This window comes from Arachis ipaensis, chromosome B8, assembly GCF_059453495.1.
Source record: "Arachis ipaensis isolate K30076 ecotype BB chromosome B8, ASM5945349v1, whole genome shotgun sequence".
NCBI lineage: Eukaryota > Viridiplantae > Streptophyta > Magnoliopsida > Fabales > Fabaceae > Arachis > Arachis ipaensis.
This window is the reverse complement of record NC_142443.1, coordinates 127328335-127400423: the sequence shown is the minus strand read 5'-3', so window position 1 is coordinate 127400423 and position 72089 is coordinate 127328335. Positions and strand designations below refer to the sequence as shown.

The window sequence follows — 72089 nt, the reverse complement described above, 5'->3', positions numbered from 1 at the left end:
ATTTCAAAAGTATGAATCATCCTTTTCTTGATAATTCAAATAAAATAGTAGAAGTCTTTAACTCATCATTTTTCCAGACAACATTCAATAAAGACTCGGATTTTATAGAAATTTCGGCAGCACCTCCCCTAAAACTTGGACTTTTGCCACCCGGTTCGGGTCCCAACTAAACCGTTTCTCATTCCTTTTCAACAGTTCAAAACCAGAAATCAATTCAAAAGCAAGCTAAATCCAACAGTCGCCTCAGTGGCATATCTCAAGGAAACCATTTCAGAAATCAACTCAATATCAACCGATTTAACTCATTTCTAAAGCTTTAAAGAATCGGTTCAGCAATAAATCATTTATCAAAACCAAATCAGTTAAAGCAACCCAGGCTGAATTTCAAGAGTATTCTATCTTTCACATCATCAAAATAATTGACTCAATTCAAACCAATCCTCGACGGATTAAACTCATTTCAAATCTTTAAAGAATCAACTTCAAACATTACATTTCATAAGCCACACAACAATTCAGCCAAACCAACATCCATAGTCATTCGAGTAAATCAAATAATACATAAGGCAGATACAATCACCAAATACACAATATCTCACATCAGTACCCATATATAATAATTCCAATAATAAACTCTAGTTTTCGGAAAGCGCCCCTACCCCAAAACGCAATTCCATAATCCAAACGTCTCATAGAGTCCTTTCCGCCTCATCCCGAACTGACAGCAACCAAAACCTCGGCTCCCAGTCACGTTCGCAATGACCATAGCAACACTAATCGCAACATACAATAATCAGGACTCGACCCCACATTATCAAAACTCATATTCATTAACCGAACACAACAGAATACTAACGCGAGGCTTTTCGAAACATAATCTCTTACCGGAATAACAACACGAAGCAGTTCCGATTTCGAAGCGGCCCCGGCAACAGCTCTGGCGGCGGCCAAAAGCTCCGGTGGATCAACTATAAAGACCACGTAGCATCAAAACCTCCTCAAGATCCAAAATGACCGAAACCACAAATTAAAACCCTTACCGGCAGAGTTCTCCGGCGACGGCTGAGGCAGTTTCCTCCACTCTCCTCCATGATCAACCACGATGGAGGTGGAAGCTGGCAGAAACGACGGTGGTTCCGATGGCGGCGCGGCTCCACCATCAGTGACCAAGAAGCGTGACAGAAGCGTTTTCCCCACTCAATGGCGCTCTCTCCTTCGAACTGGATCGGAGCAGACCTCCAGCAGTGGCAAGGTGGTAGCTTCGAACAGTAAGCCATGGCGGTGGGGGACTTCAGTGATGGTGGAAGGACAGCGGAGGGCCCGCGACGGCGGAGGCACGGCCGCAGAACAGGGACCCCCTTTTCTGCCGTTCTCTCTCTCTCTCCTGCTCGGGCTTCTCTCTTCGGCCCACCATGGATGGCGAGGACACAGACTTGGCGGTGAGGAGGACGACGACGCGAGCATCACGGTGGCGACGGCGAGCTAGTCGGCAACGAGGAGAACAGCGAAAGCCCCCCACTTGGTCTCTCCCTCATTCCGGCGCTACTCGCTGCGAACCTCCTCTCGTCGTGGAATGACGGCAGCGGCGCCGATGGCAACTCGCAGGCCTGGCGATGACAATGCGACGGCGGTGGTGAAGTCCGACGCACCGGCACGGCCTCCTCTCTCCTCTCCTCTTCTTCTCCTTCAATTGCTCTTTCTCTCTCCTCTGGCTTCGCGCTCGCCGGCAGTGCCGTTGGGGAACACAGAAACAGCGGCGGCGCCAAGTTCTTCTACCCTTTCCCCATTATGCCTTCCCTTATTTTTTCTTCGTTGTTTTCTTTCCCTCAAATAACCGTGTGTGTGTGTGTGTGTGTGTGTGTGTGTGTGTGTGTGTGTGTGTGTGTGTTTAGGTTAGAGGGGCAGCTGCTGCTGCTGGTTTAGGGAGGGGAAACAGGTACCGGGTTAGGGTTTCAGGGTTAGGGTTTTTCTTTCAAAAATTAGGGTTAGGGGCATTTTAGTAATTTCGAATAAAATTAGGGATATTATAGTAATTAGAAATAAATTCTAATCCATTAATAATAATGTATAAAAATACTATTTGCTCATCAATTTCATAAATTATTTTCAATAAAATGTCCCCACCAAATATTTAGAAATAATATACTTATTTTCTTCATTTTCCAAAATAGTAATATCAATATTCTAAAATATTAATTATTTAGTCCAAAATCATATAAAAACCCTTTTTATTTCACAACTACCAACTATACGATTTAAATATAGAAAATAATCCAATAATTATAAAATTGGATAATAAATCATAACTTGTCTCAAATTCAATAAATCAAAACTTGCCTTAATTATCTTTAATAAAATGATTTCCGAAATTAAGGCTATAAATAACTATATGATTTGAGACTTGATCATAATAAGACTTTTCAAAAGTTCTGGATCTTACACCAAACGCTTACATAGCCATAGAGTCAGAGGAAAATAGAATAGAGCAAGAATATATTAATAAATAAATCAAGAAATAAAGAAAGAAAGTAATCCCCACAAACAAAAAGAAATAACTGGAGATGCCACAAATATCAACCACTAACACAAAATTGTTATAAAAAAAGTCATTTTACTTTTTCTTTCTCTTAGCATAATATGTTAAAGAGTTTTTATATAACAGAATGAGTCTCACTTTATCATCAAAGGTTTAATTTTATTCTGTAATACTTAAGACACAAGATTTTGTAATAATTTAGTATATTATCTTAAAAATATTTTTTTCACCCTCTTATTAATGACAATCACAGAGAAGCAAAAATACATTCTGATAAATAAAAAATAGTAATCAGACTTTATAATTAGAAGAAGTAGCTAAAAATAGCCATATCTTGAAGAATAAATGTAAAGGAGAAATTCTAGACTTGAACTAAAGCTACCTCTAATCACATGCACACCCAACACACAGGAAGCAGCTACCAAGGTCTGAAAAGAGCACCAACAATTGAAGAAACAATGAATTAAATAAACAAATTTGGGTTCCAATAAAAAGTTAGCACAAAATAAATTCTTAATGAATTTCAACAACCATAGCTAATTTTAATATGACGCAATTAAAACCCCAATGAAACCCACATAACCCATAAAGAAAGCTCGACCTGGTAATCTTGATTTCTTTTTCCATACAATTAGAAGATTCACATATGAAAAAGATTCACAATAAATCAATATTCAATGCAAAATTGAATCTATCGACAAAAGGCATAAAGATAATAACATTTCCAAAGCAACTTTAGAATATATTAATATAGTACTGAAAGTCTGAAAGAGTTTATGTCATAAATTTAATTTCAATTAGAAAACCTAGTTCTAACTCTCCACGTAATAAAACCTAACCTATTTTGGGTTGGAAAAAATCTGAATTGAAGCATAATCTAAAAGCACATAAGCATGTAGTGCATCCTCCAACATCACTCGACACATTCCATCATTCTTAAATTTAAAAATTGATATATTTTCTATGTCCTAGCGTCCCTATATAAAGCTAAAAGGAGATTTTAAAGTAATTAACTATTATTTTACAACCATCAAAACCTAAGCCTGCTCCTTCTAACAAATGGGTTAATTACCAAGCTTATCATTTTACTAAATAATTATTATCTAATCAATCAAAGAAGATAAAAAAAAGTCTAATTACCCTAATCACTGTTTGGCATTTTGATACCTAATTTTCAGATCAATAATTCAAAAATGAAAGGCCACCAAATTATCTATTTTAAACTATCATCAAAATAGTATAAAAGTTAAAGAATTATTTAATGCCATTAATCTTTTAAAAACCAGTTAATATTAAAAAAAATTCAGACCAAATTCAAGATTTACTCCAAAATAAGTAATGAATAAATGCAAAAATAAGATACTGTTTTGCAAATCAACCTAACATTGGCTTATGAAATCTTGCACAATTCACAAAAATTCTATGAGTTGCTCAATTAATAAATGAGAAAAAGGCAAATTATGCGATGGAAAGATAGCAGTAATACTTGCATGTATATTCTAAATTTTCTTACACAAAATGCTATTATTATAAGTCATAGATTTTGCAATGTCAAATGTCCTCTTAATCAAATTCAAACCAACCATGTAGTATGCATAATGCTTTAATAAAAAAAAAAATCATGTTGATACTAACTCTTTTTTAACCAAGAGCAATGCTGCATATGCACAAAGTTTTGGAATATTAATCAAATTTAATCAAATTCAATTTCATATTAACTATTTTAACATGTAGCCAAGTTACCTTCATCAGTTTTGGTGTAAAAATCAAGGGCATATAAAAAAGCAAAAAAATTGAGAAAATAGCAATATAGCACTTTCTACTAAACAATAAGTAAATTAGATGAATTCAAAGGAATATATCATTTGAATATGTAAACAGACTCTTACCTTTACAATAACGATAGCTATCACTCCGATGACAATAAGTAGTAGCATCATAATACACTTGTCAGTAGGAATCTATTGCCAAGAAAAGCAAAACAAACAAAAGGGTTAGTCAATGAATGATTCATATACTATTGTAGGTGGAAAAAAAGGTTAAATTTTCAGAAATTGACTTGCCTACCAAGTTGCTTGGCCAATTTAGAGGCTCTCTTCCTTGAGAAATGAATAGAATCCAATTCCTCGATGACTTTGCTCATTTGTTCTATCTATTAAGGAGATATTACCATATTTAGTAGGTAAGTATATTGATTTAATTTGATGTGTGTATTAATAAAGAGGTTAAGCAACATCATAAGTTATACACCTGAGACTTTAGAGGTATTGCAGTCTCCATTCTAATATTTAGTGTCTCTTGAACAATCTGTTATTAGCAATGAACACACATAAATAGCTAACAACAATGAAATTTTATAAGGATATTTCAAGAAATATATAATAAGTATCTTTTCCCTGTCAATAGTTTAGTCTGTTTCATTCATCATTTGATACCCCTTATTAATTAGTTGTTTATTTGTCATTGCTGTAAAGATGCAGATGCATCATCATACATCTTCCACAATCTAACTTAAACAAAAATCATACAACTTAATTAGAAAGCAAATTAAATATATTAAGGAGAGATGTCATCCTATTTCTATATGGATATATCTATAGCCCTACTATCTCCCTTTCCCTCCATATATCCCTATGTGTTATCTATTATGCAATACATTATTCTAATTTGAACTCACCTAAGAAATGAATTACAGATAGATTATTATGATCATCAATAATAAATGAAAAAGAAAATTTTTCATACACTGAAAAGAAGTGCATCTAAAATAATTCTTGTATTTTTTTTTAGATCAACAAAAATTAAATTTTTTCTATATCAATTAATTTTTTAAAATTATATTTTTTTCTAAATTTTAATTTTAAATTTCAAATCTTAAAAATTTGAGTTAAACTATTAATTTTATAATAAAAATTAATTAGATTCAAGTATGAAAAAAAAAAGAAAACTTGACGTCAGAGATGGAATATAATAATAAATAAATTTCACATTAGTCTTGGTCACTTTCCAACTCTCCATCATCATTAATAGTTTGGAGGTCAAAATTAAAACCTGAATTATAATGTTATATATTTGAGAAAGAATAGGTAGCTAGGCTGTCAAAAATAAAGGAAATTTAATTTAATGAAGAATTAATAGAATAACAAAGTCCAATAAAATAACGAAATATATGAATATATTCACACGTATATCAATATCAAAATCCAATAGAATAACAAATTGAACTTGTTTCTGATTACAATTTTTTTTTTTTAAAACAACTCAATAAAACCCACAAGTATAAAGAAAATAATAGAAAGTCTGATAGATAGGAAGTATCTAGAGAGAGATCACAAATATACAAATACCTTGCTTAAATTAGTATGCTTCTAACTTCACATTATAGAATTTTCTTTTGTAAATGACGATCATGGAAAAGATTTCACTAAATCCCCCAATCATATATATAATGACACATTATATAATTCTTGTTGCTGTTTTTTATTCTTTTTTATTTCTAGAGCCTTCTTGTTATATTTGTACATGAGTTTCGAAATTAGTATGATAAAAATTGTGATACTTCTAAAAAAATCAAACATGTTTTAATAATTGAAAGCCTTCAAAATCTAGTAAATAAGTGTTCATAATTAAACTGAATTTGTTTCCCAAAGCACTTTACATTATGTTAATTCAGGCACAACTAAAAAAGTTCAAATTATTCATGAGTATACCCCAAATTATTTTTACGTCATAATAATTACAAAAATAGAATACTTTCCTCCCTAACTCCCATGATTCATTGAAATTTATAATCATGTCTAACATGACAAACACTAACCAACATAGCATTCATAATTGAAGGAGGGGAGGAGCCGAATGTAATACCCCACTACACAGAGCTTTATGTTTAAGTCGTAAAATAGAGGTGGTGAGGTATTACGACCTCTAAAATAAAAATACATATACATATATAGGTGAAAAAAAAGTCATAACTAGGAGCCTTAAAGAAAAGTTTAAACAAAAGCCGCAAAAAGAAAAGCGCATCACACATGTAAAAGGATAACCAGATAAAAGGAAGGATAAAGCTTATATACATAAAGAGTAGAATACCAAAAGATACAAAATATGAAGCTCCAGACTCGACCTGCGAAGCCAAGGTTGGCCAGAGTATATTTACATATATATATATACATCCCAAAAGTATCCTAAAACATAAAATAACACCTGTTTCTTCAAAAGCAACCTCTAAGAGGGCCAAATAAAAACTATACATGCCGAGAATTTATATACTTATATACATATAGCCCAAAACAAAATATGACAGCCTAAAATAGAGTTCTTCGCTTGAATGGAGAGTCTTTAGACGCTCAATGAGGTGTCTCTCGACTTGCATCTAAAAAACAACAGAAATATATATAGAATGAGAACCGGTGGTTCTTAGCATAGTAATAGTGCCCACATAGGTAATATATAAGGCCCCCAGAAAGCCAGACGCAATCCTAAAACTCTGACACTCAGATTTCAGCTTAAAGATCCAACTAAACAAAAAATTAGGTGAGTTATCTAAGGTATTTAAGTTCTAAATCTAACTTTAACCTAACACCTCACTTTTTATCTCTTCCAACCCTCCAAATCACCAGTGGAACAACCCTCCCTCACCCCTCCGCCAAGAGGGGTCTCTCAGAAAACATGCACATACAATTCAAGCAAGGAAAATATAAATAGAATACAAATACAGCAAATAGACAATTAGCAGATAAGCATAATTAAATAATTAGGCAAACCAAGATAATGCACACTCAAGCAAAACATACAATGCATATGATGTATGCCTGTCCTATGGTTGATGAAATCATTTGTTGGTTATATAGCCAACCCGACATGTCCTAGTAGCTAACTATGGACAGTCCCTCTGTACGCGCATACCGAAGCTCAATAATATCCATAAAAAAAATTCCAAGCTCATCCATAGGGGAGACAAAACCCCAAGCTCAAATTTATATATATATATATGTGTGTGTGTGTGTGTGTGTGTGTGTGTGTGTGTGTGTGTGTGTGTGTGTGTGGGAGGGGGGACTCGGGGTGTTAAAGTGTCCAGTTATATCTTACGACAGAGGATTAACAATTGTCTCAAATATGCAAGCCAAATAGACTTTGAATTCATCATTTATCAATGTTATTTTCATCATCAATTTGTTTTAGTCATCATTTTCAATACCTCATCACGTCAATTATTCACTTCTCAACCTTATTCAATACAAAAACTAGCTCCATCAACACACTTGCTTATATTCTATAGCCTAAAAACTTAACCTTCAGATCTTAAACTAGAATTTTCAATGGTTTGAAAAATTAGAGGAATGGTTGATAGTTTTAAAATGGTGAATTTTTATCAAAATAGTGGTTTCAGAGGTTTACAAGCTTGCCAAGAAGGTCAAATAGTGGGAGTTTTCCCAACCTGTACATCTGTATCCCTACAACATGAAAATTTTCAAGATCTGTGTACGCACACCCCCTCGTGTGTACGCCCGAGCTTAACTACACGCTTTGGTCCATGCGTGCGCACAATAGCGTGCGTACGCATGCACACCAGAAATCCTGATTTTCTGCAACTTAGCCAAATTCAATTTTCTGTACCTAACTTCCGACGCCCATAATTCCTATATAAATTTTCGATTTCCTCAATCTTTAAACCATTTTAAAGCTATTAATATTATCTTCAATTTGAAATAAAGTCCACTCAAATCCAAAATCTAAGGCTCATGTTATGGTCCGACAAAGTTAGTTAAAAATTAAGTTTTTACTAAAAGTACCAAACCTCTATTTTTACGAAAACCTCAACTAAAATCCAATGTTTCACACCCCAAAACAACACCGATTGTGTTCAAAGCAACTCCATGTCCATTTCATCTCTTCCACAACATACCAATACTCAATTTTATCAATTTCATTCCAAACAATCCATAATCAAAACAACACAATTCATCAGCTCATAGTCAACATCCATATCAATCATCATCATCATATGCTCATAATAAACTCAACATTTTCACTAAAATTACAAAACTTTAACAAGTTCATATAATTCAACCTATCCTACGGTCAACTAGCCTAAGTTTTCACGTAACATTATACATTATCTACGAGAAACTAAAACCATACCTTGGCCAATTCCTTCCTAAGTCTGAAACACCTCAAAATCCTCAATCCACAAGCTCCAAGCCTCCACCAAATGAATTTCCAACTCCCAATACTCAAACTCAAGCCTCCAACTTCATCAATTTGGTTCCAATTTACATATATACCACGTAATTTCGCATAATCACATACACATTCACAGATTTAATACCTAACCTCATATAATTAAAGAATTCACAAGAATTTTGAGTTTCTTACCATTACCCATGGACAATTAGGAAAAACCCAATAATTTTCCGTTGCTAGAGTTCACCCAAACCACCAAAATTACATAATCTCTCAATACCAAAACTTAAAATTTTCAAAATTTTAGAGGAGAAGGATGGGTGAGAAAACTCAATTTACTTATCACTTTGTTTGGATGGTTTTGAAGAGCTCGACGCGGTGATCGCATGACCGTAAACGGTGCGACGGTTAGAGCTCCTGATTGAGATATTTGTGGAATTGAATTGGGACAAGGGTTAGGGTTCTTGCTTCTTGCCCCCTTTCCCCAAATGCAGCATGAATCCCTTTTGTTTAATGGAGAAGTTCCTGAAACCACTTAAGTGAGGGTGAATAGATTGGGCCTTGGGCCCAATTCAACTGGTTCGGCCCGTTGGCCTAATTTTCGACCAAAAACTTTAAAATTAGTGTCAAAAATCATATTTTTAATATTTTCACCTCTCTAGATTTTAAAAATTTAATTCCCTAATTTTTTGAATAATAATTAATTTATTGGCTAATTATTTATTTATTTCGTGGGGTTTATATGGTGTTACATTATGGTATCATAGCAGTTCGTTCCTGTAGAGCCTGAGGGACGGCCTGACTATGCTTCTGGGCTGGGTGTGTGCAAATGTTAATTAGGATATCTAACTGATATATGTGACATATTTGTTCATGAGTATACATTTGGGACTTTGAAGCACTAAACTTGAGATATTGAGACTGATCACCTTGATCTCACTTGTTTGGTGTGAACAAGAACCAATTGACGACTCATGGACGCAGACGCGGTCGAGGCAGAGGTCGAAATAGTAATACGGACCTGAAACAACTGCGAATAATCCCGTGAACTCTATAAATGCTCTGGAGAACATGGCCGTGGATATGCAAGCAACGGCTGAGGTCCTTGGTCAGAAAATTAATAATTTAAATTGGGGTAATGGTGGAAATGGCCGATGACCTTAGTGATCTTTATGAAGATAAATCCACCGATTTTTCGAGGAACCACAAATCCCACAGAGGCTGACAATTGGTTTCAGGCAATGGAATGGGCTTTGCAAGTGCAACAAGTTCCTGAGAATCAATGTGTTGAGTTCGCCACTTACCAACTGGTGGGTGATGCTCAGCATTGGTGGCAGGGAACCCGGCACCTTCTGCAGCGAGACAATGCTGTGATACCCTGGGATGTCTTTCAAACTGAATTTTATAAGAAGTACTTTCCCAACTCAGTTAAGACAGCTTAGGAGCTCGAGTTACTACAGTTGAATCAGGGTTCAATGTCGGTATTTGAGTACACCAATTGATTCGAGGAGCTGTGCTAGTTTTCTAGGATTTGCTAGGGAGATCTAGGAAATTTGAAGAGTGGAAGTGCATCAATTTCGAAGGTGGACTTCGGAGTGACATTCTGAGTACAGTGCACCCGATGAAGATCAAGTTTTCTCTGAACTGGTAAATAAGAGCAAAGTTAGTGAGGATTGCATGAAAAAGGCGGCATTGGACGAGGTGATCACCGAGTGTTTGCTAGAAGGGATCAGAGGAGGAACTTTGCGCCTAGAGGTCGAAAATTCAAGTGAGAAGGCTATATTCCACAACCACCTCAGGGACAGAATAACTTTCAGAGGTTCAACAACAACAATAACAACAACCGAGGACAACGCAAGGGAAAGTAGATTCAGAATCCTTCCAATAACTTGACATGTAGGAGATATGGGGCATATCATCCTAACACTCCATGCAGAGTAGGTTTGGGTATATGCTATTACTATTGTGGAGCCAAACATCTATCTTGGAATTACCCAGAGAGGAAGAGACAGGAAGCCGAGAGAGTTCAGTAGTAGAGACGTGTGTTTATTATGTCAATGGATGATGCTGAGAGGTTAGATACTCTGATCAGAGGTAATTGTGAAATTGGTGATAGATTTTAGTTGCTTTGTTTGATACTGGGGCATCACATTCATTTATATCATTTGTGAAAGCCAGTGAGTTAGGATTGAAGATAACCATGTTGGCCTATGATTTGCAAGTACATACTTCTGCCTCTGAGGCTATCATGACTAGATTAGGCTGTCAACAAGTCCTGTTTTGAATTAAACACCGAATTTTTATCCATGACTTGATTTGTTTGCCGATGATTGGGCTTGATCTAATTCTGGGTTTGGATTGGTTGTCGAAGTATCACGTACTAGTAAATTATTTTGAACTGTTAGTGCGATTTATGTCTGAAGGGTCAAAAAGACCGGTGATGGCGAAGGGATATTACTTAAATTTTGTCATGGTGAATTGCAGTGGAAGTGATTGTCAGAGATTCATGCTTTTAGCTGTAAGTGTGTTGGGCGATGAACAAAGTTTAAATAAGATTCTGGTTGTAAATGAAATTCCTAAGGTATTCCCTAAAGACATACCTGAATTTTCTCCTTCTCGAGAAATCGAGTTTACGATTGAGCTAGTTCTTGGAGCAGGACCAATTTTAATTACGCCTTACCAAATGTTGCCCTTGGAGATGGCTGAACTTAAGGCTCAGCTGGAGGAGTTAATGAGTAAGAACTTCATTCGTCTAACCGTTTCTCCATGGGGAGCATAGTGTTGTTAGTGGAAAAGAAGGATGGAAGTGTGTGGCTATGAGTAGATTACAGAAAATTAAAAAAAGTGAGAGTAAAGAACAAATATCCATTACCAAGAATTGATGATTTGGTGGACCAATTACAAGGAGCTGGTGTCTTTTCCAAGATTGACTTGAAGTCTGGTTACCACCAGATAAGAGTAAGAGACGAAGATATCCCGAAAACTGCTTTTAGTACCCGTTACAGTCACTATGAATATACTGTAATGTCCTTTGGGTTCACAAATGCCCTGACAGTGTTTATGGACTACATGAATCAAATATTCCATCCTTTCTTGGATAAATTTGTCGCCGTCTTTATTGATGACATTCTAATCTACTCTAAGACCAAAGAGGAGCTCGCAGAACACTTGTGGATCTTGCTACAGGTTCGGAAAGAAAGGAAGTTGTATGCAAAACTCTCTAAGTGTGAATTCTGGAAGAGTGAGGTGAGATTTCTGGGTCACGTGGTGAGTAAGCAAGGAATAGTTGTGGATCCTTCTAAGGTTGAGGCATTGATGGATTGGGAACGACCAACAGCTGTAACGAAGATCAGAAGCTTCTTAGTTTGGTGGGATATTATCAAAGGTTTATCAAGGGCTTTTCACAAATTATGTTACCTTTGACAAAGTTAACTCGAAAGGATGTGTCGTTTTTCTGGACATCGGAATGTAAGGAAAGCTTCCAAACATTGAAGCAGAAATTGACTACAGCGCCTGTGCTTGTGTTACCTGTACCTAATGAGTCTTTTAAGGTGTACTGTGATACTTTGTTGAAGGGATTGGTGTGCGTGCTAATGCAACACCGCAATGTCTTAGCATATCCTTCTCGACAGTTGAGACCGCACAAAGTAAACTATCTTACTCACGACCTAGAACTCGCTGTGGTTATGTTTGCCTTGAAAGTTTGGAGGCATTCCTTGTGTAGGGTTAAGTTTCAAGTTTTCTCTGATAATAAGAGTTTGAAACATCTCTTTGATCATAAGGAACTTAATATGCGCCAAAGAAGGTGGATGGAGTTGCTGAAGGACTATGATTTTGAACTAAGTTATCATCCAGGAAAAGCTAATGTCGTGGCAAATGCTTTGAGCCAAAAATCGTTATATGTTGCTTGGATGATGCTAAAAGAAGAAATGTTGTTGGAAGAATTTAAGAATATGAACTTGGGCGTTAAAGAGGTAGCCAGGAATATGTCCTTAAATTAGTTGCATATCTCCAATGATTTCAAGGCTGAGATTCAGAAAGCTCAGTAGAACGATCAGGATCTGTAGAAAATATTGCAAGTCATTGAATAGAGGAAACAAAGAGAAGTTAGTAAATACAGAGAAGAGTTTAGAGGTACAAAGGAAGAATTTGTGTACTGAATGTGGGAGACTTAAGGAAATATGTGTTAACAAAAGCTCACCGGAGTAATTTTTTGATTCATCCAAAGAGTACTGAGATGTATCATGACCTAAAAGCAATGTTCTGGTGGCCAGGAATGAATAGTGATGTGGCTTTACATGTTTCGAAGTGTTTAACCTGCCAGAAGGTAAAGATTGAGCATCAGAAACCGTCCAAAACTATATAACCTTTGGAAATTCCGCAGTGGAAGTGGAAAGGTGTTGCCATAGACTTCGTGTTAGGATTGCTGAGGACTAGGGCAGGATTTGACGCAGTATGAGTAATTATGGATCGGTTGACGAAGTCTGCTCACTTCTTGCTCGTCCGGATAAACTATACATTAGAGGAGTTAGCCCGTCTATATATCAAAGAGATTGTGAGATGATGATTGGATTTTTGTGTGGTTTAGAATTTTACAATAAATTCTCGTTGCAAGTATAGTTCTAAACCAACAATGAATCCTCACATGCAAAAAAATTGTTTGTCACAAGTAACAAACCCCAATAAAAATAACCGAAGTATTTAAACCTCGGGTCTCGAAGGAATTGCAGGGAAGTATTCTTGTTATTGGTTATGGGACAAGTATTTTGGGGTTTTGGATAAAGGACAAGAAATGTAAATAGCAAAAATTAAACTAATAGCTAAGAAAGCTCTTGGCAAGGAATGAGAACTAGAAGTCCTATCCTCATTATCATCATCAATTGTGACAAGAATTGTCCATTGCTCCACTTAGTTAACCTCTAACTATGAAGGAAAGTCAAGTGGAGATAATCAATTTGAGTCTTCAAGTCCTAGTCAACTCCTAAGGAAAGACTAGCTATAGTGGAATTCAAATCAACTAGCAACTTTCAATTATTAATCAACAAAAGAGTTTGATAACTCAAGAGTCTCCAATTACTCAAACCAAGCCAAGAGGAGAAAAATCTACTCTAGCATCCTTCTAAGTATTTTGTCAAACACTTGGAAGGCATAAAAGGAAGGCAAAATAAGATTGCAAGAAATATAATTCTACCAACTACCAAAGCAAGGAAACAATAACAACAATTGAAATCAACAATCAAGGAACATAAAATATGAAATTACATTAAAGGAAAATAAAAGAAACAAGAGTGCATCAACAACAAAGTAAACAATTACAAGAATAAAAGACTAAACTAGAGAAAGCAAAGGTAGAAGAACAAGAAATTATAAAGGAAAAGTAAATCAAAGCATGAATTAAACCTAAATCTAAGAAATCCTAATCTACATCTAACCTAATTCTAGAGAGAAGAGAGAGCTTCTCTCTCTAAAAACTATCCTAAAGCATGATGAAATTATTATGTGTTCCCCCTGACTCCTATTGATTTCTGCATGTAATAGGCTCTGGATTGAGTTGGATCTGGGTCTGGGAAGCTCAGAAATCGCCCCCAGCGTTTTCACTTTAATGAGGTCACGTGCGAGCATCGACGCGTATGCGTCGTTTGGCATTTTTGCTATCCACGTGTACACGTCATGTATGCATACGCGTCGCCATGCGACTTCAAGTTCACGCGTGCGCGTCTGGTACGCGTGCGCGTCGATGAATGCATCCCAAATCCTTGATTTTCCATGATTTCTCCACTTTGCATGCTTTTTTCTTCACTCCTTTGATCCATTCCTAGCCTTTCCAACCTGAAATCACTAAACAAACACATCAAGGCATATAGTGGAATCAAAGGTGAATTAAAATTAACCAATTAAAGGCCTAAAAAGCATGTTTTCACTCTTAAGCACAAATTAGGAGAAAGTCATGAAACCATGATATTTCATTGAATAAATGTGGGAATAATGGATGAAATCTACTCAAATTAAGCATAAAATATACCATGCAAAAGTGGTGCATCATGAGACTGCATAGTGTGTTGACAACCATAGTTTTTTATAGGGATCATTGTTTCACTTTAAGGCTCTAGGGTGCCTTTCAAAAGGTGTTTGGGATGCGATTATGTCTAAGCACTGCTTATCACTCACAGACAGACAGACAGTCAGAGAGAATTATTAAAACTTTAGAAGATATGTTGAGGGCTTGTGCTCTAGACCAACCAGTGAGCTGGGACTGGTATATGCCGTTGGTAGAATTTGCATACAACAACAGCTACCATGCGAGTATTGGGATGGCTCCGTATAAAGCATTGTATGGAAAAAATGCTAATCTCTGCTTTGTTAGTACGAAGCAGATGAATCGAGTATTCTGGGTCCTAACTTGGTATCTGAGACAACCGAGCAGATTAAACGAATCTGAGCTAGAATTCTCACTGCACAGAGTCGTCAGAAGAGTTACGTTGATTGACAGTGGAAGCCATTGGAATTTAGTAAAGGCAACTTCGTATTTCTAAAGGTTACACCAACTATAGGCGTTGGCTGGGCGATAAATACTAAGAAGTTAAACCCTAGGTATATTGGACCCTTTGTGGTATTGAGCCGGATCGGACCAGTGGCCTATCAAGTATCTTTACTGCCACACCTTTCAAATTTACATGATGTCTTCCATGTATCCCAACTCCGCAAATATATTCCGAATACAACTCACATCTTAGAACCCGAATCGATTCAGTTAAAGGAAAAGCTGACGTTTCAGGTGACTCCAGTCAGAATTGACGATACTAGTGTTAAACGACTATGCGGAAAGGAAGTTTTGTTAATAAAAGTTGCATGGAGTCAGGTCGGAGTTGAAGAACACACTTGGGAGCTTGAATTGGAAATGAGGAAGGACTACCCACACCTATTTTTAGGTAACTGAATTTTAATTTTGGGGACAAAATTCTTAATTAGGTGAGTAGGATGTAAATCCCGCGAAATAAATATATAATTAGAAAATAAATTAATTATTATTCAAAGAAATTAGAGAATTAAATTTTATAATCTAGAGAGGAAAAAATATTAAAAATATAAATTTTGACACTAATTTTAAAATTTTTGGCCCAAAATTGAGCCAACGAGCTGAATCGGTTGAACCGGGCCTATTTTGGGCCCAAGGCCAAACCCATTCTCCCTCACTTAGGTGGCTTCAGCCACTTCTCCCTTAAACAAAAGGGATTCATGCTGCATTTAGGGAAAGGGGGGTAAGAAGCAAGAACCCTAATCCTTGTCTCAATTCAGTTCCACATATCTCTCAATCTGGAGCTCCAATCGCTGCACCGTTTACGGCCACGCGATCACCGTATCGAGCTCTTCAAAACCTTCCAAAAAAGTGGTAAGTAAATTCAGTTTTCTCACCCAGCCTTCTTCTCTAAAATTTCGAAAATTTTGGATTTTGGTATTGAGAGATTATGTAATTTTGATGGTTTAGGTAAACTCTAGCAATGGAAAATTATTGGATTTTAGCCAATTCTCTGTGGATAACGGTAAGGAACTCAAAACTCCTGTGAATCCTTTAAATATATGAGGTTAGGTATTAAATTTGTGAATGTGTATGCAATGATGCAAAATTAGGTGATATATATGTGAATTGGATCCAAATTGATGAAGTTGGAGGCTTGAGTTTGTGTATTGGGGGCTAAAGTTCTATTTGATGGAGACTTGGAGCTTGTGAATTGAGGATTTTGAGGTGTTTCAGGCTTAGAGAGGAATCATCCAAGGTATGGTTTTGGTTTCTCATAGATAATGTGTAATGTTACGTGAAAACTTAGGCTAGTTGACCGTAGAATAGGTTGAATTATGTGAACTTGTTAAGATTTAGTAATTTTGGTGAAAATGTTGAGTTTATTATGAGCATGTGATGATGATTGATGTGGATGATGATTATGAGCATGTGAATGATGAACTGTATTGTTTTGATTATGAATTGTTTGGAATGAAATTGATAAAATTGAGTATTGGTATGTTGTGGAAGTGATGGAATGGATATGGAATTGCTTTGAACACAATTGGTGTTGTTTTAGGGTGTGAAACATTGGCTTTTAGTTGAGGTTTTGGTAAAAATAGAGGTTTAGTACTTTTAGTAAAAACTTGGTTTTTAACCAACTTTGGAGGACCATAACTTGATCCTCGGATTTTGGATTTGAGTGGAGTTTATTTGAAAATCCTCAGGGTGTGTGTACGCACACCTCCTCATGCATACTCATACACGAATCAGAGCGTGTGGTTAAACTCGTGCATATGAACAAGGAGGTGTGCGTACACTCACCCTGAGGATTTGTAAGTTGTGCATACACACACTGTGATGCCTATACTCTGGCCGGCCTTGGCTTTGCAAATCGAGTCTAGAGCTTGATATTTTGTATCTTTTGGTATTCTGCTCTTTATGTATATAAGCTTTATCCTTCCTTTTATCTGGTTATCCTTTTACGTGTGCGATGCACTTTTCTTTTTGCAGTTTTTGCTTAAGCTTTTCTTCAAGGCTACTAGTTATGACATTTTTTCACCTATATCTATGTATATGTATTTTTATTTTATAGGTCATAATACCTCACCACCTCTGTTTTACAACTTAAGCGTAAAGCTCTGTGTGGTAGAATGTTCCAATGAATCCAAACATATTAAAAAAAATTAGATAAAATCTGCATTATTGATGGCAAGTTCTAAGGACCACAGGTATTTAAATTTATAATTTCAACCATGATCGTGAATTTCTTTTTGATAATATATGCATACAAAATATTGAAACTAACAATAATAATAGAAGATTCATATATTTCAAAGAGCGAGCAATATTAGCCGCTAATACTTAATGCTGATTTGTTAAAAGGAAATAGAAAAAGCACTTTACCTCTTCAAGTTCAATATACCATGTTTGCCTTAGATCATATAACCGAAAAACAACTGCAAAATCATTATAAGCAACTTAATACAATGATAAATAATTGAATACAAACCATTTATGCAGTCCAATATAATAAATCATGCATATGATTCTTGAGGGAGAAAAAAAAGAAGATATGAGGTATGAATACGAATAATTATTATGTAATTGTTCTATCTCATAGTTGATCTTGCCTTCTATAGATGCATCTGGGTGAAATACATCTAATGAACAAATTCTCTAAACTCAATGATACCATTTTTCTTGAGACCAAACAGATAAAAAATCTACAAAAGGAGAAACAAAAGTGACCATGCATTAGCAAGAGATTAAGACATGAATAAAGCTAACATTAAATGCTTTCAAACCATAGATAGATGATTATCCATTAGAGAATTATCAATGAAACTTTATTTTAGGCTTTATCCATAGAACATATGTACCATCACAGGACAACAGAATCAAAATATATATAGTAATAATCTTTTTCAATATCTTATTTAATTATAAAGTAAATCCCAAGAGCTGAGAAGATATAAAAATAGAAAAATACCAACTCTTTGCAAAATCACGAAATAGCACACAGACCAACTAAACCTAAATATCCAACAACTTAAAATTCAAATCAAATCATTATCTTTGCAATTTTTAGATCTCAGATCTACAAACATTCAAATGACCAGGAAATTATGATAATCATAAGCTTGAGGATCCCAGGAAATGACTTCAACCTACTATTCTCCATTATCATCTTTAGCACCACCACAAATGCTCAAAAGAATTGGAAAAAATGTCAAAAAGGGGAGAAAATCAAGATTTGAAGACAAATTAAGATAAGATCGCAAGGGAATCAAAATAGGAGAGGGGCAACCAAGATCCAAATCACAGTGAAAAGTATGCCACCTTACCTAGAAAAACTCCTCAAAACCCTCACTTGTGACCAGACAGCTACAGAGGAGGAGCCTGGTAAGTATTGAACCCATATTCTCCATAACTATCACCATCCATCGGCTCGAACCCTTTGCCGGGGCCGATTGGGTGGAAACCTACATTCCTACTGGGAAAGCAACGTGGCAGGCTGTGGAAGTCATAACCGCTAGAGCATAAGTGTGCGGGACTCCGACGAGAGTTGTGGTATGTCATCGGAGAATCGGAGAAGCGAGAGTGCGGCCTCGAAGAGTAACGGTGGCCATGAGAATCATCATTGTTTTTGTTGTTGTTATTTTCGTAGCGATCTCCTCTGTACCTATCCAGCTTGGCCAACACTAAATTGGAATAAAACCTAACCCCAGAAGAGAAAGTTAGAGAGAGAGAGAGAGAGATGATGTGGATTTTTTCATCTCAGATTTAACCTATTTAGGATTTGTTTCAGATTCACCGCGGCTGAACTCTTCTTTGGTAGATTTAACCATAGCCACGATGATTTGCACCGACCCAAACCAGAAAGACCGCGAGAGGTAGTCGGCTAGAGATAGAGAAAGAGTAGACCAGCGAGAGAGAGGATGTAGTCCAAAGAGTGAGAGCGAGATGATCTAAGCGAGAAAGAGAGAAAAGACCAGCCAGTATTGTGGAGAGCAAGTTTTCACCAACTCTACTATTCTTAATCACCTACTTTCTAAACATTTATTTTTGAGAAAAATAAAATAAAAAATGAGAAAATTTCATATCAGCAATCAATTCATGGCTATCCTGTGTTATATAATATAATTTGGTTACATATGATCAAGTTACTTTCAAAAGTTCTACAAATTTATTTCTATTACTGCATACAAAATCACAAACTAAATCAAATATTTGGTAAGTTAGTTTTTCAAATTAGCTTTTTTTTTCAAGTGTTTTGTATAATTCAGCCCCTCTTTTCTGGCAAAACTTTATCATTTCTTTATAATTATTTTTTTCAAATATGTGTTTTATTATGCACTAAAAATCACTGCATTGACTAGTCTCTTTTATGGTTGAATTCCTATCCTAGTCTTATATTTGTTAGCACAACTATTATGCATAATAATTCATTATACAAAATAAATAGACTGATATATAGACTAAAATAATATAAATAACTTTGTATTGAAGAGCATTATCACATCTTTAATGGAACAATTTAACGAGATAGAGCAGGAAGGGTAGGAACTTCAAAAAAAGCTTACTTCAAAGATTATTTATTCACAAAATAAATAACCAACTAATCAGTGTAATGCACTTGCAAGCCTATCTTACATTCAATTTCTAAATATGCACCATCCAAAATGAACATAAAGAATGAACCAATACACACCATAATACACTAAAAATCAGAAAATGTTATATTCCCACTATAAAAAATTATACAGCTTAAATAGAGGGACGAAAATATAATGAAGTTATTGCAAACTGAACTAATTTTTTCACATTGAACAAAGAACTCTTATAACTATGAGATTACAGTCATCGAATCACTTAGTTTATGAGAGTATTACCTCTTAAAGCCTTTGAGTGTGATAGATCTTGCCTCTAAACACGGTCCTTTGGGAAGTAGCAACTTCCCTCTCCAATATCGTCGCAAGACTAGAATCACAGAACAATAGGGTATGCTAGAGAAGAAGAAGATGAAAAACGGCTCTGTTAGGGCATGCTTAATTTTGCACTCAAAATGAGGGTAGGTAACATTTCCTATTCATCATCTAATTTCAATTTGAAGGAGTAAGTAAATTTTTTCAATTAAGTGAATTAACTAAATAAATACAATTTTCAAATAAAAAAAATTAATCCACCTAAGAAATCCTTTTACCACGTTATTATGGATATGGACACCTTACATAGCTTAACAATACCCTTCTAACGTTTGCTCATATTTGACAAATGGAACTAATCAACTGTGGGCATTTGAGGAGTTATGATCTTCCATAGTTATTTTTGTCAGCGAAAAAATCTTTTATGGCTACTTTGGTGGTTTAGTCTATATAAAACTATTATTGAAAAATTTTAATTTGATTAGAATAATTGATTTATTATGGTTGAATAACTATTTTTGTGAAGCTGATACCTTAAAAATTTTACATGAGGCTATATGTATGTTTGATGAAGTTTTATATTATTTTAGAACATTTGATTTTACATGAATATGTATTTTCGAAGCGTTGAAGTATTTGTTGGTATTCACTTACTTTGAAATTGTGACATATGTTTGAAATTCCTTATGATTGAAATAGTATGATTGAAAATGATTTCCGATGAGAAAGTATTATTTGATTTGATTTGATATCTTATATATTTAAAAGATCAAAGATTTGTTGTATTTGAAATTATATATTTTGAATTGGTTTAGGAAACTTGTATTAGAAAATTGTAGTTAACGACAGTCATGATGTTAACTTAGATGCATCTAACTCAGACGTCAGCTAGTAAGGGCGTTGCTAGCGCAACGTGTAAGCCATATGTTGGATCTATTATTCTATATGGACACACGAGAGGAAAGAGTTATCCTTAAAGGTGGAGCTGCCCAATGTGGACTATTTGATTTGATTTATGTACTGAGAACTCTCTTATTTATTCACTTATTTATATAAATTATTATTTTTTAAATAAAATTACTTTTATAATAATATGTATATGGTCTCGGGTGGATTATAGATGTATTGTCTAATCATTGAGTTGCAAAAATTTACTCCGTTTTTTTAAATATATTTTTTAGGAACAAATACTTAATTATGTGAGCATTTCTATATTCAAGAGCAATAATCTGCAATGGGTATCTATTATTTGTTGTGTTCCTAAATGTTATATGCTCCAACTATTTTTAGTTATTTTATCTTTTGTTAAAAGTGTGTAACTATTCTTTTTAAAACTTGTAAATTCATTAAGAATATTTGTAACTTTCTTATTTAACTTATACTCAAATATAGTAGGTTTGCTAGGCGGACCATTTCACTAAGCATCAATCATAACTCGTTTTGAGATGTGACACTCTCCACCTCCGTTCTCGTTTAATAAAATGTCTCTGTTCCGTCTTATCTTTGTCATGGATCTCTGTTTATTTTCTTCCACATGGGAGGTAGATACCTAGTATCCATGGATATTAAATTTTAACTTTTTTTAAAACAAAATTAACACAATCATAATAAAATTCAATATTCGACCAAATGTATTAAATCAAACACAAATTTAACATAATAACATATACATGAAATTTTTTACATATAAATTAAAATAAAATGAATTAGGACTACTTACATAACTTATATATATAAGAACATTTAAGTAAAATTTTTTTATGGAGATTTAATGAATTCTTGTGGAGCGGATACCTCAATCCCTACCCCTTTTTCCATTTATTTGTGGGGGTAGGTTCACTCTCCATTACGAATCCCTGTTAGCATCTTTGTTGCAGATATATAATTCCTGTGAATATCTATGGATACAGATTTTTTTCTCATCCCTACTTCGACTTTACATATCTCGTCTTATACCTTAATTAATAGTATATTTAAATATATTAAAATGCTTAAAAATATAATCATTTAATTAAATAAATATACTAATATAGTAATATAAGACTATCTTTAATTGATAGAAGCAAAACACTTACTGAAAGAGCACAGCAGCAAAAATAACACAAATATCCAACACAAGAACTATATGAAAGTACTCACAACACAATATGGCAGCAACTATGAACAAGCAAATATAGCAAGTAAAGCAATAACAAGAACACACCGAGATTTTAACGTGAAAAACCCCCTCAATGTGAGCGGTAAAAATCACAAGTCGTCCAGACCAATGAAATAGCTCCACTATAATCAAATGAGGTACAAGAGAGTCTCAAACAAAGCATAAAAACGTGTATATAACCAGCCAAAACATCAAAACACCAAAGCTTACAAATGAGAAGCAAGAAGATGAAAAATACCAAAAAAATAGAGCTGCTATTGGAAGCCTATTTATCCCTCTGTAGACCTCCAATTAAAATCTTCACCGTTCAGAATAAAGAACAAGATGTGAAAAATCTACAGTCCAACTTTCATATTAATCCAACGGTGAAAGAATGAGAAACTACTGTTCAAAAAATGGTGCTCTGTGTAAAACCGGGAAACCTATTTTCTCTCTTGCGAAGCCAATTTCTCCCACTGCAAACTTCCAATCAACATCTTCACCATCCAGAATTAAGAATATGATGAGGAAAATATGCAGTTTAAATTTCACATCGGTCCAACGGTAAACGAATGAGAAAACTGCTATTTAAAATTTGATGCTTTGCCTAAAAATGGAAATTATGTTTTCTCTCTTCTCTCTCACTTTGATGGCAACACTCTCTACCTCTCAATGACTCCAAAATATGAATTAGGGTTGTAACACAATGGGTGCAAAAGAGACACCCCAAAAATTGGGCCTAGGCCTCACAAAGGAGAGAAAAAAACCCAACAAATCTCCCCCTTCTCGACTAGGTGAAGGCCTTCACCATCCTGGCGATCAAACAACATGTTTTAAACTTATCTCTTGACAATGTTTTTGTCATCATATCAGCACCATTGTCATCGGTGTGAACTTTCTCAAGTTCCAACAACTTGGAATCTAACACATCCCGTATCTAATGATACCTAACATCAATATGTTTAGATCTTGCATGAAAAGTAGAATTCTTGGCAAGATGAATAGCACTTTGACTATGACACAACAACACATAACGGCCTTGCTTGAAACAAGTGCTACAAGAAACTTTTTCATCCACAACAACTCTTTACATTCTTTAGTTGCTGCAATAAACTCTGCCTCTGTGGTAGAAAGTGCAACACACTTCTATAACCTTGACTGCCATGAAATAGTTCCCCCTGCAAACTTGACCAAATAACCTGAAGTAGACTTTTGAGAATCAATATCTCCTGCTATGTCTGCATCAGTAAAGCCAACTAGCAAAAGTTTCTCACCACCAAAACTCAAACTCAAGTTAGTTGTACCTTTGAGATATCTCATAATCCATTTAACAGCATTCCAATGTTCTTTACCTGGATTAGAGAGAAAATGACTCACAATACCAACCTCATGAGCAATGTCTGGTCTAGTACACACCATAGCATACATCAAGCTTCCAACAGCTGAGGCATAAGGAATTTCATCCATTGCTTGTTTCTCCTCATCAATGGTTGGACACTACTTGGTACTCAACTTAAAATGAGGAGCAAAAGAACTAGTAACACATTTTGCATCATTCATACCAAACCCTTTGAAGAACCTTCTTTATGTACTTCTCCTGTGACAAATAAAGCTTCTTGAAATCTCTATAACAAGTAATAGTCTTGCCCAAAATATGTTTGGTAGGACCCAAGTCCTTCATAGTAAAGAACTTACTCAGCTGTTTCTTCAACTCATTAATCCTCAAAGCATTCTTGCCCACAATCAAAATATCATCCACATAAAGCAAAAGAATGATAAAATCACAATCAAAATATTTTTGCACAAATACACAATGATCTGAAGTTGTCTTACGGTAACCATGCTTCCACATAACAGATTCAAATTTCTTGTACCACTGTCTTGGAGCTTGCTTCAACCCATAAAGACTCTTTTTAAGCTTGTACACAAAATCTTCTTTTCCATTAACAACAAAGCCCTCCGGTTGCTCCATGTAGCAAAAGAATGATAAAATCACAATCAAAAATTTTTTGCACAAATACACAATGATCTGAAGTTGTCTTACGGTAACCATGCTCCCACATAATAGATTCAAACTTCTTGTACCACTGTCTTGGAGCTTGCTTCAACCCATAAAGACTCTTCTTAAGCTTGTACACAAAATCTTCTTTTCCATTAACAACAAAGCCCTCCGGTTGCTTCATGTAGATCTCCTTGTCTAAATCACCATGAAGAAAAGCTGTCTTCACATCCATTTGCTCAATCTCCAGATTAAGAGACACTGCTAATTGAATCACAGCACGAATGGATGACATCCTCACAACAGGAGAAAAGATCTCCTCATAATCAACACCTTTTCTCTGGCTAAAACCTGCCTTTTCAAAACTTGCATACCCTTCGGTAGCTATACCAACTCACAGATATCATTCTCAAGTAAGGACTTCATTTCTTCTTGAAATCTCTATAACGAGTAATAGTCATGCCCAAAATCTATTTGGCAGGACCCAAGTTCTTCATAGCAAAGAACTTGCTCAGCTATTTCTTCAACTCATTAGTCCTCAAAGCATTCTTACCCACAATAAAAATATCATCCACATAAAGAAAAAGAATGATAAAATCACCATTAGAAAATTTTTGCACAAATACACAATTATCTGAAGTTGTCTTACGGTAACCATGCTCCCTCATAACAGATTCAAACTTCTTGTACCACTGTCTTGGAGCTTGCTTCAACCCATAAAGACTCTTCTTAAGCTTGTACACAAAATCTTCTTTTCCTTTAACAACAAAGCCCTTCGATTGCTCCATGTAGATCTCCTTGTCTAAATCACCATGAAGAAAAGCTATCTTCACATCCATTTGCTCAATCTCCAGATCAAGAGACGCTGTTAATTGAAGCACAGCATGAATGGATGACATCCTCACAACAGGAGAAAAGATCTCCTCATAATCAACAGCTTTTCTCTGGCTAAAACCTGCCTCTTCAAAACTCGCATACCCTTCGGTAGCTATACCAACTCACAGGTATCGTTCTCAAGTAAAGACTTCATTTCTTCTTGCATAGCTTCAAGTCATTGAGCTTTGCTTTCATCTTTAACAGACTCTCCAAAGCATTCAGGTTCTCCCCCATCAGTCAACAAAACACCCTCATGTGGAGAATACCTTGACGAAGGATTTCTCTCTCTTGTAGACCTTTTGAGTGCATTTGCAGAAATTTCCAAAGCTGGTTGTTCATCTGGATCATCATTACCAACTTTATCAAGTATCGGATCAACTGTTCCATCTTCACCTGCACTTGTATCATGCTCATTATTTTGAGCTTCAATTCTACCATCTTCCACCATAGGCATAGAGGGAGTAATATCCAAGTCAGAAAAATCATCACTAGGCTAAACCATTGGCTTCTCCGCATTATCAACATCCTTCAATGTTTGGTCTTTAACAAAGATAACATCTCTACTTGAAATCACCTTCTTGCTAACAGGATCATAAAACCTGTAACTAAACTCATCCATGCCATAGCCAAAAAAAAAAATACACTGCCTAGTCTTGACATCAAGCTTGGATCTCTCATCTTTGGAAATATGAAGAAAGGCTTTACATCCAAAGACTCTTAAATGATCATAAGAAACATCTTTACCTGACCACGCCTTCTCTGGAACTTCAAATTGCAAGGGAACACATGGTGTCCGGTTCAAGACATGAACAACAGTGCTCAAAGCTTCACCCCAAAAGAATTTTGCCAATCCAGATTGTGACAATAAGCACCTAACTTTTTCAACCAATGTTCTGTTTATCCTTTTAGCCAAGCCATTCAACTGAGGAGTCTTCGGAGGAGTCTTCTGATGTCTTATACCATGCTCTTTACAATAAGCATCAAATGGACCTGAGTACTCACCACCATCGTCAGTACAAATGCATTTCAACTTCTTTCCAGTTTCTCTTTCAACAGAAGCTTGAAATTGCTTGAACACATTCAAAACTTGATCTTTGGTCTTCAAAGTGTAAATCCATAATTTTCTAGAATGATCATCAATAAAGGTTACAAAATAGATAGACCTTCCAAGTGTTCTTGTCTTCATCAGCCCACATACATAAGAATACACCAAGTCAAGTATCTCTGGCTTCCTTGAAGGTGGATGACTCTTGAAAGAAACCCTGTTTTGTTTTCCAGCAAAGCAATGGTTGTACTTTTACAAAGCAGCCTTACAACCAGATAAAAGATTCCTCTTGGATAATATATTCATGCCTTTCTCACTCATATGACATAATCTCTTATGCCATAAATCAGTTTCATCAACAAAGTCAGCAGCATTAACAACATCTTTCACAATCTTTGCTTGAATTAAATAAAGAGTAGAGTGTCGTATACCTCTAGCAACAACCATGGAACCCTTGGTGGGCTTCCAACTATCACGAGAGAATGAGCTATCCAAGTCTTCATCACACAACTTACCAACAGAAAGTAAGTTCAACCGAATATCTGGAACATACTTCACATGCTTCAAAGTCAACTTGGTACCGTTGGAGATTTCTAAGCAAACCTGTCCAACACCGACACATTTTGCAACACCTTGATGAGCCATTTTCACATCACCAAAATCATCAGGAGTATAAGACGTAAACAAATCCCTCCTAGATGTAACATGAATAGAAGCACCACTATCAATCACCTAACTAGTGCTATTATCAACAAGGTTAACAGATTCAAACTCCTCAACAAGAAGAAAATCATCATGAGTTACATTAACCTTGTCTTCATTGCTACCATCATCTTTATTTTTGCTCTTGTCTTTACTTCTCTTGGCTTTCTCCTTCTTTAGCTGCCAAAAAAATTTCTTCACATGTCCCTTTTGACCACAGTGATGATACTCAATATTTTTATACTTTTCTCAAGACTTGCTTCTGCTTTGATATCTACTTTTATGACCTCGATTTTTGATTCTCCCCCTAAACTCAGAAATAAGAATATCTAAATGTGTAGTCGATGTACCTTGTGACTTTCTTCTCATTTCTTCATTCAAAACACTACTCTTAGCAAGATCTATAGGATTTAGGGTGAATAATTTGCTATATGGTGTTTGTTGTTCAAGGTTTATATTATAGGAAATACAATTTTGGATGGTATACTGTATACAATTTAGAGGAGTGGGGTGGTAGTACTGTGACGGAGCATTAAACCATCGTCTTAATTAATTTTTTTTCTTTTCGGTCTTAATCGACTCAATTAATTTCACTTTTGGTACCTCTTTTTCCTTTTATTTTTTTATGTCACAAAAAAATTTTACATTCCCGTGTTCCTCCAATTAGGGCCACATTTCTATTGAAACCATACAAAATAGTTGTTCCATTAACTTATGCAGCCCACTTATTATTTTCCTTAAGCAACCCCATTAACAACTAATTATACATCTTTCATTATACGGAAAACAAGAACAAAAAAGATGCATTAATCCTCAGTGCCATTCCCTCAACACCGTTTCTACACATTTCAATACATGTGTTGCCTGTTTATGCTTACATGACTTATAAGCATACCATGTTAACAAAGAGAATAAGCACCACAGAACTTCCCTTATAAAAATACATTTTGATGGTATGCAAAATGATCATATATTTACCATTGTTCTGAAAATCGAACCGGACCGACCGGTTCGACCGGATTAATCAGAAATCGGTCATTTATCCGGTTCGGTTGCTGTGAAGAACCATCCTGCAAAAAATTAGCTTAAAAACGGGTCAAATCGGCGGTTAACTGGTGAACCATCAGAACTGCTCGATTTTTTTCTGGTTCAGTGATATATATATGTTAAAAAAAATTTTCAAATATTGAGAAATTAAAACCCCTCACCCATCCCTGCCCCTTTCTCTCTTTCTCTCTCACTGGACAAACCCAAACCATAACGGCGGTAGGAACCCAGCCCCATCCCATCGCCGAGCTCTTCTCTTCCAATAGACAGTGTTGTCGCCGCTGACAGAGATAGACTTGTGTGTTGTCTTCGCTCGTGGAAGGTCTGCTCGCTTCTCGATCCTCTTCTCCTCGACGTCAAGTGCTTGCTCGGAACTGTTGGCGACTTGGAACAGTTGGCGACGCCGCCGCGAAGGGCTTCTCCGTCGTCGTCTGTGCTCGATTTGTTGGTGCCCATCTCTCTTCGAGTTCTCTCTCTATTCGAGGCTTCGAGCTCTCTCTGTCTCTCCTCTTTCTCACTGCGATGTGTCTCTCTGCTCGGCTGTGGAGTATTCACTGCGCCGTCACCTTCTTTCCTCCCTCGCCGCCGGTAAGCACTACTGCCTCAATTTATTTTTGGTTATTTTGTTAATTTTATTTATTCTGATTTTTGAGTTGTTGGCCATTGATATTTCTGATTTTGTGTTGTTGATGAACATTGTTAATGCTAGAATTTTTTCTGATTCTGAGTTGTTTATGTTAATTCTGAGTTGTTTAGGCTGGTTTTTCTGATTCTGAGTTGTTAATTTTGGTTGCTGATTTTTGCTGAATCTGAATTGTTGATGGTGGTATGGTAAAATTGTTTTTCATCATTTCACATCTTTCAAGAGCACAAATTACATTTCTTTCTTGTACATTTTTTGTTCAAATTTATACACTTCTTTGAACTTTGAAGTATGCTGGAAAGAGTGTTTCAAATTGTTTTGCATTGAAAATTCCAAGCAAGTTCCTTTGTCCTGGGTTTGTCAAAGTTTCTAGTTTCAATGTTGGTGAAATTCTCAATGCAAGTGGATAATAAAAATAACAAGTGTAATAACCCGTGTCATGCACGTGATAAGATTGAAATTATAATTTTAAATTCTTTTGTTAAGATTAATTTGAATTATAATAATTTGATTAATAAAAATGTAACATATTATGTATTGTTTGTTTTTTTTAATCTAATATTAAATGTATTAACTCTAAAATAGTTATTAATTAGTTTTAGTAATTTACTTTTTTCAATAAATCAAACATATATACTCAATGTGACCATAAATAACCTAGTAATACTTAGACCCACCAACAAATTTTTATATGTTATTTTACTATCAAGTAAGAACATATCAAAATCAACTCAAAATAAATAATAAATTATTAGAGAATTCTAATGCACAAAATTTTCTAATAAATAATTTAAACCCACTAAAAAATAACTCAACACTTTTCTTTGATACCTACAAAATATATACATGAAATAATATTATATCAATGTTAGTATACGGTTTTACAATCATCGACCGTATTTACTATACGTGACTCCTTCTTAAAAGTTATTCTACATACGTGTGCAATCGAAAGATAAATTACTGGACTTTATTTTATTTTTCTAAATTACTATAATTATGCATTATTCATTAAATACTACTTGTAATATAATTATAATATTGTAATATAATTATAATAAAGATATTTTTCTAAAATAAATTTAGAAGAGAGAATAGTGCTTTTATTTTGGAAGGAAAATGAATTCATGTAGAATTGACACTTTACTTTTATTAGTTGATAATGTATTAAATATTGATTTTATATAATTATAATAAAGATATTTTCCTAAATTAGTATAATCATGCATTATTCGTTAAATGTTAATTTTAATATAATTATAATAAAGATATTTTTCTAAAATAAATTTAGAAGAAAAAATAGTGATTTCATTTTAGAGAAAAAATGAATTCATGAGAAATTTACACCGCACTTTTATTAGTTGGAGGAAAAAACCAATTTTAGTATATTTCTCGTTATTATATATTTTTATCTAATCATATATCCACTGTTTTCTTTCCTTCGTTTCAACATTTTGAACCTGGGCTTAACTTATCGTAGTTTTCACATCCCAGTCATTCTATTAGATGTAGTTGATAACTATTAAAATTCTTTGATTAACATAGGAGAAAAATATATTATTATATGATAGAACTAATATGAGTATATTTTGTTATTAAATACACAAAGTTAATGTAAAATAAAATTACACATAAAAAAGTAAAGAAAATAAAATTAAAATAGTAAAAACAATAAAAAGATTACTTTTACAATTTTATTTTGTCATTTTTTATGTATAGAAGATTAGAAAATAATAAACTTTTGACTAAATTAATTTTGTATTTTTTGTATTCAAATTAAATAAGTAATAAATTATATTATTTTAATTTATTCCTTAAATTTATATATCATAAAAATCAAATCAATATACATAATTTTAAATTGTGTGATACTTAAATATCTAATCAAATCAATTAGTTGATATAATTAATGCATCATAATGAATTGTACTTAATGAGTTAAACAAAATAAATTAAGAAACACTCTCAGAAACATGCTACGTTGACTCTATCATTAAATGTAAAAAATTAATTTTTATATAATAGAATCAATAATATAATAGATGGCGAAAAAGAGAAAGATAAACATTTTAGATCCTAGGTTGTTTCATTTGGATATTATAATGTGGGTATCACATTATTTTACTTATTCTACCCTATGGACCTTTTTGCAACTTTATTTTAGTATCAATAAAATTTCACTACCTTTTAGTAATAAATTAAAATCCAAAATAAAACTGAAAAAAAGTAAAGAATATAAAATTATTGATTGAAATTTTATTTTATTTTTTGTTATTATAACAGGTATTTTTATTTAATATACTAACACCGTACAAAATTAATCGTAAAAAAGTATAAAATATAAATAAATATACTGAATTAAGAGATAAAATTATATTTGTTATCTCATTTTTACTTTTAGCAGCACAATAGAATATCATGTACTCAACATAATTTAAAATATAAATTATAATTAATTATACTTTTTATTTTAAAATATTTAAATTAATCTTAATATAAATAAAAATAATTTAATATATTAAATAAATTAACAGAATAATATAAGTTAACTATTTTTTTTATTAATTTTGTTGTTTTTTTCTGACTACCTTTAAAATTACGACTTTTTTTTAAATTTGACCGTGAAATAAAATTAGAGTTGTTGGTCTGCACCATTAAAAAAAAAAATACTATACAATTACATTTGTACATATAACATGTTCCTAAATTTTTATATGCAAAACTTAAGATTTTGTTTTTTTTTTTTTTTTATGCCATAAATAAGTATTATTTACAATGATTCATATTGATTTAAAAGTTTAAAAACTTTTGTATGTATTAATTTTATATTTAATATTAAAACATGAAAATTTACTATGTTATTTTACTATTAATGTATGTAGTATTACATTATAAAATATAAAAATTAAAATGATTATTATATAACTTAAATGGATTGAACTAAATATAAAAATATAAAATAGAATTGTATTATTAAATTTTAGTAATTTTAATTAGTTAATAATATAAAATAAGATAGAAGTGACTATTTATAATTGAATAGTTTTGGTTGATTAAACTAAAAAAATCGAAAAATACTTTAAATAAAAAGCCAAAATAACTTTAATATTAAATTCATTAATACGATTTTAATTTTATATAATAGTTAGATAATAAATTAGTAAAAGCAAATGGAAGGATGATTTTAATTAGTATTTGATAAAATATTCATTTAGAATAATTAAAAAAAGTAAAAGTATGATATTATTAAAAATAATACATTTTTATGTTTAAAATATATTTAAATAAAATATTTGTAAAATATAAAATTTAGAATAACATAGCTTTATGAATATTAATCATTAATCAATTATGAACTAACATAAAATTATAATATAATTTATTGATAAAAAATAATCAATAATTACTATTAATAAATATAAAAATCATTCAAACACTTTGATTAAAACTATGAGTGGTTAATTATTATTTATTATTAATAATATTTTATTCATAACTAAAACTAAAAGTATAATTATTCAGATTTAGATTTTAGAAGAATAAACGTATAAGTAACAAATAATCTATTTTATCATACATATTATAAATTAATGAATTAAACTAACTGATATAATGAATTATAATTAATTAATTGGTATAAATTATAATAAATTATATGATATTTAAAAAGAAAATAAAATGAATAAGAACAAAATAAAAAGAAATATAAGAGATAAAAGACTACAATAAAATAAATTGAGTGTGAGAGTTTTATACTTTTTTTTTACAGATTTTATATCACATCCGTTTCAATAATAATAAATAAAAATACATCAACTTGATATTTAAGAGAAAATAATGAGATAAAATCATAACACAGTTCTAAAACAAAAGTTTAAATTAAACCATAATATCATTGCACAACACAAATTGAAAGTAATTTCACACTATAATATACCACACAAATAGGTAAATGACTTAAGCTTAATTACAGAATTTTTTTTTATTTATGCATACATGATAACACCATGGTCTATAAATGCTTCATGGATAACATATCATATTGCTCTGAATGATGAGAAGTTGAGCACGGGAGTTGAAGAGTGTGTGGTGGTTTGTGTCCACGATAGTTACCTTCTTGCGACGACGCCTCATGGGAAGAAAAAGAATTGTTGTAAAAGCTACCTAATGAAAGAGTAATTGGTAAATGAATGATATTTTTTTCTAACATATATGATCTTTTATAGTGGTAAAATAAAAATGGAAGGAATAAAATTTTATATTTTTATATCCGAAATAGAATTTGATATTTATCGTAATAAAATTAAATAACTAATCAGTTATAATTCATATATTTAAATAAATAAAATAAATTAAATAAAAATATTTTTAAGAATTAATCAAATAAGTTAGTTGATACAAATAATTAGTATAATTGATTTTATTTGATTTATTGAATTCAAAAATATAAATTAAAAAATAATTGATTGAATTAATTAGTTGATATAATTAATTTATTATAATTGATTGGATTTAATAAATTACAATTATTTGATTGATATGAATTATAATAAATCGTGTGATATTTAAATATCTAATCAAATCAATTAGTTGATATAATAAATTTACCGTAATAAATTGTATTCAATGAATTATAAAAAATAAATTAAGAAACATGTTCAAAAGTAGTGACGGATCCAGAAATTTTAAATAGTGGAAGTAAATATATAGCATATAAAAATAATAAAAAATATTTATAAATATATCAAAATATATAAAAAATAAATAATATAAAAATATTAAATATTAAATAATTTTTATGTAATCATTATCAATATTAATATATTGATAAATAATAATATGGTTATTAATTTATCTTTCTATAAATTAAATATAATAATAATAATAAATAAAATTAATCAAAATATAAATAAGTTATCTTCTAATCAATAATAAAAGTGAAATATATTTTTTTATGAATTATATACAATAAATGATATTTTAGAAAAAAAATTTATACTAAATTTCTCATATCCTCATTATATATTTTATAGATTATTTAATTATTATTTAATTATTTAATAAAAAAACAAAAAATTAATTTTAAATAATAATAATAATAATAATAATAATAATAATAATAATAATAATAATAATAATAATAATAATAGAATTAGTTACTTAGATAGATAAAAGTATAAAATGCGTTAATATTTTAATTGATTTTTATTTTAATTTTTGTTTGTGAACTAATTATCAAAATAGATATCCAATACAAAATTTTTTAATTTATTGGTAAATATTAAAGTGGAATTGAAAAAAAAAACAGAGATATAACCTTTAACTAAATAAATTTATTAATTAAATAATGTTACAATAATATTTTGTTTTTATTAAGTTAATTTAATATATAATTTTATCTTATATTTTTAGATACAAATTAGAGTCTAATTTTAATTATTGATAGTATAAAATATTTTATATAATTATTTAATTATGTTTATTTTTTTGGATTATCATTTAGGTGAATGCAATCAATATAAAAGATAGTTATTTTTTATGATATGATATTACGTCATTGAATATTTGTGTAAAACTACTTTACACTAATAGTGTATCAAAATTATAAATTGTACCTTAAAAGTATCAACTTCGATGAAAAACAAAGTATATATTCTTATTTTATGAAGTAGTAAAAGAAAAATAATAAATATAAAATTATGAGTTGAGTCTCAAATTTAGATTCATGTACCACAGAAAAACACTATATATAGACTTTAGTAAAACAAAAATAAATATGTAAATTATTTATTATTAAGGTAATTTTTTATTATATACAGTAATTACACATCATATATTAATTTTGTTAAAATTATATAATTTTTCATAATATGATTAGAATCATTATCTTCTATCATAATCAGAGAAATTCAGGACAATGAATAAAAATATTATACCTGATATACACAGATTGAAATAGAAATATATGTTTTAAAATTTAGAAATATAAATTCTATTATATCTTCCTAAACAAACCTAAACAACTCTACACTAATAGCCCGTGTCATGTCGTGTTTTTCAAGACTTATATTTAGAAACATATAGAATTTTAATAATAATACACGGGTAATTGAAATAGTTTATATACAGATTTTTCAAGTTATTATTATTATTATTGGATAATAAATAAGAATTAGAATTATATTAATATTTTTAAAATTAATATAATTAAAATTACAAAATATTTAAAATTAATGTGCGTTATTAATATCATAAAATTTGATCATTTTATCATTAGATTTAAATATTCTTATCATGATTACTTATCATGATTACTACGACCGGTATAATTATCATATCATTATGATATATTATTATTATTATTATTATTATTATTATTGTTATTATTATTATTAAAAGTATTTTCAATTGATAATTGATAAGTAGTTTAATAATTCATTAAATATTGATTTGATATAATTATAAGAAAGATATGTTTCTAAATTAGTATAATTATGTATTATTCATTAAATATTAATTATAATATAATTATAATAAAGATATTTTTTATAAAATAATTTAGAATAAAGAATAGGAAAGTTCATTTTGGAGGGAAAACGGAATTACGAGAGATCGACACCTCACCTTCATTAGTTGGGAAAAAACCCAGTTTTAATATATTAAGTAGATAGATAGATAACTCTTGCTTTATATCATTTATGATTATGAATTTTTATTTTATTTGTTGTTATTCTTTGTTTTTGTACTGATTTTTTTAATTGATGTGGTTTGAAAATTTTTAGGATAATGAGAAGGAGAACATCACAAGCAATTGTATTCGACAAATTTGATATTGCTATTGTAGAACATTATAATTTTGATTGTTAATTTTTTTTATTCTATTGATATTTTTTATAATTTTTATGAAATTAGAATAATTGTTTGTGGTTGAACATTATTTCTTTGTCATTTAAGTGCATTTTGATTTTTATTAGTTATAAAGATTGATGTTTAAAGTTATTTATGAACTTTTAATTATAAATTATGGATAATTTATTATGTAAAATTATAAAATTTTAAATTTTATTAGTTTAAAAATTATTGAATTTAAATATTTAAAATTATATATTAAATTTTTAATAATTTTATTTTATATTTAATTATATCGGTTGAACTCCGATTGAACTTTTGAACTATTAAACCAGTCACCCAACCGATTTAGTGACCGGTTCAGTTCTCGCAACCTTAATATTTTACATTGATAATAAAACTTTATACGCACTATAATCAAATTTTATAAATAATATAATCAAATTTAATTCGTGATGCATATAATAAAACCAAAATACAAATAAAACTATAAAAATATGATGGTACCTATTTTGCGTTCCTAAAAAATTTGTTTAGAATTTAGTGATTAATCATTGTTAGATAATTTCATTGAGTAAAATAACATATATTGACTATTTTTTGTGTTGACTAAATAGTGAGGAACAAGCTGACGATATAAACGTGGGTGTGTTTGGCAAACACGTTGGGGAGGAGAAAGCCCGTTTGACCTTTTTGAAAGTTTCACTTTGATGTTTGGCAATTTTTATCCTTGTGAACGCAGAATTGATTCTGCCTCTGAACCCACGTTTAGGAGAAGCTCAATTTTGTAGCTTCTGCATTTCACGTTTTACGTTTCACGTTTAGGAGAAGCTAAAATATTTCTTTTTTACCAACCCTACCCTTCATTTTCTTTTATAAGAACGATACTAGTAACTATTATCTTCACTGTCATTCTTTGTAGTTCTTCCTACTTCTTCATAATTTTTTAGTTCCATTTTTTTCATCAAAATCGTTCAGATTTATTTCAATCAGTGACAAATTGAAATTTTTTTATTTTTATTTGATTTTATTCATATGAATTTTATTTACGTTTTATGGTATTTTTTTGTTCATATGATATATGTTGTTGGTTTTATGGAATTTTTATTATTTCTTATCTGTATAATTTTTTTCTATTTTTTGATGTACTCTATTTTTGTTTTGTATTAATTTTTTTTATTTTTTATTCTGAATTTGTGAAATTTGTAATTGTAATTATTATATACTATGTTTATTATCAAAATTTTGAATAATATAAATTATGATCCTATAAAAAAAAAGGACAAAATAAATAAAAAATTAATTATAAGTAACAATAGAGTCATAAATAATAAAAATTTATAGTGTAAAATAATACTAAATTAAAGAGTACTGACGATACTAAAAAAAATTATAGAATATTTTCTTTTTGTGTGGCATTATAAAATTTATAGTACTCTCTTTTATATTTTTATTTTTTATTGTATTTATTTTATTTATATGATAAATATTTTTTATATTATTTTTTATAGTATTCTGATTTTACATGTATATAAAGTTGATGTCTATTTTAGTAATTTTTCATCTAAAAGTGATTTTGAGTAGTATAATCCAAACAATATTTATTTTACTATAATCAATTTTGATATAAAGATTACCAAACATAAATCACGTTAATCCAAACTAACTTATCATCAAAATCAATTTTACAAAATCAATTTTATGCAAACTCTGGTTTGCAAACTGGCAAACACATAGGTAGCTTATTTTTCTATATAAGGTCCTACAAATCTGAACTCATTGTCCCATATCTCTCATCAGATGTTCTAGCTAGCTAGCTTTATTAAATTATTAGTATTATCTGATTTCTTGCTTCATAGTAGTTGTTTCCTTCTTAAGACAATGGCACTGAGTGGTAAGTTTAGTACTGAAATTGTGATCCATGCACCTGCTGGAAAGTTCTTTAATTTTGTATCAAAATCTCTCCACCAATATCAAAACGTTTGTGAAAGAGTGCATCACACCAAGCTGCATCAGGGTGAGGATTGGCACAGCATTGGCGATTCGATTAAGCACTGGACTTATGTTATAGGTAATCAAGCTTAATTTTAAATCAATTAATTTGTAAATTAAAAATAAAACATCTCGTCGGATTTTATCTGTCATCATATCATTTTTTTCAAAAACCTAAATTTATAGAAAAAGTCGCATAAATAATTATATTTTTAATATGTCTCTTCATGTAAGATTTATTTTTTGGGTTTACATAAATTTTTTATATGTTTTTTTTTTGTTATTTATTTTAGACTAAATTTTTTTTATTAAAGTTCAATATGAATCAAATTTTAATTTTTTTTATTATAGAAGTTTTGATATTATGTTATAATATCACTTTTTTAAAAAAATTAATTTAAAAAAAAGATATATGAATAATTATATTTCTAATCTTTTTTTTTTTGAGATTTTATTAAATTTAATTAGTTTCCTCCATTTACAACAAAAAAAGTTCTTTCTACGAAATAATATATATTAGTGAGAATTATATGAATTGTTTAAAAATTCATAACCAATGAGATTATTAGAAGAGAGTTATAAGTATATATATAAATTGACAAAATTCTTGTATTTTTTATAGTTCCTAAAAACATATAACAAAAAATAGATTTTGTCTCCAAGACAAAAGACAAAATTTTAAAACAACCAAAAGGACTATCATAATTTGCATGTAATTATGTCAAGTAATTGACATAATTATTCTCGGGTTTCTTTAATTTTCTTTTTAATATTCTTTAAAATTTGATTATTGTCAAGCAACAGATGGTAAAATAACTACATGCAAGGAGACAATTGAATCCGTTGATGAGAAGAACAAGACAATCAAATTCAATCTCTTTGATGGAGACATAAGTCAACAGTATAAAGTCTTGAAGGTCATCGCTCAAGAGATTGATAACAGCAATGGAAGTGTTTCAGCTAAATGGACACTTGAATATGAGAAAATTAATTATAATGTCGAAGCTCCTTACGGTTACTTGGAATTGTTTGACAAAAATACTAAAGACATGGATGCTCATCTTCTCAAGGCATAATAATTACTAAAAGAAAATTAGAAGACATTATATGCATGGTTGGAATTTAATAAGGGGTAGATTTTCGGGACTGTTTTGGAAGTGTTTATATAATATAAATTAAATAAAAAGTGTGAACTTGGGTGAACAATAGAATAAGGAAGTATGTTTCCAAATTCCAACCTTACATGTATGTATGTTTATCCTTCGTTTGAATGGATTGAACTATTGTATGTATGTATGTATTTATGTATGTATGTATGTAAAGTCATCGTTAATGATTTCTTTTGTTGGTTGCGTTTATGCCATGGATGTGTGGAAATAAACTTGAAAGTATCTGTGTATGTCTAATAAAACTTAGAGTAACAATAGGTAATCAATTTTTATTGGCAACATAAGTTAAATTTTTAAAATTATTTTATTTATTTTAAATTAAAAATTAGTAATTCTAAATTTTAAATTAAAATTTTAAACTCTGAATTAAATTGACTAATATTAGCTAATTAATAAAATTAATTTTTTAACTTTTTCATAAACATAATGAGTAAATTGAAAAAATATTTGAATTATCAAATTATTGATAAAAGTATTTTTTAAAATTTTTAATAATAAAAATATTTTTAAAATATTTAATTAAAATTAATTTTCTAACGTTCGCATAAACTCATCGGAAAAATATCTGAATTATCAAATTATTGATAAAAATATTTTAAAATATTTAATTAAAAATTAATTTTTTTAACTTTTTCATAAACATAATGAGTAAATTGAAAAAAATTTAAATTATTAAATTATTGATAAAAATATTTTTTGAATTTTTTAATAATAAAAATATTTTTAAAATATTTAAATACAATAAATATATTCAATTACTAAATATATATTCTTAAAAAATATTTTAAAAATTAAATTTTTGTGTATTTTATGCAAAAATATTAGAAAAATAAAATATTTTTACTTTAAAATTTAATAATTTTAGCTAAATAAATGGGTAAAAAACCCAAATGAGCCAAGGGTGTCTCATATTTATCCAAATCCGCCAAATAAAAATCTGAGACATCAATCCACCAGAAGACAATATTATATAATTCGAATCAAATTAGTTCGAATTAGGGTTACACATAGTTCGAATTGATTCAATTCGAATTACTCCCAAGCACAAAACGCATGTAATTCGAATCAACTTTTCTCGAATTAACTAAGGCAAGTTCGAATTATATCAATTCGAATTACATGGAGAAGGGCACACGAAAGGAGTTCGAATCGTATTGATTCGAATTACGTGATTTTGGTAACAATAAGTAATTCGAATCAAGTTGATTTGAATTATAAGGGTTTCGGCTATATAAGGAGTTCGAACCAAGTTCATTCGAATCACTTTGTCATTCTCATACCCCACCAAACCCCAGAGAAAACGACCAACATTCGGGCCGAGTAAGATCGGAGCGACATATTCAGGCGATGGGGGACGATCCGGGGAGGCTTTATCGGTTGGATGGAGTTGCTCATATCGCCGGGGTGATCAACGACGAGGTTAGTGGTTTCTGATGTTGCGCTGTTTATAGTATTTGTTGTTAATGGTAGTGGTTGATGAAAGCGGTTTATGATAGTGATATTTGTTAGTGGTTTATGATAGTGGTTTTATTATAGTGGTATTTATTAATGGTTTTTGATAGTGGTTTATGTTATTGTTAGTGGTTTAGGATAGTGGTGTAGGCCGGTGGTTTTTGTTAATGGTTTTTTATAGTGGTATATGTTAGTGTTAGCGGTTTAGGATAGTGGTTTTTGTTAGTGGTTTTAGTGACTGTTAGTGGTTTGTAGAACCGGTCTATGTCTGCCGTTTATGTATGCAATGTTGGTCGCTGGTTTAATATATGTTGTATCGCACGATTACTTTTTTTGTTCTTTATGAAATGAATTGTATATGTTAGTGGTTTGTGAATCTGTTCTAATTATGCGGTTCATCTACTGTCCAGCCTCGGCGTTGCATATCCAGCGTTAGGCGGCAGCAGGGGATGCGTCTTGATGAGAGGTACGTTCCGTACTTGCAGATGGCCGGATTGTACCATCTTGCAAGACTGAACGACAGATGGTTCCGACTAGACGAGCCCCATGTCAGTGCATTCGTCGAGAGATGGCGGCCTGAGACACACACCTTCCACATGCCGTTCGGAGAGTGCACCATCACGCTTCAGGACGTCGCATACCAGCTGGGGTTGCCGGTGGACGGACATTACGTTAGTGGTTGCCTGACAGACTTCCACCTATACATTGAGGGTGGGAGGCCAGCTTGGCAGTGGTTCCATGAGTTGCTCGGTGTTTTACCTCCTGAGAACCAAATTCAGAAATTCGCAGTGAACTGCACCTGGTTCCAGGAGACATTTGGAGAGTGTCCCCACGGGGCTGATGAGGAGACAGTTAGGCGCTTTGCCCGTGCCTACATCATGATGTTGTTGGGCACGCAGCTGTTTGTCGACAAGTCCGGCAATCGTATACACATCAGATGGCTACCCTTTGTTGCTAGGCTTTAGGAGATGGGTGGCTACAGTTGGGGGTCGGCGGCACTAGCATGGCTGTACCGGTGCATGTGCCGAGTCGCGAACAGACATGTCGTGAAGTTAGCAGGGCCGTTACAGTTACTGTAGTCTTGGATATTTTGGAGGTTTCCTTCTTTTAGGCCTCCTGGGTATGATGCGTTTAGCTGGCCCCTTGCCTCGAGGTACCATTATTGTTTTGTATTATGTAGCCTTATTGTATTTATTTTCAATTATGCAAGCAATTTCATGGCTTCTAGAGTGACTCATGAATGCATTAACATGTTTAACTTCTTACGCAGGTGGTCTGGTTACAATCCTGGGATTAGCAACAAGGGACCTCGGGTGCAGATGGCTCGCCTGAAGATCGACTTGTTACAGCCTCGAGATGTAAGTACGCTGAGCCCATATCTATATGTAGTCGTTCTTTCTGTTTATATGGTCTAACAGAAACGTCAAATTGATTTTATTTGGTTCTTTCAGTTCATATGGATGCCCTATAGCGCACTCGACGTCATCCAGGTTGTCCATCCGGAGGTCTTAGAGCCTCGGCATACGATGTTATGGCGGTGTGTGACGTCCCTGATATATTTTGCGGTGGTTGAGTGGCATCAGGTTGATAGAGTGTTACCGCAGTTTGGCGGCGTACAGCCCCCGCCGCATCCCGCCCTGAACATCGACTTCTTGATGTCAAAGGACGGGAGAGGAGGCGACCGTTGGTTCTCGTTGCACTTACCTGACTGCCATCTTCACTGGCAGAATCGTGCGGAGCACATTTTACAGTTCGACATCGTGGCTGACCCGGGTCCCTCGCTTGATTTCTTGGCATGGTGGCACCAGCACGGGAAGAGGTTCTTGTCGCCCGAGATGTACTTGGGGGATCCGAGAGGTATTCCTATTCTGGATGAGGCGACGCAGAGGGGTGCCGGCCGAATTCCTGATATGGACCGAGTCGACGATGTTCCTGACAGACGTCGTGTTGAGAGGAGAGCTCGAGTTGGGACACGTCGTAGCCAGCGTGAGTGGCGGTGGCTGGATCATGCTATGGAGGAGGGTGATGAGGCTGCTAGGGGGCGGGAGACGACGTGGGCGTGGAGGCAGGAGGAGGGGGGCTGCTGCTAGAGACGATGTCCCTGATCATGGTCGGGGTGCAGCTGGAGGAGGTGTTGCTATGGGGATGCTAGGCCCGTTCACGGGGGGCATGATGGTGAGTGGTATGGATCTGGTGTGGGAGATCCCTCGAGTCAGACTGCCACGGGGCTTGGCATAGGTCCGCTCGGAGATTACTTTGTCGGTGTTCCCGGTGACGACCAGCCACTTCAGGAGAGTACACCATGGGTGAGTCCCGGGTCCATGTTTCCAGACTTCCTTGCTGGTGATGGGATTGTCGCCGAGTTCGGTGGACCACATTTCCTTGATGATATCCAGACCATCATGCAGGAGGATGATGCTGCCCGAGGACGGGGTCAGACGACAGCGACACAGGCTCCGCTAGATGTAGATTTGAACGAGCCTCCCACGGCAGCTCCTGTGAAGGCTTTTGCACTCGGTGGGACGCCAGCATCCGCACATACTCTTGGGTCACATTCAGTTGCTGGGCCGTCCTCATCCAGACCCGTACATGTCCTGCCCGGGACGCCGACACAGCCTGCTCCGGATGACGACGGCGACGATATTGAGGATGAGGAGCCGTTTATACGGAGAGGTCAGAGGGCACGGGTTCCACGCCGTTGTGGCACGGGGTCGCACCTGTTTAGATGATTGGGGGATGATGGTTTATGATGTCTCTTTATGTTTGTATTATGTATTTTGTTTTGGTTATCGGTGTTATTCTTGTGTGCCCTAGGTCATTAGTTCATGCAGCAGTTACTTTCATGTTATTGTATTTTGTATTAGTCACTGGAACAGAATGTGTACTTTGGTTATGTAACTTAATTTCATAATTAGAAAGACATTCAACATACATATGTGGGTCGAAATACAAAGTTCATGACTAAGAAATTATAACTTAGCATACCTAGAACATCGTTTTCTAATGAAAATAAAATACAACTGACAACCCAAAGACAAATAAAAACAGACAACAGAACGCTCCTACTCATTCCCCCCAGGGTGGGTGGCTCCTCCGGCCTGCGGACAACTCCGACGAGTATGTCCTGGTTGCCTGCAGAGGCCACATCTCTTTGGCCGGTTCGGATCTGCCTCATCCATATTGGTACGTATGCGGGTGGACCACGGACGATCCTCCCTCGCACGCCTCATGTTCGGATCCGGTATCACGGTAGGCCCGTCATACGGTGGCTAGAAACCCTTTGGAATTGGAGGTGTAAATCCCAACCGATAGACACCGAAAACGGAACTAAGGCGATAGACCTCGTGGACGTATGGCTGCCAAGTAAGACGTGAGTAGGCACAGCATGCCAGTGCGTGCGGACACGGGAAATGGAGTGCTTGGAAGTACCCACAATCACAAGTCTGCGAGCCTAATGAGACCCTGTAGCTACCCAGTGAGAACGAACTAGTCGGAGTCGTTTCTGCCACGGTGTACTCCGAGTTATCCCTATCATAAACAGTCACCGTGAAGAACCTAGCCGTCTTGAGGTTGGCCTCGATACACTTTACCAGGTATTGACTGAATTGTTGTCCGGTGCCCAGCTGCGTCTCTGCCTCCCTCCCCTTACGGATGAATAGCTTTGCCAACCTTCCGTATGTGGCCTTCACCAGCGAGCATACAGGGAGGTTCCTTACCCCCTTCAGGATGGAATTCACACACTCAGATATATTGGTCGTCATGTGCCCGAATCTTCGACCCTCATCACAATACTGGGTCCACAACGAATACTCAATCCGGTTCGCCCATTCACACATTGCCGGATTCTCAGAGCGCAGAATGTCAAACCAGTAGTCGAATTCCACTTCGGTCTTTGCATATGTGGCGTTCACAAGAAGCCTCCGGGCATCCTTGCCCTTGAAGGTGAGGGCGAAATTTGCTGCTACGTGTCGAATGCAGAATGCCCGGTAGCAGCCGGAGGTAGCCATCCCCCATCAGGCGCCTCAAGTGCTGCCTTGATGCCGTTATGCCTATCTGAAATAACCTAACAGACCTGGCTGAGGTGTCAAGTGCTGGCGGAGGTGGGAGAGAAAGAAGGACCAAGAGTCAGCATTCTTACCCTCAACTAGTGCAAATGCCACCGGGAGTATGTTGGAGTTCCCGTCCTGTGCAATCGCCACAAGAAACATTCCCCCATACTTGCCATATAGATGGGTGCCGTCAATACTCACCAACGGCTTGCAATGACGAAAAGCCTCGATACAAGGGGAGAACGTCCAGAATAGCCTCTGAAAATAAGCCTGGGACTCGTCCAGCTGTCCCCCAACTCGAACAGGGCAAGTCCTGAGGACTGCAACAGTACCAGGCATCGTCAACTGAACTCCTAACACCCACCTAGGGAGCTCGTTGTACGACTCATCCCAGTCCCCATAGATGATGGCAACAGCCTTCTGCTTCGCCATCCATACCCTCCTATACGTAGGCCTGAACCCAAAGTGTGCAGCCGTGGCATTTAGAAGCACCTTGATGTTGACGGATGCATCAGCCCTAACCATTGGCATAATGAATGTCGCTATCACATGGTAGTCCAGACTCCTATGGTCGCTGGAGATGGAGGTGGCGAGACAGGTATGCGGTCCATTGTACCGCTTGACTTCCCAGATGCCCTTGTGCTGCCGAAGACTCAACCGAATCAACTATGTACACCCATTCCCAAACTCAGAACACTTTTCCACATACATTCGATAGTCTGACTCAACTACCTTGTACTGTACCCCTCGGCGGATGCTGTAAGTCTTCACACTCAACAGCGCCTCATCTTTATCCCGAAATTGTTGCCCAACCTGGAACTCTGTCATACCGGCAGACCCTTCCGTATCTCTAGCGCCAAATCCAGCAGGCTGCCCAGGATGTTCGTCATGCCTCATGGCATCCAGGTCCAACAATGAAAAATGGGGTGGGTACTGCTGTGTGCCAGAACTAGATCCACCTGTAGCCCTTCTCGGATCACTCACTCCAAGATCATCGCCGCTGTCATCAGCGATCATATCTGGCTCGACATCATCGTCATCTGGATCATCAAACAATCCCTCTCCAACACCAGCCGGTGTAGGACACTGTAATTCGGTCGGAAGATGTTCCCTATACCTTACCTCGTCTCCAACATTGCCGCTGAGATCAACAGCGAACAATGAGGAGGCAACAGGCTGTATCGGTAGCTCATACACAGAAACGGAGGATGAAGTAAAAATTTACTAGACTTTTTAAATTTTATAGTTTCCATAGTTAAATTTTATGATATTTTAAATTTAAAATTTACTAGGCTTTTTAAATAATTTTTATTATAATAAAATATTTTAAAAATATATAAAAAAATTTTAATTATTATTATTATTGTTATTATTATTATTATTATTTAAAAAAAAAGTGGCCGAAGCCATCCAATAAACAAAAGGAAAAATGAAAACATGGCTTACATGCTTTTATTTATATATATATATATATATATATATGACACATGCCCTTTCACTTAATAAAGCAATGTCACTTAACTAAAAATCATTATATTTCATCTTCACACCTCTTCATTTGTCACCGAACGTGGAAAAGAAAGGAACTGAGTGGGAGGAAGAGGAAACCGAACCGTGACTTCCTTTGATCATTCGGCGCTTGATTTTTTGAGATCCGTAACTCCAATAAAAAATTTAATCTGATAAAAGTATTTGTATCCTTCTCCTCCTCTATATCTTAGTATTATTTTTGTTTGGTGAAAGCTAACGGTGACGTAACTCCCCTTTCTCTTGAGTTCGACCAATTGGAGTTCTAGGAGGCACAGACGATTTCTGATATTTTTTTTTCAATAGTTCGGTCAGAAAATTTTTCCGTAACTTTTGTTGTTTTGATTTCGCATGGAGGTAGGGTTTGGTAACTTTATAATAATTAAATGTGAATTTGATAAGTGAATGTTGATTTGGTTGATTATTGTTTGAGTTTGAATGAGTTTATATTGAATTATTGTTGTTGCTTGTGATTTATTAGTTTGGCTATTAGAAACAGCTCAGTTGTGGTTGTTTTAATGATTTTGGAACTGTTGTGATAAGGTATTTTGAGGAAATTGATGAAATTTAGTAGTTGAAAGATTAAATTAAAAACTGAGAAAAATTGGTAATCGAAAGACTCGAAAACGGATTAAAATACAAGTAATATTTTGAAAGGAAAGGACTAAGGGTTTTGGTTTTGGTATGAGAGGAAGATTAATATTTAAACTTTATTTTTGAAGGATAACATTGTATTTGTATATAAAAATTGAGGTATAATTTGTAATTATATAAATTTCGGGATATTTTGGGTAGTAGATAAAGTACGGGGATAACAATGGGTATTTTATAAAAGTTTAGGGTTATTTTTATAAATATGAAAAGAAAGTGAGGGTTCAAATATAATTTTATAAAATATTAAGATTAAAATAAAATATTAAAAAGTTCATGGTTTAAAAAGTAATTAGTAAAAAATTAAAAATACGATTTTATAAACTAAGTTTTAAGAAAAGACATATATATATTAACTATTTAAAATATCTTATTTATATTATTGTTATTATTATTTTATTAAGAATACTATCTATTAAAAATATTATTAATATTATTATAAGTCAGAGAAGAGCAAACAGAGTGATCTTAAAAGTTTTAGAAAACACAGACTCATTTAAAGTATTTTATAATTCTTTTCCATAAGAGCTTAGGGAAAGGCGAGGGAATAATGCGAAAATAAATTATATTATGAAATGGTATGGAAGAAAAGAAGAAGAAAGAAAAGTAAAGGAAAGAGAGATAATTAAAGGAATCTCTGCCACAAGAGAGCAGAGAACAAAGATTAAAGGAATATATTAACTGAAGAGATATCTGCCACAGGAGAGTAGATCTCTACCATAAGAGAGCAGAGGGCAAAGATAAAGAAAAAGCTTTAAAAGGCTGTCTGCCACAAGAAAGCAGATGCGACCTTGTTTGGACCTTAACACCAAATGTATAGTGGAGACGCCTACACACTGAGAACTGTTTTCCAAATGTAAGCATATTATAATACATTTTAAAGTCACACTGTATGCGACTTGACCGTAAGACTTATATGCACATTGTATGCATCTGGAAAGTCATATTTGGGACTCATACCCGGGTAATGTCGGGAGCAGATAGGCAACCAACACATGAGCTCATGGCCTGCGATATGACTAGACATGCATCATACTTGTTTGCGCATATTTGTTTGTGAGTGTGTTTTTTGTGATTGTGAATTTGCTAAATAATTGTTTGAATTCTGTGTTCTATAATTGTTGAATTGGATAGTCCCTTGTTGACTGTTATTGCTGACCAAGTATATAAAATGAACTAAACTTCTAACCCCGATCCTACTAAGAACTTCCCAGTTCTTACCCTCTATCTCCACTCCTTTCAGCTACAGGTGCGAAAGATTAGTGCGGAGCTACAGGAGCATAGAAGATTATTTTCACAAGTTGAGTTGTTAGAATTTATTTTTCCCTCATCGTTTATTATTTTAGTTTTTAGAGGGGTAGGACTTGTATTGAGGATCTTTGAAATAAGTCTATGTATATAAAGCTATGTGAATATATATATATATACTTTTGTGATTAAGTGGTTCAAAACAAAGTCTCCTTTCATTTTCTTAATAAGAGTTTCTGTTCGTATTCACGAAGGCTCAATATTAAATAAACATAGTATCTAATTAAAGGAATAGAGGTAAGTGACTTGAGCTTTTAGTACGATCATGAGGTGCTAAAAGTCAGGGTGTTACACCGTCGTCCTCAGCAGGCAGTGGTAGCGTAGGTCTCAGAGAGCCAGCATCGTCGTCAGCGCAGTGGTGCTCTGTCTCCCCCTTCATCGCTACACTTCGAGCATTCCAATGGAGCCTCAGCCTCAGGTATGAACTTGTTTCATTTAGCTTTTTTTTTATCCCTTTATGTTCTGCTGTATGAATCTGTTTTGTTGAAGTCATTCAATTGTTTTTTTTTTGTTCTACTTATTTTATTCATTTCATTCAATTAGTGATTTTGTACCGTTTATTTGGTTGGTTAAAATTTCTGAGTTAGGGTTAAAAAAATTTTGATATTTATTTTTATGATTCTGATTACAATTTTGAGTTTATATTTCTGTTCATGATGTTCTATTTTTTATTTACTATTACTGTCTGAATATATATGGTTCATTGTGATTCCCTCTGAAAATAACCAATAACAAAAATTCATAGAAGTACTATGTGATTCTCTCTGAAAAGGTTTTGTTGTTAAGTTATTGTTAATACTATGAACATATCCATTTTGTCTTTTTTTGCACATAAATAATTATGAATGTTAATTAAATTGAGTATAACTAAGCTACCTACTTTCCCGATCAGATATAAGCACTTTACCTCCCTAATATGTATTCATTTTGCAGCAGACTATGCCAAATGCCACTCTTTATAATGCTGTTGTGCAAGGGGCTAAGACCACTAATGGACACCAATTCACTATAGGCGGCAGGCTGCTCATTCCCACCAAAAGTTATAGGCACCGACCCTTTTAGTATAATAATCACATACTACACATCAGGAATAAGGTGAAGTTTACAGGCTTTAGGACAATGTGAATAACGCAGAACAAGAAATCAGTATACCAAAAACAAAGAAATGTTGAAAGTGAGAAAAATGAAGACTTTCAATTTGAAAAGTAACTCTATAAAACACCATTGATCTAACATCTAGCTGAAGCATACTTCAAGAATCAAGACATGTGTTGACAAGAATAAAAATTATTCAAAATGCACAGCAGCAATAAAAATCTTACACAAATATCATTAATTGGCACATAGATTCATCAATAAGGGAGCTAAGATATAATTAAAATTTTAGTAAATATTCATATACAGGATATTAAAAAAGAGAGGAAAAAGTAAAAAAAGAAAAGAAAAGAAAGAAGACAAGAAAACAGCTTATCATGTATTTTCATAGATTGCTTCAGTTTAAAAATCTATACAAATTAATAAAATATAACTAATATTGGACAACAAATTATAATATACAAAAGTAAATATCTGTCCACTCATCTTCAGTATTTCTAAATCAAGATATAAAAATCTTACAATAAAAAGCACTAAAAGAATCCAATTTTTTGAAATTTAAATAACAGAAAACCCAGTACTATGATTAATCTAAATAACAGAAGTATATGATGAAACTTTAAATGATGATGAAACTTTGAATGATGAAAAGAGAAAATTAAAAGAAATAAGTTTACAACTTCCATTGAGTTGAAAAGGGATACCGTAGAAGATGGGTGCACAAGCAAACCCTAAATCCCAATTCTTACTCGAAGAGGAGTGCGGTGCAGCAGAATAAATTGAGGAACATGAGCACCATGAAGCTGGTGGCAGATTAAATAAAATTCACCAAATCACACATCAAAACAAAACAATCATCATCATCAACATTCGTTAATTGTAAAATGCACAGAATTGAAATTGCCAAAGTGTAAAACCTTGAAGATTAACTTGTGCTAATGAAAATCTTCTTGATAATGGCGTCGAGGAGAATCCTGGTAGAACTGAAGAGGCATCGCGTCCGACACAAGTTCAAGGAAATTTTGATGAAATCGAAAAATTGCGTTGAAACGGGAAAGTACCTGGTGAGGAAGACAGTAGAGGAAGAAGCGGCAGGTCCTCACGAAGAGGAAGAAGCGGCAGCAAGCATGAGGTTCCTAGTGAGGAAGAGGTCCTCACGAAGGGGAAGAAGCGACAGCAAGCATCTGAAACGAAGGCTTGTTACTCAAATTTTATATGGGCCAATTTTAAAATATCAAAGACTTGTTATTTTTTACTGTAATTTTTAATAATTCATTTATAAATTAAATATAAACTATTAGATCTATTATCAATCTAATCTAATGCTTCAAATTATATAATGCATCAGATAAGTCCAAAACATTTGAGTTGATTTTAGACACACCCATAAAATAGATATCAATATAATTTTATAACCAAAATTTTCACAATATTGCACCCCTACAATTAATTATGGATTAGAAAATCGGACTTGATCGGTCGATCTAATCGGTTTATCGTGAATCGACAGTAATTACGGTCCAATTAACTTTCTAAAACTACTGCTTCAAAAACCAGTGGAAAACCACCGAATTGGGAACCGGCCGGTTTGAAGAAAACGTTGTCGTTTTTGGCAAATTTGGCTTAGCCTGATGCCTCTTATTCTCATTCCTCTCAGCCTCCACCAGAACTCTAAATCCCCCTTCTCCAACACTAGCCTCTCTTCGAGCCACTGCCGCCGTGCATCCGTCGAGCTCGGTCGCCGTCCGTCCGTATAACCATTTCTCTCTTCTTCCGCGAGCTCGGTCCAACCCTCGTATTCAATTTCTCGGTGTCGTCGTCAACTCATCATCTTCTCGCCGTCGTCTGGTCGGCATCTTCCGTCAATAAAGCCATTGAATCCCTTTTTCTTTGCGGATTGAAGTTCTGCCCCCTTGCTTCTCGTTCGAACTGGCAGAGTGCTCTCGTGAGTCGTCAGTGGTGAAGTGAAGAAGAAGGATAACAGTGGTCGTCGTCTGGTCTTCGTCTGCTTGCAGTCGTCTGGTTGCCGTCGCGCTCAACTGATCGCCGTCATTGTCTGCTGCTCAGATCGAAGGTCAGTGCTCACTGTTAGGGCTTGTTCTTCGTATTTGTAATGGTCTGTTCAGATGCGAGAACAAAGGTTTAGGATTTTGCTAGTGCTACTTAGATTGCTTTTTTTTTTTTTTTTTTGAATTTTTCATTATTGATTCTTTGTTCTTCGGTTTAGGATTTTGCTACTGCTAGCGCTACTCAGATTGAATTGTTGAATGATTAACTTCTTGAATGATTAACTTCGTTCCTCTCCGAATCATATGAAAAAATATAAATTCATCAAATGAGAAAATGGTTTGTTTATTCAAATCGGACTCCTGCCAAAGTATAAAATTTTGTTAAATTTTACTTCCATATTTGTTCTTTAGCTTTGGCTATGTAATTGGATTTATGTCCTGAAGTTGAAAACATGCTATCTGCTGGGTTTGGAATTCAACAGTTCCAGATACTATTATGAAGGCTGTAGAATCTAATGCCTTCTAGGGAATACCTTCTACGGACACTTGAACTATGCCTTGATAGAAAAAGCATTCGGCAGTCAGTATTTGGTGAATTTAATTTTAACCGATTTAAAGTGAAAGTAATTCATCTTTCCTATGTGCACTCTGAATGGAAAAAGGACGTGTATCAATATCTGGTTTTTCTTGTGGATGCTGAACAAAAATTCTTTTGAGATATGTGATTGTGAAGGGATTAGAATGAGACTCTCGCAGCTTGTCAATGTAATGGGACAGAGATATGTTCCAAGTGAGATCCTGCATATCTTGGCAAAGTTGATTCTAGTCTATTATTCAACCTTTTAAAATTTGATTATTTCCATAAGAATTTGCTTCATGCTTATGGTATTATGTCTTTGAAAACATAATATCACTACTAATGGTGCTATTTTACAAGGACCTCTATCTATTGCTGCTAAGAGATCTGGTTTTCCAAATTTGGTTGGAATCATATATAAATTGTGTGTGTGTGGTGTGATGTGATGTGGCATTGCTAGTGTAGTTTCTTAAGTGTGATCAGTCTGCTGTCGGTTAAAAATTAAAATATCGCTAATTTTTGTTAAAATTATGCTAAACCATGAGCTTTTATTTGTTCAATATAAAAGCATGAGCTTTTATTTATATGATTGAGTCTTCTCTGCTACATTAAACTGAATTTATTTATTGAATTTTGTTAAGCTAGATCTTGTTTTGAGCTTAATAAAATGAATAATAGAATTTTTATTATTGTTGAATTTTTGTTGTTGAATCTTTGTTTGGATTAAAAAAAGAAATAAGGAACTAAAAGAAAAAAGAAGAAAGTTAGTGCATAAAGAACTAATTATGTTTTAAGGTGTTTATTTATTTATTTTTTATTATAAAACAGTTTTTCGATTGGACTACGGTTGGATTCATTGGACTAATGAACTAATGAACCAATAATTAGAATGATTGGATGACTGATTCAATTTCTAAAACCTTGCAATTAATCGACCTTAGTTTTCCGCTGTTCTTGAAATTCATTACGAAAGGTTTTTTTTGTCAAAATTAAAGAGTATATTAGTATCCTAAAATAAACTAATGATATTTTACTATCAAAAAATAAAATTCAAATTTTTAAATTATAATACAATCAAACAATAGAAATTACTCATATAATAGTATTTTGGTCTTTTTTTAAATTATTCTTAAAAGTCTTTTTTTTTATTACTTAAGCCGGACTCTTTTCATATAAAAAATAACTGTAATTCTTTTTCTCTTTTGGACAATCTAAATATTTTTGTTTTATTCTTTTTTCGTGAACCAGGCTTAGCCCATGTAATAAAAAAAATTTATCTGACAAACTTTTCAACATGCCTTCACGGTCAAAAAGTGCCAGCACCGCGCGTAACATTAACACACCATTACGATGCAGGTGAATCTTAGCATGAGACTGTCCAAATCAGGCGTCTTGCACGCCTCGTACTCTTTGCGATGCTGGTAGATTGGGCATAAGATAGGTGGAGTGGTATCAGAATGACGTGATATTTGTTACTTAAATAGAGTTGTGACCGGTCTTTCAATAATTGAATAATTGGCTTTGGTTGGGATTGAAATATAAATATGTATGTATTACGTGCCAAATTATTAACTGAACGTTTGTTATAAAGTGAGCCGTTAAGATGGACTGTTGGATCTATTTTTGAAGATTTTTATTTTTTTGTCCGTTAGAGTTGTTTAAAATTTTTCATTACTAAAGATATAGCATTGCAAAGAAAAAAAGAATTGACGTTAGGCAAATGAATTAAATGTTTTTTTTGTTTTTTTGCAAAAAATGTATTAAAAAGTGAACACATAAATATCTTTGGTTCGAGGAAAGTGAGGAGAGATCATAAATGAGGTAGCTTTCCGTCTACAAACACAAAGTGCAATGAATGGAACAAGAATGAGGAGTAATGCAAATTGAGAACTCACTGTGACTTCACCCTCTCTAGAGTTCTACACAGTTTTTTTCTTTTTCCTTTCTCTCTCAAGACCTTTTTTTTACATTTTATTTTTGTTGATAAACTTTTGGGCCTTTTAGGCCTGTATTAAAGGTTGTAAAACAAATTTGGCTTGGCCGATGCATTTTGCAGCCTGATCCTTATTATTTTGATAGAATAAATATTATCATTTCTAAATTAATTAATAACACTTGACAAAAAAAATTAATTAATAATGTCACCTTTAAATTATAAAATTTGACTACAAACGAACATTATATTAAGAGTACTATTTTCTAAATTGAAAGTGGCAATATTCACTCTTTTAACCCTCTTATTTCTATGCTCATCTTAAAAATTTTTCAATGATAAAGAATTTTTTTAAGAGATAAAAAATGTGATAAAAAAATCTAAGAATCCCATTTCAGCTAATTTATTTTATAATTAAGTCTTTTTAATATTAAAATATTAAAATCAACTAAGATTAAATAATTTTTAAAAGTAATACATGATTTTTTTTTCGTAACAGGAATCCTTTTATTAAATATTTAAATATGAAGAAGGTATATAAAATACCCAATTATACAACTGATGTTAATATAAGAGATATTAATGTTATTATATACAATTGAGAAGTCAATTGATTTCTTGTCTTAAAATAGAGGGTTTGTTGGACACACTAAAGAATTTGTTGGCTTGGCTCTATTGAAGCAGCGATTTTGAAGAAAATGGAGTACTAACCTTTCAAACGGTTCTCCTTGCAAAATAAGAGTTGCATTTCAAAGCCAAAGGATTTTAGGGTTTCTCTATGCTCATTTTGCAGAAACAGCAAATTTTTTCAGACTTTTACTTTATAAGATAGTGTTCATTCCTTCGTGAGTGTGGATTTTTTAGTCTCAGTCTCAAGTTTTTTTTTTTTTCATAACTTAACAAGCATTTAAGCTATATTTCGACCGATCCTTTCATGGATGTTCATCACTTATTTACTTGTATGGATCTTTTATGAACCATCAATATGAAAAAAAAAAAGGAAGAAATGAAAATATATTAAGCATCGAAGACTACTATATAATATGTCTTCTTAGCTAAGGTCAAAATAAAATTTTGAAAAAGACCCGCTAGCAAAGCAGCAACCTATGTCAAAAAAGACAAGCTAATGCTGCGCCTCATTATGACCGGCGTTGGCTAAAATTCCCTACGATGCAAGGTGATTACACTCTTCCATGGAGATTTCCTATGCCACGTGTAAAGATATTATTTGCAAGTCAAACCTTAGCCATGGTAAGTCAACCTATGTCTAGCCATCGTAGAACTCCCCTAATAAATATACAACATTACTTGAAAATCTAAACAATAATCAATAAAAAATACAATCAAATAAAATCTTTGTCGAGGTACCCACTATTCACCCTGTGGTCATTCTCATATCGCTGCTCAGGATCATGATCAACGATGTGTGAAAGTACGGGCGGTAATTGTGATAGTTGTGAAAGTGGTGGAGGTAGAGGAAACATAGCCTGAGAAGCATTGAATGATGAACCACTTTGCATCTTCTACATTAAGTGACAGATCTAAAAAATTTTGATAGTAGGGGCAAAATATATATAACATAATAATTTTTATATAAAAATATTATGTTTACATAAAAAATTAATTATCAACTTATCTACTATAAATTTGTGTTTAAATACATATATTATTTAACTTATTTTTAATGTATATTTTATATTTTAAAATTTATATTTTAAGATTTATTCTGTACAAAGCTGCCTAATCCGTCCGTCCCGAAAAGGTCAGCAACGCAGAATCACTCTCTAGTTTCGACCCCCAACTCATGCTTTATTGTTCTTAGTCCACGGTCTTCCAATTAGAGCCAATTCTAAAAGTGGCAATTCTACCCTTATTGGGCTTTATCCGGGAGGAATTTACTCATCTTTTTGCTAAATTAGTCACCAGGTTTAGAATGAATGCTTTGGGAGAATGACTTATGAGTTGAGTTAGCACGACGTGATTGATTACACTTTCTATATATAGGCCTTACCTCGGTGCCCAAGCAGATCAAGCCATAAGAAGAAGTTGATTATTTTATGTATACATAGTATAATTGTTGTTATAATTATATTTTATTATTATAAAATATGATTAAGTTTCAAAATATCTAATTATAAATTAAAATACTAAAATAGTAATTTAAATAATAATAATATATAATTTAAAATTTAAATTTTTATATTTCATATTTTAAAATCTTGACAATATAATCAAAATGTCTTATATATATATATATATATATATATATATATATTGTTAAACAATCATTTAAAATTCAACTTTCATACAATTAGCTTTTGATAATATTCATAGTTGAAAAAGTTCATTTAATTAGTGTAGTATGAAAAAAAACTAAAGCTAATTTTAAAAGAAAAAACACAAATGGATAGATAATATTCTTTCGAATCGATTTTTAAAAAAGAATATCAATCTTATTTAAATTTGAAAATTAATCATTATAATGGACATCTAATATGATGTTCTCAAATTGATTATCAATTGTCTAAAATTGAATAAAAAATTATTGTGGAGTCAAATTAAATAATTTAGTGGGAGCAAATAAATATTATTATTATATACTACTCAATAAAATTTCAAATTGTAGTGGAGCGCTTGCCCCACAGCTATAGCAATAAATCCGTCCCTGTGCGTATACATATGGTTGCGAAACTAGTGGTTGTTCTTGCCGAGGTGGTCCTTGCTGTTGAGGTGGTTGTTCTTGCTGATGTGGTTGCTTTGCTGCTCTTCTTCCTCTTGCTCAGCAAGTTCGGAAAGCCGTAGGTGATCACCGAATTTACCAATATACCAATTCATATACTGGTCGGATGGTTGATAGTTGTCGATATATTCACCTGTCAAGACACACACAGAACTATTTAACCATTGTGAGATCTATACTGCATGTTCTACGCCCCAATTCTTATTTTTGGGCCAAACACTCGTTTTCTAACCCACTGGTACTGTGATCAGTTGATCCAGTCACCAGCAAACCATTAGTTCGGAGTCCAAAAATCATTGCGATGTCCTCCAAAGTGATTGTGCACTCGCTGTGTGAAAAATGAAACGTGTGCATTTCAGAACGCCACCTTTCAACCAGTGCGTCTACAGTCGGCCTATGAGACACAATCCTCCTAATTTGAGATACATAATAGAACCCGCTTGCTGTCAGTTGTTCTTCCACTCTTTTATCATATGAGTCTATTTGGCGTAAATGTCTCATGTGCAAATTTCTTGAGCCCTGAAAACAAAAAATAATAATTAATAGTAAATCACTATAACCTCATGACTACTATTATATTCAACACTTACTGAATTATTATTACATATCTAATAATTGATGATTACTAAATAAACTACTAATTATATTAACTACTATAATAAACACAAAAATTACTTACATATATAGAATATCGAAGATATTTTACAATATGATTTTCAGCACATATGATGTCACGTTTTTCTATCTTTCTCTTTTCTAAACTCTATATTAAAAAGAACATATGAATAATAAAAATATTTTTCTAAAGAATATTTGAAATGAATGATATTTTATTATAAATATATCTATCCTAATTGTTAATGTTAATAATTCTGTTTTTCTTTATTTAAAAATATTCTAAATAAAACCAAAATTAATATATCCTAAAAATTAATAATAATAATAATAATAATAATAATAATAATAATAATAATAATAATAATAATAATAAAAAAGTAACGTCACTATAATTAATTCTATTTTCTAATAATAGTTCAGATTTAATTAGAAGATATTTTAACCAAAACTAACATCACTAAAAACATAAATTAATAATAATTGAAACTAATGTTTTATGTAAAATAAAAAATTAAAATAATTATTAAATAATTCTATTTTTTAATACTTTTTTCAATAATGATTCATATTTAATTAAATATTTTAAGAAAAACTAAAATATAAATTAATAATCATTGAAACTAATGTTTTATGTAAAAAATTTTTTGAAAATTATTAAATAATTCTTTTTTAATTAATAAAATAATAAATGAATTATAAAGTAAAAATATTTTTTAAAAAAAGACCAAACATTAATAAAATCAACTATTAATAATTTAATACATAAATAATCTTATTTTTAAAAACAGCTATTTTAAATAACACTAACTTTAACGTTAACACTAACACTAAGTCACTAACAATAATTAATTTACTAAAACTAATCCTAACACTAACTAACACCTGTACTAACCCGGTACTACTACTAGCTAACAATTAATTAACTTACTGTTAATCAATAACAAAATAACCTAAAAAAATTACAAAACCTTACACTAATTTTTTTTAAAAAAATTAAAATTCACTTTCAGTTCAAAAAAACAATAACTAACACATACAAGTATTTATCTGAATGGCTTTGATTTAGTTGTGGTGACTGATGAGATAGTACTATCGCTTTGTTTGTTTTTGATAGGTTTGCTTATTTTTGGTGGAATAAGAATGACAATGATGGAAGAGAGTCGTTTTATGAAACTGGGAAGAGAAAAAAAATGGTAAAAAAAAGATAGTTACTAGGGTGAAAAAATTTCACGCTGAAAAAAGAGAGTCCGTCAGCCACGTGTTAGCCATGCACAGAAAACATCATTAATGTTTTGTGACGATAGTGACGTGGATGGAAAAATGATAGTAACATTTTCTTATAGCCATCAGAAATTCCCACAACGGCGTCAAACACAATTTTTTGGCATTTTGGTGGATTACACCAATTTCGTCCCAATATTAAAAATAAAAATTCCACATAAATTATTTATTTTAAATTAGATAAATATCTAAATTAATCGTAGGAAAGTTTTTATTGGATATTTTAAATAATTTTGTTAGGTATATACTAAAATCAGACACTAAGATAGAATACACATTAGAATATAAAATATATATTAAAATAAATTAAACTACATATGTATTTATATACAGATACATATAGTGAATTAGTGACTGATTTTAATAACTTATTTTAGTAGCTAATTTTAGTATATAAATAATATTTTTTTTCATTTTAATACTTAAACAAAATTTTTTTTGAAGTCCTCAAAAATCACTTTAGTCAAATAAATTGGTCCCTCATATTAAAAATATAACTATTAATGTTGTCTTCTCTTATCAGCTTAAACTTTTGGGATGAGTGATTTCATGACATAGTATCAAAGTTCTATGTCCAAAAGGTCAAGAGTTCAATCATTAGTAAACTTCAAAAGTGAAAAAAAAAATGTTTCTTTTGAAAATCTATGTAAAAAAATCCAACAAATCTAAAAGAGACTCTTGTTTGAAGATGAGTAATATAACAATTAATAATATTACTTTCTCCTATCAACTTAAACTTTTGGAATAAGTGATTTCATTACATCTCTATTACTTTAAAAGAAGACTCATTTATCTTAGAGTATATTTTTTGGGATTTACTTATCTTGTAATAAAATTTATTAAAAATTTATTTATTCAACCCATATTAAAATTTTAATTAAAAACGATGAAAAAAAATTATCTGACCAGAGTAATTTTTAAATAATAAAAACTTGTTAGAGATTAAAATATTTAATCTAAAATTTCTTACAATCATTTTAAGTATTTATGCTTTTAATTTTAGTAATTATGCCTTTTTAGAAGATGACCATCCATATCTTTAGTACAATTGTCAAAGTGTTCCATGTAGCCACATAGAGCATATTATGATTGATTTTCTCATATTCAAGTGTCCATTTTAGCCGAACACTTCGATTGTTTATTATCAATTTCTTGAATGGTGAGCTTCAAGATTTTATACTGTTGACCTATGTGACACGTGTTTTAAATTCGTGATATAAAAAAATTAAGTATTAATTAAAAATTATTAATTTATATTTTTAAAATATTTAATTTAATTTGATTTATTTTGATTTTATTTATTTAGTTACTAAATTAGATCTTATATTATGGGTTTAGGGTTTCTTTTATTTTAACATAAGAGTTATTTTCTGCATACAAGTCATTTTTTATACAAGTTATTTATATTTACGTGCGTACGTTCTTCTTCGTGTCATTGCTGTACGTTTTTTTTCTTTCTTTCGTTATCATCGTCACCAATACCATGTCCTCCTCCTCTTCTTCCTCTTTTTTTTTCATTGGAATTTCTTCTCCTCCTTCTTTTTCCTCCTTCTCCTCTATCATCAGTTATATTATTGTTGAAAATAATGAATAATTCAAGTTTAGATTATCAATTAAACTAGAACGAAAATTATTATTGTTTTAAATCCAATCAAGTGACTGAGGTGTGGTTCAATTCTAGTTAATTTTTTCGTTAGTAGTTTATGATTTTGTAGGTGAATAATATTTCATCGTTGATGGTTTAAATTGAATGTAATGTAAAACTTCTGCATTAAAGAAAATATTTTTCTGTATTTGTAGCAAATTTGGGTGTAACACGAAGATATTTGAGTGTATTGTTAAGAATTTTTTGTGTATGTTGCTGATAAATTCTGCATAATTCAAAACTCTTCTTCTCCCTCATTCTCATCATCATCATCATCATCATCATCATCATCATCATCATCATCATCATCATCATCATCATCATCATCTTCTTCTTCTTCTTCTTCTTAGTTTCTTCTTGTTTTACACTTTTAACAAGAATAAAAACAAAAAAATCAAACAAAGAAGAAGCACATAATGCTGCAAAATTACTTAAAAAATGATGAACTTGCATTCATTTAACTGAAAGAAAGAAAGAAATAAGGAAGAAAAGAAGAAGAAAAAATAATGCAGCACTAGAGGAAACATTTTTCTGTATTTGCAGCAAATTTGGGTATAACACGAAGATATTCGAGTGTATTGTTTAAGAATTTTTGGTGTATATATACTAATAAGTTCTACATAATTTAAAACTCTTCCTCTTCCTCTTTTTTATCTTCAGCTGCTTCTTTTTTTCCATCATCATCACCATCTTCTTCTTCTTTTCTTATTCATCTTTTTCTTTTTATTTTACCTTCTCAAATTTTTTTTTGTTTTACTCTTTTAACAAGAATAAAAACAAAAAAAAAATCAAACAAAGAAGAAGAAAAACACACATAATGCTGCAAAATTACTTGGAAGATGATGAACTTACGTTCATTCAACTAAAAGAAAAAAATAAGAAAAAAAAGAAGAAAAAATGCAGCATTAGAGGAAATATTTTTCTGTATTTGCAGCAAATTTGGGTAATACAAAGATATTTGGGTGTAACACGAAAATATTCAAGTGTATTGTTTAAGAATTTTCTGTGTATGTGTGCTGATAAGTTCTGCATAATTCAAAATTCTTCATCTTCCTCCTCCTCATCTTCTGCCACTTCTTCTTCTTCATTTTCTTATTTCATATTCTCATAATTTTTCTTGGGAGGAAAAATTCAAACAAAGAAGAAAAAAATACATATTGTTGCAAAATCAATAGAAAAAAGAGGAGGAAAAAAAATGCAGCAACAACAACAATAATAAAGAAAACGACGATGAAGATGAAACATGCAAAGAAAAAGGAAGAGAAACACAGATAAGGAGAAGAAGAAGGAATAAGAGGAGGAGGAGGAGAAGGAACGCGTGCACGTTATGTAAGTGACTTGTATAACTTGTATGCCAAAAAGACTTATATGTGTAGCAGTACTCTTGAAGGTTGTGGTAGGCTTAGAGAAGGGGGGTTGAATCTATGCCTTCCTTTTAAGTTGCTGTTATTATCCTTTTTAAACAAACTTTCAATTCTTATTCTGTTTGTACTCAGCAGCGGAAATTTATGAGACAATTTATTTTTGTCTCATGAATATCAGAAAACAGAACACAGCAGAGAAGAGAAAAGCTAACACCAGCATGTATCCTGGTTCGGTTGCCTTGTGCTATGCAACCTACGTCCAGTCTCCTCCACAACTATGGAAGAATTTCACTATAGTTAACAGTATTACATACACCAATTTCACAGGATTGACCCAATCCTTTCACATTCAAGTTCTAACCTAACTTGACATTGGCTATGCTAATACCTAACTATTCCTCTTAGTGCTAACCCAACTAAGAAAGGGATACCTTACAGGTACAAGATACAAGACACTTAATCAACCTAAAGAAATCAGAAAATAACTCTAGGCTTTTCTCTCAAGTGTATCTCTCAGCCTTTTTTTCACTCATGGCTTTTTCTTAAGCTTTCTCACAATGCCTTTTCTCTCAAGAAATTACAGAAAGATAAACTTAGAAAAGCACATTACAATCAGTAAAACATGAAGGAGATTGACTTCATCAGCAGCCTCTTTGCTATGTGCAAAACCAGATTCGCAAACCTTAGCTTAAGTTCTTCAGTATTGGCCGAATGCTTCTTTGAAAGAAAGCATTATCCAAGTAGAGGAACTTCCTTTCAGAACTGTTCTCACACTCTGTTTTTTTCTCCTTGCCTTCTGAATGAACAGCAAGCTTCTTTTATCTCCTTGCATGTTGCTTGGTTCTTCTTCCAAGGTCAACACCTTGAGCCTTGAGCTTCACCAACCCACATAATCACTTTTTCACCTTAATCCTTAGAGAAGAAACTTTCCCTCTGACTTCCTCATCTTGACCGAAAGCCATGAAACAGCAACCATAGAAATCTTCCAAAGGTCAACTTGATCTGAGCCCTTGAAAACCAACTTAGTCCCCAAGTCTTGTTTAAGACCGTAGATACACAGCAGGGAAGAACAGAAATCCTCTTTCCCTTGTATCCCATTTCGGATAGAGCAGAGAGTTGGGAAGAAGAGATGACACCGAGTTGCATGTATGAGGAAAAGATTTACCTATAACCTAAGCTTGATTTGGTTTGTATTTGTTGAGATGACTTCTGCCTTTCAAGCTTAGTTTCTCTTTCTTGCTTCTTTGGTGACTTATCTTGGTGAAGAAGCTCTCTCTCTCTCTTTCTCGTTCTTACTTTTCTGAAGCTGATTTGACTTGGTCAGAGAGAGATGAACGTTGCTTTTGGTTAAGCAAAAGAGAGGGATTTGCTTTTCTGAAACCAGATCGGGCTTGGATCGGGTATTGGTATGCTTGGTCCGATTTGATTTCTTTGGCTTCTTTCTTTGCTTTTTCTTGGGCTCTTAATTTTGCTTTCAGCCCAACATTTTGTTGATTGCTTTTTGTTCCATTTGGGCTATTGAAATTTGGCCTGCAACAATAAATAATTAGTAATAAGTAAATATAATTAATCAACACTAATTATTTATTTTGCCCAAAAATAATGTTTGTCATCACTAATTAATTTAGTTAATTTCTTAACTCAACAACTCTTAACATAATAAGAGATTATAAGTACTTTATAAGTTATTGTAGTCGTAATTTAGATATTAGAGGTGTGAAAATTTCCCTTTTGATTTGGTAATAAAACCATAATGTGGACAATTGAAATTGTGAGTCCATCTCTTAGTTGCATCGGAAAATTGGGTAGAAGGTTGATCGAGGAGTCCCTTCGATTCAATTCTCAAACTATGATGTGGACAAGTCAGGTTGAGAAGTCTCTTTCTTGTTCCATAAAAAAAGTGGGTAGAAAATAGAGTGATTATCTTTGTATTTAATTTCAATCTATCCCTTTTGTTTACCTTTTTAATTTTAATGTATCTTTTTTATTCAATTTGAAAAAAAATAAAAAAGAAAAAATAAAAAAAAGAAAAATACAGAAATTATCTTTCTTTTATTTATTCTTTTTATACACTATTTTTCAGCTACAAGAATTGAGGATAAATCTTTTTTGAAGGGGAAAAATAATACGTGCTTCAAATGTTCGTGATATGAAGAGTTCAAGTATTATTTAAAAGTTATTAATTTATTTTTTTTAAATGTTCAATTTAATTTGATATATTTTGATTTTGTTTATTTAGTTACTAAATTGGACTTTATATTTGTGGGTTTAAGATTTTTTTAGTTTTAGCCTAATAAGAGGTTATAAATATCTCATAAACTATTGTAGTCGTCATATTCAGTGATTAGAAGAGTGTCAAAATACTTTTTTTGTTTCATGATAAAATCATTGTGTGAACAAATAAAGTTGAGTGAGTCTTTTTCTTATTGCACGGAAAATTAGATAGAAGGTTGAGGAGTCTATTTTATTTAATTTTCAAACTATGCTGTTGACCAATTAAATTAAAGAACCTCTTTTTTGTTGTATTAAGAAATTGAATAAAAAGTAAAATGATTATCTTTATATTTAATTTCAACCTATCTCTTTATTTTTTATTTTTATTTTTTTAATTTCAATTTATTTTTTATGTCAATTTTTATCTTTTTATTTTTTTTATTTTTTATTATTTAATATCATAATTTAGATATTGTTCCGTCCTGAATGATCTGAGGAGTGTGCTTGTCCTTGAGGTCTACTCGGCCTGGACGATCTTATACGCCGGCCGGGGCAAGCGCGGTAGCTGGTCCTCAGATATTTCTGAAACACGGCGGCGGGAGTACCTGCAAAAAGTACTCCGACGCTCAAGTAAGAATATGCGTTTATTATAGAAAGGGAAATATAATAATCAGGAGTGAGAGAGAGGTCTATCCTGTGGGTTACGTTTCTTTGTATTTTATAGGCGAGTAGGGTGGAGTGGCCCCGATGTTTACGGTCTAGAGTTGTTATTAGTATCTTTCTGTTGAGAGGAGTTACCGCCCATTCAGTTTAGTGGATTCTGTTGTTATGGGCCATCCTTAGAAGATGAGGCTGACTCAGCCTGAGGATACTGCGGCCGAGATTATAGGTCGGTTTTAGTTCCGAGAATGTCGTACACATCATAGCCCCCAAGCTCGGCTGGTGTTGCGTATAGGCACGGCAGTGGAGCTTTTTGAGTGTTTTGAATATTTGGTTTCTCCTTTTGCACGGTAAATGCTTGGTGGGCCTGCTTGTTGTGTCGAAGGTGTTTTTTTGGGTTTTTGTGTTTTGGAAAACTGTGTCGCTTTTATTGTATGTTGATGTCGTTTTGGTTCCCCATGTTTGTAGTGGGTATGGATTTAAGTTGCCCACTAATATAGTGGGCTTGCAATAAACGCCTCTTTTGGAACTTACGCCCTGCTATTTCGTCTTCCTTCCCGTTTTATCTCGCTATGTCTTCGAAAGGTTAGTGCTTTCTATCTTTTACTGTTACAGTTTCTGTGAGTCCATGGCAGGGGAGAAATTGAAAGAGAAGTTAAAGGCTGTAGAGGTTAGGGAAGACGATCCTTACCACTGGGTTAATGAGGACGTTAGGACCCGGTCGTCCTCCTTCACTAGTGTTGACTCCCTTTCTGAGTTAAGAGGAGTAGATTTCGTAAGGAGGGGTTCTGAGGTCACTGTTGAACTTCTCCCGTGCTCTAGTGATGATAGGGTTTACGAGAGAAGGGGAGATTGGTTGTATTTTTATATGTATACTCCATGCATGGTTGAGCTTGGTGTGAGATTTCCGTTTTCTCCCTTTGAATGTGATGTTCTTACCCAACTGAACTGCGCTCCTTCGCAGTTACACCCTAACTCCTGGGCGTTCCTTCGTGCCTTTCAGATTTTAATGGATTATCTATCTTTCCCTTGTTCTTTGACATTGTTCTTCTCTTTGTTTCAAGCAAAGGGTACTCGAAAGGGTTTGTGGGTCTGTTTTAGTAGCTTTCCTGGTCGTTCTGTATTCCTTCTTTACAAATCTTCCTTTAAAAACTTCAAATCACTTTTTGTCAAAGTCCGGTCTGTTGAGTCAGAGTATCCGTTTTATCTGGATGACGAGCTTTGTGAAAAATTTCCCCTTTATTGGTGCTCTGAGCCGAGTCAGATTCTCGAGGCTTCTGAGCGGAGCGAAGAGGAGGAGTTTTTGTTGGATTTTTTGGTTGAGAGTGTTGCTGCTGGGGAGTGTATGTCTATTGCTGATATTCTGCGTTTTTATGATTCTGGCGATGTTGAGGGTTTGAAAATGTATATAGGTAATGTTTCGTTTGCTTTTTATTTGTATAACTGTTTGTATGGTTTTACTGATGTTGGTGATTATCCTGTAGGTGGGCGAGTACCTCTCTTGGACCCTCTGAAGTTACAGACCTTTTTAAACAAGAAAAAGGATAAAACTGTTGGTCCCGCCGAGCATAAGGAAGGTGGCGGGCAAGCCTTTTCTTCTGTTAGCCGTCCAGCGTCTTCGTTTAAAAGAAAGAGGGATGACATATCTTTGGAGGTTATTTCTGAGGCTGACCAGGAAGTCGTTGGCGGTAGTGATCCTGCCTTTGATCGGCAGAAGAAACTTCATGGCTTCATTGCGGGGTCGAACTCTCATTCTCTCTGGAGTGAACAGTTCAACTTTGCTGAGCTTTCTGATCGGGCCTCTCAATACCCGGGGATATGCTTATGACTCGTCGTGTTGGTATGGAAAGTCTTGGCAAATTTGTTCAGGTTCGTTTGCATTATTTGAATTTTACTTTGATCTTTCTTTAGGGCTTTGTTCTTATTTTGGTGTGATGGTTGTAGATCATTGGTTCTCGCTTGATGTGTGTTGGTCGCACTACCGAGCTCATTGGCTCCGAACACCAGGGGGTTGTAGAAAAGGCTGCCGCTGTTGAGAGGACATATAAGGCTAAGATTGATGAACTGGAGAGGTCGGTAAAAGAGAGAGATGATGTTGTTGTTAGTGCTGTTGCGATGGCGAAGGAATCGGAGGAAGAGGTAACTCGGCTGAGAGATCAGATTCGACTATTGCAGTCTGAGGTGATGGAAAATGATGTCGCCAAGGGTGGTCTCACGGCTCGTGTTCTTGAGTTGGAGGAAAATAACATGGAGATGTTCTCTTATGGATTCGACCGAGCTGTAAGCCAGATTTCTCTGTTGGCTCCGGAGTTTGATATTGGTCGTCTTGATATGACGAAGGTAGTAGCAAACGGGAAGTTAGTTGTTGACGGGACGGCGGAGGAGCATGATGAGAATGTCCCCCCTCCCCCTTAGTTTGGTCATTTGTTTTCTTTGTAGACTGACTTATGTAGTTGGGAACGAGATATTCCGAGTTTGAACTTTGTTGACTGGTTTTCGACCATGTTTAGGTCGGCTTACGTTTTGTGTTTGTTATTTTGCTTTGTTATAGTAGTAAGTGCGATAGTTGGTAACGGCATCATTTGTGTTTTTTGAATATTTGGACGAAGTATGACGCGTTTGATTGAATTTGATTATTGATAATAGAGTATATTGTGCGTCAGGCCTCATTAAAACCCTCCTTAGGCAAAAACCCTATTTTTCGGGAGAAAAAGCTCTAAAGGGGAAAAAGAGTACCCTCATCCGCAATTTGTACAACTTAAGATTGGTACATCTTCAAAGAAGAGATATTCCAGGTTCCAGATATTGGTTTGCCTTGTAATGTTTGCAGTTGGTAAGCTCCCATGCCGAGCACCTTGTTTACTCGGAATGGACCTTCCCAGTTTGCGGCGAGCTTCCCGTGAGCTGGGGGACGTCTAGCTACCTCTGTTCGTCTGAGGACTAAGTCACCTTCCGTGAATGTCTTCGGCAATACCCTTTTGTTGTGCTTTCTTTCTATTATTTGTTTTATTGCTCTTTGTCTAATGGCTGCTAGCTCCCTGGTCTCTTCGGCTAGATCAAGTTCGGCATTCCTTGCCTGTAAGTTGCGTTGTTCGTCGTATAGCTCGGTTCTCAGGGTGGGGACTCCAACCTCAATGGGGATTAGTGCTTCGGACCCATAGACTAGCTTGAAAGGTGTCTCGCCCGTAGTTGTTTGTATTGTTGTGTTGTATCCCCATAATATTTCTGGGATCCGTTCCGCCCATTCCCCTTTTGCATCATTTAGTTTTTTCTTTATTGCCTGCAATATTACTCGGTTAGCAGCCTCGGCCTGCCCATTGGTTTGTGGGTGCTCGACCGAGCTAAAATGATGCTTTATGTAAAAGTTTTTTAGAAACGAGCCGAGTTTATTATCTGTGAACTGCCTACCATTATCAGATATTATCTCCCTGGGTATTCCAAATCGGCATATAATGTTTTTCCATATAAATGATCGTACCTTTTCGGCTGTTATCCGTGCTAATGGTTGCGCCTCTATCCATTTTGAGAAATAATCGATTGCTACTAAAAGAAATTTTACCTGGCCCGGTGCTATTGGGAATGGACCGAGGATATCCAGCCCCCATCTGTGAAATGGCCAGCTTACCTCCATGCTATGTAGTAGCTCGGCTGGCTTTGTGGAAATAGCTGCATGTTTCTGACAGTTGTCACATGTTTTGACTTTTGTTATGCAATCCCTTTTTATGGTTGGCCAGTAATAACCGGTTCGGACGATCTTAGCTGCCAGTGCTCGTCCTCCGATGTGGTTTCCACAGACTCCCTCGTGGACTTCGTCCATTACCTCTTTTGCTTCGTCTTTGCTTAAGCATTTTAGCAGAGGTTGTGAGAGCCCTCGTCTATATAGTTTTCCTTCTATGCTCATGTAAAAGCTTGCCTTTTGTCTGAAGTGTTGTGGTTTAAGTTCGTCTCTTGGTATAGCGCCTGTATTAATGTAGTCAAGGAAAGGAGTCCTCCACTCATGGAGGCGGTTAATGTTCTCCACATGTAATAAATTAGTGCTTGGCTTTTTTAGTGAGAGTTGTGTTAGTGTGGATGTTTGTGTGTCTGCCCTAGTGGCTCCGAGCTTGGATAGTACATCCGCTCTTACATTTTTTCCTCTATAAACATGCAGTATGCTAAATGCGTCGAATTTTGAAATAAGATCCTTTGCTATGAGCCAGTATTGCTCTAGCAAGGGATCTTTTACCTGAAATTCTCCTCGGATTTGTTGGACCACGAGGAGGGAGTCACAATGTGTTGTCAAGCTTCGTACTTGGAGGCTCAAGGCGAGTTTGAGTCCTGCAATGAGGGCTTCATATTCGGCTTGGTTGTTGCTGGCTGGGAAATGGAATTGGAGTGCTTGTTCGGCTATTACTTTGTCTCCCTCCTTGAGGATTACCCCTGCTCCACTTCCTTCTCGGCTTGATGCTCCGTCAACATGAAGTTCCCAAGACTTGTCGTGTTCATTGGTTGTTAGTTCTGAGATGAAGTCGGCCAGCACTTGTGCTTTGAGTGCCGACCTAGGTTGGAACTGGATGTCGAACTCTGAAAGTTCAATGGACCATTTGGTGAGGCGTCCGGCCAGTTCTGGCTTCATCAGTATCTGTCTTAGTGGTTGGTTTGTCCTCACTATGATTGTGTGGCTTTGAAAGTAGTGTCTAAGTCTCCTTGCTGTGATTACCAGTGTTAGGGCGAGTTGTTCTATCCTCGGATATCGTTGCTCTGCTGGTTGCATGACTCTGCTGACGAAGTACGCTGTTGTGTTTTCCCTGTTTCACGCACAAGGGCCGAGCTTATAGAATAATTAGAAATAGACAAGTATAAATATAATGGTTTACCGATTTCTGGTCTTTGCAGCACGGGTGGTGTTGATAGAATTGCTTTAAGCTCGGAGAATGCCTTCTCGCCTTCTTCTGTCCAATGAAACTTTTTGTTCTTCGATATTGTTTGGAAAAGGTGATATGCTCGGTTTGATGCCGCAGGTAAAAATCGAGATAACGCCGCTATCCTCCCGGCCAGTTGTTGTACTTCTTTTACTGTTTTAGGGCTCGTCATATTGAGGACTGCCGAACACTTCTCGGGGTTCGCCTCGATTCCTCGTGAGGTAAGCATGAATCCAAGGAACTTTCCTCCTTTTACCCCAAAAGCACACCTTTCCGGGTTTAGTCTCATATTATAAGCTCGGATTTGTTCGAATATCTCGCCGAGGTCTTTGCAATGTGATTCTTCTTTTCTGGTCTTGGCGACCATGTCGTCTACGTAGATTTCCATGTTGCGTCCTATTTGGTGATGGAAGACTTTGTCCATTAAGCGTTGATAGGTTGCACCTGCATTCTTTAAGCCAAATGGCATTACTCGGTAACAAAAGTTTCCATGCTCGGTTATGAATGCTGTTTTGCTTTGGTCTTCAGGATGCATGAGTATCTGATTATACCCAGAGTATGCATCCATGAAGCTTAAGCTTTCGAAACCTGATGCGTTGTCGACAAGCTTGTCAATGCATGGTAAAGGGTAGGCATCTTTAGGGCATGCTTTATTTAAATCTGTAAAATCGACGCACATGCGCCATTTACCTGAGTTCTTTCTTACCATTACCACATTTGAGAGCCATGTGGTGAAGCGGATCTCCCTGATGAAATTGGCTTGTAAGAGTTTAGTGGTTTCCTCTAAGGCTGCCTTTGACTTCTCAGCTCCGAGGTTTCTTTTCCTCTGAGCTATAGGTCGGTTTGACAGGTTGGTGGCGAGTTTGTGACAGATGACGTCTGGATTGATTCCTGGCATGTCGGCCGGGGTCCAAGCGAACAGGTCAGAGTTGGCCTGTAGTAACTTGATGAGATCTGCCCTGTCTTGCCCTTGGAGTGCTTGACCGATGTATGTTACTTGTTCTGATTTTGATGTCAGTTGGATTTTCTGAAGTTCGTCCGTTGGTTGGGGTCTTTCCTGTGCGTCTCCCCGGGGGTCAAGTTCGGCTAGGGATAAGATTTCTTCTCTGGTTTGGATTGCTTTGACCTCGTGTTGCCTCTGTCTCGTGTCCGATCTTTTTAGGCTAGAGTTGTAGCACTGCCGAGCTTGTTGTCGGTCTGAGTGGATCGTTGCTATCCTGCCGTCTTGTGCCTGAAACTTAACACATAGATGAAAAGTTGATATCACTGCTCTGAACATGTTCAGAGCAGGTCTCCCGAGAATAATATTATAGGGACTAATGCAGTCAACTATCAGGTATTGTATATCAAGGGTTCGGGATAACGGGTTTTCACCTATTGTCGTTTTTAGCCATATATACCCTTTTATTGGTACCCTCTCTCCGGAGAACCCCACTAGTTCTCCAGATGAGGGTTGTATCAGTTTTTTAGATAAGTTCATTTTTAAGAAGGTAGAATAAAAGAGAACGTCTGCGCTACTACCTGGGTCTAAAAGGACTTTTCTTACCAAAAGATCGCCTATTTGGATGGAGATTACCACTGGATCGTCTAGGTGTGGGGCGGCCGAACATATGTCTGTTTTGTTGAAAGTGATTTCTAGATCTGGTGTCTCCTGATTGTTTAGTGATGCTGCCCCTTCGATGGCCAGCATAGCTCGGTAACTGCGTTTCCTTGCCGATGTTGTTTCACCGCCTCCGGCAAATCCTTCAGATATGCAATTTATGACTGTTTTGGGTTGGCTGCTATTCGACCATTTGTTAGTTTCTTTGTTGACTGGGGTCGGTTGTCGCTCCTCCTTGTCTCTATCATCCCCTTTATGTTTTCTTCCTTCAATGTACTTGTCTAGTAGGCCTTGTCGAGCAAGTCTCTCCAAGAGGTCTTTGGCTATTATGCATTCGTCGGTCGTGTGTCCGTATTTCTGGTGGAAAGCACAGTATTTTCTTTTGTCTACGAACCTCTGGTCTTGATAACTACCTGCTCTTACTGGAGGTTTTATGATTTTGGCATTGAGTATTTCTTTGATTATCCTTTCCCTTCTCGTGTTGAATCTGGTGTAATTGTCAAATTTCGGAGTAAGTTTGAATGGTTTGCCGAGGTCTTTGTTATGGGGCGACCTTGATGTTCGGTCTTCTTCTCTCCTGGGTCTTCTTTCCGTTTTGTTGGCCTCGCGTAATTCTTCGATTTCCATTTGTCCTGCCGCCCTCTCCCTGAACTCTTCCAACGTCCGTGGTTTGGTGATCGCGATGGTTTCCCTAAACTTTCCAGGTCGGAGACCGGCCTTAAGTGCGTGTAGGTGGACGGCGGGGTCCAGGTCGGGTATCTCCATTGTCGCCTCTGCAAATCTGGTCAGATAGTCCTTCAAGCTCTCCTGAGGACCTTGGCGAATGGTGCCAAGATAATCCGATCCATGGACGTATATTCGTGCCGCAGCAAAATAGTCGATGAAAGACTTTGCCAATTCTTCGAAAGAGGAGATCGAACCTGCGGGTAATTTCGAAAACCACAGTAAAGCGGCCCCGTCAAGGTAAGTCAGGAAAGCTCTGCAAAGTACAGGTTCATTGTTAGGGCCGTTAAAAAACATCATTGACTGAAATTTCTTAATGTGAGCCCGGGGGTCACCAATCCCCTTATAGGGCTCGAGTGAGGAGGGTAGTGTGAAGTGTTTTGGCATCTGGAAATTTGTGATTTCCTCAGAGAAGGGGTTATCCAACGTCAGTCTCTCCTTTGGAGGGTTGGCGATTAACAAGTCAGCCGCACTCTGGGACGAGCTTTTGGGATTGCCCTCATCCTGTTTGTTGGCGCTGTTATGTGCCGACAGCTCGGCTAGTCTCTTGACCTCTGCTTGAAGTTCAGCCATCTGGGCCATGAGGTCGGCTTGTGTGAGCTGAGGGACTCCGTTGTCGGTCATACCTATGGTCAGGGTAATCCTGCAAAGAAAAAAACTTCGAGAGATAGAAATATAGTAGAAATAAGTGGGGTTAGCTTGACTCGGCCCCACGGTGGGCGCCAAATGTTCCGTCCTGAATGATCTGAGGAGTGTGCTTGTCCTTGAGGTCTACTCGGCCTGGACGATCTTATACGCCGGCCGGGGCAAGCGCGGTAGCTGGTCCTCAGATATTTCTGAAACACGGCGGCGGGAGTACCTGCAAAAAGCACTCCGACGCTCAAGTAAGAATATGCGTTTATTATAGAAAGGGAAATATAATAATCAGGAGTGAGAGAGAGGTCTATCCTGTGGGTTACGTTTCTTTGTATTTTATAGGCGAGTAGGGTGGAGTGGCCCCGATGTTTACGGTCTAGAGTTGTTATTAGTATCTTTCTGTTGAGAGGAGTTACCGCCCATTCAGTTTAGTAGATTCTGTTGTTATGGGCCATCCTTAGAAGATGAGGCTGACTCAGCCTGAAGATACTGCGGCCGAGA

The 72089-nt window shown here is 34.0% G+C and overlaps 5 protein-coding genes across 6 annotated transcripts; 3 read left to right on the top strand and 2 right to left on the bottom strand.

Moving 5' to 3' along the window:
* Window positions 1-37244: 37244 nt before the first annotated feature.
* Window positions 37245-38512, top strand: LOC107612150 (MLP-like protein 43). Of its 2 annotated transcripts, none has more exons than XM_016313970.3 (2): window positions 37245-37515; window positions 38241-38512. In XM_016313970.3, exons 1-2 carry the CDS (start codon window positions 37326-37328, stop codon window positions 38510-38512), a joined length of 462 nt encoding a protein of 153 aa, XP_016169456.1. In that variant the 5' UTR covers window positions 37245-37325. The 2 variants fall into 2 exon arrangements, with proteins under 2 accessions (XP_016169456.1, XP_020965424.1); XM_021109765.2 differs by having other exon boundaries at window positions 38235-38512.
* A 2864-nt stretch (window positions 38513-41376) lies between these two features.
* On the top strand, window positions 41377-42147 carry LOC148549797 (serine/threonine-protein phosphatase 7 long form homolog). Its single transcript, XM_088496289.1, has 2 exons — window positions 41377-41415; window positions 41509-42147. The coding sequence occupies exons 1-2, from the start codon at window positions 41377-41379 to the stop codon at window positions 42145-42147; spliced, it is 678 nt and encodes a 225-aa protein (XP_088352415.1).
* A 1959-nt stretch (window positions 42148-44106) lies between these two features.
* Window positions 44107-47971, bottom strand: LOC107611458 (uncharacterized). The gene is made up of 3 exons (XM_088495788.1): window positions 47885-47971; window positions 44878-45282; window positions 44107-44772 (listed from the first exon to the last, which is right to left on the bottom strand). The coding sequence occupies exons 1-3, from the start codon at window positions 47969-47971 to the stop codon at window positions 44107-44109; spliced, it is 1158 nt and encodes a 385-aa protein (XP_088351914.1).
* A 17575-nt stretch (window positions 47972-65546) lies between these two features.
* On the top strand, window positions 65547-66143 carry LOC148549796 (uncharacterized). The gene is made up of 2 exons (XM_088495787.1): window positions 65547-65597; window positions 65673-66143. Exons 1-2 carry the CDS (start codon window positions 65547-65549, stop codon window positions 66141-66143), a joined length of 522 nt encoding a protein of 173 aa, XP_088351913.1.
* Window positions 66144-68447: 2304 nt separating this feature from the next.
* LOC148549795 (uncharacterized) lies at window positions 68448-71576 on the bottom strand. Its single transcript, XM_088495786.1, has one exon. The coding sequence runs from the start codon at window positions 71574-71576 to the stop codon at window positions 68448-68450; it is 3129 nt and encodes a 1042-aa protein (XP_088351912.1).
* Window positions 71577-72089: the final 513 nt, after the last annotated feature.

Excerpts from the sequence above, each read along its gene's own strand:
- LOC107611458 (XM_088495788.1), bottom strand. The coding sequence starts at position 47,971 with ATGAAGGGGGAGACAGAGCACCACTGCGCTGACGACGATGCTGGCTCT. Across the intron at positions 45,283-47,884 it reads TGCCTGCTGAGGACGACGGT|CCTGTTGCCTCCTCATTGTT; the intron begins GTAACACCCTGA and ends CTACCGATACAG. Across the intron at positions 44,773-44,877 it reads AAGATGAGGCGCTGTTGAGT|TTGATTCGGTTGAGTCTTCG; the intron begins GTGAAGACTTAC and ends GGGTGTACATAG.
- LOC148549796 (XM_088495787.1), top strand. The coding sequence starts at position 65,547 with ATGCTTATGACTCGTCGTGTTGGTATGGAAAGTCTTGGCAAATTTGTT. Across the intron at positions 65,598-65,672 it reads GTCTTGGCAAATTTGTTCAG|ATCATTGGTTCTCGCTTGAT; the intron begins GTTCGTTTGCAT and ends TGATGGTTGTAG.
- LOC148549797 (XM_088496289.1), top strand. The coding sequence starts at position 41,377 with ATGGCTCGCCTGAAGATCGACTTGTTACAGCCTCGAGAT. Across the intron at positions 41,416-41,508 it reads ACTTGTTACAGCCTCGAGAT|TTCATATGGATGCCCTATAG; the intron begins GTAAGTACGCTG and ends TGGTTCTTTCAG.
- LOC148549795 (XM_088495786.1), bottom strand. The coding sequence starts at position 71,576 with ATGACCGACAACGGAGTCCCTCAGCTCACACAAGCCGACCTCATGGCC.
- LOC107612150 (XM_021109765.2), top strand. The coding sequence starts at position 37,326 with ATGGCACTGAGTGGTAAGTTTAGTACTGAAATTGTGATCCATGCACCT. Across the intron at positions 37,516-38,234 it reads GCACTGGACTTATGTTATAG|CAACAGATGGTAAAATAACT; the intron begins GTAATCAAGCTT and ends ATTATTGTCAAG.